At 36.0% G+C, this 72,089-nt stretch overlaps 4 protein-coding genes across 5 annotated transcripts; all 4 read right to left on the reverse strand.

Annotated features, from left to right (window-relative positions):
- Window positions 1–2,176: 2,176 nt before the first annotated feature.
- LOC144551297 (putative linoleate 9S-lipoxygenase 5) lies at window positions 2,177–9,271 on the reverse strand. 2 transcript variants are annotated; one of them, XM_078299213.1, is made up of 9 exons: window positions 8,931–9,271; window positions 6,696–6,988; window positions 5,783–6,026; window positions 5,183–5,521; window positions 4,824–4,909; window positions 4,591–4,713; window positions 4,092–4,408; window positions 3,631–3,894; window positions 2,177–3,163 (listed from the first exon to the last, which is right to left on the reverse strand). In XM_078299213.1, exons 1-9 carry the CDS (start codon window positions 9,154–9,156, stop codon window positions 2,395–2,397), a joined length of 2,661 nt encoding a protein of 886 aa, XP_078155339.1. In that variant the 5' UTR covers window positions 9,157–9,271; the 3' UTR covers window positions 2,177–2,394. The 2 variants fall into 2 exon arrangements, with proteins under 2 accessions (XP_078155339.1, XP_078155340.1); XM_078299214.1 differs by having other exon boundaries at window positions 3,012–3,189.
- A 20,283-nt stretch (window positions 9,272–29,554) lies between these two features.
- On the reverse strand, window positions 29,555–31,282 carry LOC144551298 (peptidoglycan-binding LysM domain-containing protein). Its single transcript, XM_078299215.1, has 2 exons — window positions 30,844–31,282; window positions 29,555–30,379 (listed from the first exon to the last, which is right to left on the reverse strand). The coding sequence occupies exons 1-2, from the start codon at window positions 31,246–31,248 to the stop codon at window positions 29,999–30,001; spliced, it is 786 nt and encodes a 261-aa protein (XP_078155341.1). The 5' UTR covers window positions 31,249–31,282; the 3' UTR covers window positions 29,555–29,998.
- Window positions 31,283–44,975: 13,693 nt separating this feature from the next.
- On the reverse strand, window positions 44,976–47,223 carry LOC144551299 (uncharacterized). Its single transcript, XM_078299216.1, has 3 exons — window positions 46,626–47,223; window positions 45,968–46,106; window positions 44,976–45,430 (listed from the first exon to the last, which is right to left on the reverse strand). The coding sequence occupies exons 1-3, from the start codon at window positions 47,168–47,170 to the stop codon at window positions 45,032–45,034; spliced, it is 1,083 nt and encodes a 360-aa protein (XP_078155342.1). The 5' UTR covers window positions 47,171–47,223; the 3' UTR covers window positions 44,976–45,031.
- A 5,961-nt stretch (window positions 47,224–53,184) lies between these two features.
- Window positions 53,185–54,989, reverse strand: LOC144551999 (uncharacterized). The gene is made up of 3 exons (XM_078300108.1): window positions 54,840–54,989; window positions 54,267–54,409; window positions 53,185–54,116 (listed from the first exon to the last, which is right to left on the reverse strand). Exons 2-3 carry the CDS (start codon window positions 54,348–54,350, stop codon window positions 53,355–53,357), a joined length of 846 nt encoding a protein of 281 aa, XP_078156234.1. The 5' UTR covers window positions 54,351–54,409; window positions 54,840–54,989; the 3' UTR covers window positions 53,185–53,354.
- Window positions 54,990–72,089: the final 17,100 nt, after the last annotated feature.

Consider the following 72,089-nt stretch of genomic DNA (forward strand, 5'->3'; position numbering starts at 1 on the left):
TAAATTGTCCGTAAAATTTTTAATACAAATCGAACAATTTAGATCCGACTTAAAATAAATAAATAAAAATAGTGGAGAAGAAAAAGAAAAGCTGAGAATTAGACTTTACACACACACACATATATATATATATATAGAGAGAGAGAGAGAGAGAGAGAGAGAAAGAGATAGACTACCATGCTTTGCAAATTAAAGTGAGTGTTTTAATTTGCGCTCATGTCTCTAGTTCCAAAGTTCAAATAGTTAATCCGAACTTCTCAACATGTTTTTCATATTGAAATGTGCTTGGAGACCAAATTTTATATTTTTTTACCATTTTTTTAGAATTTTTCAAAATCAGTGTTTTTCATATTTGAACTTTAAAAATAGAGACATGAGCTCAAATTAAAAAAAAAACACTTTAATTTGCAAAGAATGGTAGCTCCTCTCTCTCTATATATAAAAGTTTAATAGTCGCTATCAGAATTGAATTAATAAATGTGCTTACAAGAGAAACTTTGCATATATTCAAAAAAAAGAAACTTTGCATATATTCACATGATTATGTTAAGCATGTCCAATATTGGGGTCTCCAATGTATAGGGGCGGTTAAGCGTCTCCAACAAACTCCGTAAAGTCCGTTCAATTTCTTGTATTATTGTGTACTGTTGCATAAAAGTATATCTGACGATTAACGAAGCGTCTTATTTGCTAATTTTGATTATTAAATATATTCGAAAAGTCCAGCCCAGAAATCATTGAGTTTATTAGTTCTAATATTAGGCCTGAAGCAGGCTTTCTTAGGCTGAAATAAAAGCGTAGTAGAACAAGGACATGCTGAATTGCTGATTAATCTATCTGGACCGCCATTTCTTGTTTCGGGCTTCGCTTCCCATAATTCGTAAAAGCAAGAAGTTTCCCCAGCACCGGTTTTCCATTATCTACGGCTCTCTATATTTTTAATCCGTTCTGATTTATTCCATTTGTCATCTACTCAGTACTCATTTTGTGTCTTATAATATCCTCCAGCAGTATGGCATCCGCATTGATGTTGCTATTGGGACAATTAACAGATGTGTTATTGTGCACATGAGCTATATATATGTTCGACAAATTCAAAATCTTTGCATTATATCTTGATAGTTTTTAGTATAGAAAACTTTTAGATTGATTTGGGAAGTCCAGTACTAATCGTATAGTCCAAATGCCGACCGGTAATTTGCTGTCATATTTTGTTTTTCCCTAGCAGCGTATGTGGCATCAATCGTCATATATACATCATTTTGTAGGTCATCAATGAATATTATTTCATCAATATTAGTTTCAACAATGATTATGGTACAAAGATATTTTCAAACTATCTCATTACAATACTTTTGTTTTTAAACATTCTTTATTAGACGTGCATTAATAGTGCGAGAGATATGAGAGAGAGAGTCAACAATTGAAAAGTAAATTGGACATTAAAAGTGAAGTTTTTCCTATGCTCTCGATAATTTAATTATTGCTCTCAAAATAACCCCCAATATGTTATTGTAAACGTGTGTCATGAGCTATATATATGTTCGATCAAATTCAAAATCTTTACGTTAAATCTTGATAGTTTTTAGTATAAAAAAATTTTAGATTGATTTGGGAAGTCAGTATTAATTAATCGAATAGTTCAAATGGCCAGTGGTAATTACCTGTCATATTGAATATACCCATAATTGAGAGGGACTTTGTATAATTAGCTGTCACAGGACAATTCCTAAGTTAGATCTTGACAGCTAAATCACTAACTTAGTAACTTAGGAATTGTCCGCAATACCTCAATAGAAAAGACTTGGTAATTTTCAAGAGAAACCACTAATAGATCACCTAAATCAATCAAAAATTAGCTGCCAGAGGTATTGGGGATCCCCAATACCCAAGACCTAACTTGGTGGTTTCTATTGAAAATTACCAAGTTAGATCTTATGAAATAATCAAGTGTTGTTTTGTGTCCTTTGAACCCTTCTTTTCTATTGCTTGCAATTTACTTGTATTGTAATATGTATGTGATTGTTATTTATTTTCGACAGTTGTTAATTTAAGTGAAAAAAGTCTCTGATAGTTTTGACTTTTGGTGAGTTGCAAGATCATGTGTATTGTATGGCAAGTTTCAGAATTCCTTTGGATAATTGGTTGCAACTTTACATGGAAACAACAACAAGGATTTCATTGAGATAGAAAAATTGCTTAAAATTCACTTTTGAACATCAACCAAAAACAAATACAATCAATTCACAATTAACCAATCAAGATTATTATCCCACACATTTTAAACATGCCGATCCAAACTATGTAATACATTACACAAAGTATGAACACCTCTTTGGTACAAAAAATAAAGGAGCTACAGAAATGCAGTCGGCTTGTAAAGTACCTTGTTTTTCATATAGACACACTGTTTGGAATGCCCTTTACAGTGAGACCACCCTCATGACTCTCATCTGATGTGTTCGGATATAAAAGCTTGTACGGCATTTTGACGGGCCCGGTCCTATTCTTCAACTTCTTGTCCTCGTTCATTTCTAAAATATTCTTCCCGATAACCTCCAACCTGCCCTTAAACTGCTCGAATGCACTCAATGTCATCCGATCAGTGGTCCACTCCTTGGTATCCCGTTGACCTAAATACACCTCATCTGACGAATGCCGAGACAGTATCTCAATCAAAGATATACCCAATATTGTTTGTAACTGGCTAGTAATGGTCTTTAGAAACACCTTATCAGGATCCACTGTCAGCTCGTCGTACCCCTCGGTACCAGGTTCAGGCATCCGTTGGCGGCTAATGGTTGGACGGTTCGGGAGGTAACCTGCATAGGAGTACTGCCCGAAATTGACAGCTGCATGTAGGGCCGATGCAATCCAAATTATAGTTGTGCAAGTTTTTGTTAGTTCTTGAACTGTGTGCATGTCTGGCCACCATTTTTCATTTTTTAGGTCACCATGACCGACCTCACGAATCTCTTTCCACCATGCCTGGAGCTCAGTGTCACTCTGTATCAAGGAGTCATTTGAATAGTAGATGGAGCAGTAGTCATTGACCCATGACTCAATGGCGGACCAGATGGCTAGACCATCTACTGCATATGGATAGTCCTCAATAAGTAGCCGGAGATTATGCTTGCATGATTCATCCTTCACTGCAATACCTCTGCACCATCATTTCAGTGATTTAAACTGATTTTGCAAAAAATACTTCATGACAATTTTTAAGTCAGTGGAATAGCACTAACCTAGAGCTGGGACAACAGCCGCAAATTGGAAAATAAACACATACCCCTACATGGGACATAGCAAAGAAACCTCTGCCTTCACCAATTAGGCTTGCTTTCTCAGTTGTTAGAATGACAGGAGTGTTATTGGTTTTCTTTGAAATGGGAAGGAGCGGTTGGATTTCTACATTATTTTTATTGTAATAAATTTTGCATGCATTTTGGCTTCTATCCATACTGAAAGTTGGTCACAAGCATCGCTGCATTCTCAAGAGAAAAGATGGGAAGAAGAGGCATACTAGAAATGCATATATGTCTCATTATTTATTTAAAATACAAAGCAGAGATTTCGGATATTAGAGGTTTTCTGATGTAGATATGATTTTAATCAATACTTTATTATTACCTCTTAAGAAGATCATCAGGGAGGCCTTGCTCTGTTAGTTTCCAGTTCCTATATATGCCAGATGACATCTCTAGAGCATACCTTCCAGGAAACACAGTAAACTCAAAGATGCCACCAGCATTTATGAGGGTCTGACGTGCCAGTGCATTTATGTTCATTGTGTCGCGGTAATGTGGGCTCAGGAGTTTGTGTATTGGATGGGTCACGCTCAATTGTCGGTTTGTTGCAATCACAAATGGTTCAATCACTGCATGTGTATTCAACCTGTGAAAGAACATGGCAGTGTCTGTTATTACAGTATATCCTTGGTTTTGTACATGACTCGCCAAAATTTTGATTTGGTGTAAAGAGGTTCAAGCTTCAACCCATAGAAATGCAAAATGCCAACATGATAAAATTTCAGCCGAGTAAATGCAAATAGTTTTTTTTAATTTTTCATACTAATTACTCTTCTTACTCACCAATGGCTGATAAGTTGGTGATATCCAGAGTCATTGACGGCCACATAGGCCTTGGCCAATTGCCAGATAGAACCCTCTACAGTACCCTCTGATGCTGGTAAATGAACCTGGCTCATTGCACCATGTTCTAATCCGTCATCGTGAGGCCAGCTCAGTTCAATAGCAAGTGGCTGGAGAGTGCTATCATCATTTAGAAAAAGGATTGTTCTAGTAGCATAAATGAACATGTTCTTTGGATCTAAGGAATTTAATTTTGGTAGCCAAGGCATGAATGTATCGTGATGGTCCAATATGAATAACCTGTTCCGCTCCAGTGCCTAAGAAAACAATTCACCAAAAGAAAAGCAATAAAACATCTTATGGTGAGTATAGGTAATTTAAAATTAATCAGTCGTAGCCTCATAGGTGTACTGACAACATGGGTACACGATATCTATGTTTCCCTTTCTTTTGGAAAAATACACAAGTAGATTCAAAATGTCGAGCTTATTATGTGTACCTCATTGACAGATAATTTCTCCCCAGATAATGTCTCCATGTGTTTCTCAACCTGTTCAGATTTTATAGTGCTATTTTGATTCCCGTATACACTCGGATCCAGTTTGCTTGTTGGAGGAAACTCCTAGAAACAAGAAGATATACATTTATTCCAACCATTTTAGTTTATTTTAGATTTTGATATTGAAATAGTCCGAGAAATTTCAAATTTATGAAAGAATTTAATTAAAACACCTCCAGCCGTCTGATGACCACAGGGTTCAAACCAGCAAGCATTTCTCGTGCAAATTCTTCATCTGTTCTCCAAGCAGACTTGTGAGCTGTTCATTTGCAGAAAAGTATTTCCATCAAGAGCAAAACTATGAATGAAGTTATAAATTAAATTGCATAAAGGAGTTCAGTCAAATAATAACAAAACTACTACTTATTCCTTTGGTTACATGCGAAGAATCGTGAATCACCCAATTCAATGTACTACAGAAAATCATCTTTTTGCAATATAGTGGACCAGGACAGATTAGAAATGTTAATGAGAAAATGAACTAGCCTGAAAATTTAAAATTAAATCAATATTCAACTGTGATACACTATACCTTGAAGCACTTCAGGAAGTGGGAGTCTCAGAAGTTCCGCATCATCCGTTCGTAGAAATTCTTTGATAAACTCAAAGTGTATTTTCTTTCTCAACTTTTTTAGATGCTTAAATTTGGGCAAATTTATGCCACCTTCGTACAACTCATATGTGTCTTTGAACGACTCAAATGAGGCATTTTTATTAAATTTGGTTTTGAGTGTTGGTACCATTGCCTGTCCGAATGCTTTCAAAGCATATGCATAAAAGTCCGACATCTTCAGGTGGCCAAAACGCTCGTCCCGTGGCACATATATATTCGTGCTGAGTAGCAGTGGTATTCTGCTTTCTGATTTTGGATCTGGGGAAATATTATTATGTGGAATTAGTTTTGCAAGTTTCTTGGATCTATCAAATATATGTGCTTATTAGTCAGGTTGTTAGATTGACAAAAACAAAAATATTGATTTGATCAGGTCCCAAAATGAAACCCTAGGAGGAGTGAAATTATTTCATTGAGAAGAAGCTATATTTAAGTTTTTTTTTTTTTTTCGGGTCTTCTGGTGATTAACAACTTTTAGTGAATATCTTTTAATAAATACATAGCAGGATACCTATGTACCTTTCTTAGTTGGCTTGCGGCTGGTACGGCCACGACGGGGATAGGGGTATTCCCGGGAACCACCAAGAACAGGACGTTCATGCTCCTTGCCTTTGTCAGGGTCGCCAAGGTCGTTGTAGAAGTCATATCCATAGATACGGTCATGCTTTTTGAGCTTTCCAAGGACATCATCGCCCCTGAGAGAATTTAGCTCCTCTTCTCTGTATGGCTTGAGTGCCGCAGGCATTTGACTTGGCAAGTACGTCTATGCCGACAAATAAATAATAAGGCAATAGAAATATTTCAGAAGAGTATTGTAATTAGAAATATTTCGTCATAGCACTAAAGTACTGTAATTAGAATAAAAAGTTCAGTCCATGTCCCCATTGGCTCCATAAAGTGGAACGGTTGATACCGTTAAATCCATAAATCAGAGTAAGGATCAGGAACAAAAAGTTCAACCTTACAAAATTTATGGGGCCAATCTGGGCCAATTTGATTCCAATTGGATTGTTCTAACCAGATAAAAAAAAAAAAAAAAAAAACCACCCCTATAAATTAAGGTTCTGACCTGAGATTTTCATGTTTTTCTTTCTATTAAACACTCCGGATTAATAATGGCAGGATACTATCATTGCAATAATGTATGCAGATAAAGAATCAGTTCACAATATGTGTTGTGAAATTTTTTAATTCCAACTATTTATGCATTGTAATCAGCACACATAAGTTAACAGGAATTGACAGGTACTTCATGCATAGAATGTCAGTTGGATATGATACAAGTATACAACTCAGTTAACATACAAGGCATTCAAAAAGATTATTCTATTTTTCTGAAGTTCATGCCTGTACATCTTATTAAAGCATGTGATGAACAAAGTAGTGTAAAGAAGCAACAGAAATATATGTGCCACGGAAATGTAATACTCACATCATTAGAAAAGAAGACTCGGTCATACTTGTACTTTTTAGCAGGGTAGATCCAAGAATTGCAAACAAAATGGATCGGTCCCCTGCCAGGTATGTCGTCAAGGGATATAGACTTGAGGTAAAACTCGAAACGGTGCTTGTTCTTCACAATTACTGCTCCTGGTACGCCGTGCTCTTCATCCCACTCAAATTCAACCTTGAAAGTAGAATCTCCGGTCGCCATCTTTGGCAGTGCACTCCTCACCCATTTTTTCAGGTAGGCTGGATCTCCAACCATACCTCTTTTTGGATTGTCTGCAAATCACAGAACATGAGAAGAGAAATCAAGGTGAAAGACTTGAGGGGAAATTCTGATATGAAATACCAAACCTTTTTTTATTATAAAGGAATAGGATATTTTGACAATGAAATCATATATATTGATAACTGCAACAACCTTTATTCAAGTTCACCGATATAAAATAATTAACATCTTAGATCTCTACTATGTTTCTTAGACGACATACATAATTTGGTACAAATTGTAAAATTATTGCCCCTGATCAGAAACAGATAAAACTGATATTTAAATTGTCAAAATCAGTCATATATCTGTACATTTTGCTGCTAATTAATGTTTAAAGCAATGTATATTTTTCATGTTTCTGCTATGTATTGAATTCTGATTATCCAGGAAAAGCAACGCAAAACTGTGAACAATACAATCAGCTATGAGCGGTGCAATGCAGATGTAATAGTTTGGATCCAAGTGAAAGAAGGAACATAAAAAGCAGCTATGAGTTGGACCGTCAAAATTGTCCAAACCTGAACCGGTTGATTTTATTTTAGGCCAAGCCAAAAGTCCTCGCGCGTCAAAATTTACAAAATTTACTAATAAAATATATTTCAAAGCAATGACAGAAAATCGCTTCTTCAAGATGGTCTAGATCAAGTGATTCTCTATCTATTAAAAAATAGTAAAAGATTTTTAAAAAATATAAAATTTGATGTCCAAGTACAATTTTATATAAAGATCATGTATAACGGTTCGAATTGACTATTTGAAATTTTAAAATAAATATATGTATATTACCATAGCCTCACTCTAGTTATTATTATTGTTTTTAGAATTTAATTTTGACTTAAACAATTTATTATTTGTATTAATAATAATAATTAAAATAAATTTATTGTTGTTTTAAAATATATTTTGTTTTCATTATCCATCAGTAATGGACGTCTCCATCAAGCACGGCCACTAGAGACGTCCCTTTTTTGAATTATTTATTTATGTTGTTTTTGCTATTTAAGATTCGTTTCTCGCTAAACGCCAAATTTTCTTATAAATGATACTGAGGCAATTCGCATTTGCCCAACAAAAAGTAATACTTTAATCAGTATTACTTTAACTTTAATCAGTATTACTTTAATCAATATTATTTTTTTAAGATTTGGAGACGGATATGTTATGGCGTTCCACTATAATATGTAAATATATATATTTTTTTTTCAGAGCTGAAGTTTAGCATGGCATCCCGCAGATCCTGCCTTTCTGTTTTTGAAATTTCTTCGCAACTGTTCTTATTTTTAATATTTTTATTTTTGTTTTTTCTATAAATAAAAATTGCGGATGTTTCTGGTCTCTTAACTAAGGCAATTCGCATTTGCCCAACAAAAAGTAATACTGATTAAAGTTAAAGAAAAAAGATGCTTCCAGAGTTCCAGTGTACATCTAATTTATCTCAGCCCTACTGGAGGGCCCTAATTATCTAATTTCCAAAGTAATAAAATATTAAAAAATACATATCATCAATTGTGATAAAGCATTTTTTATAAAAAAATATACTCAAATTGATAATATCAAAATAGTGTTAGAAATAACATTTTTACTCTTTAAAAAATGACAGTTATTATACAAGATGTACATTAAATTCTGATTGGATGCTAGAAACATCCAAACAGTTTTTAAATTTGTTTCTATCTCTATTAAAAAAAAATGTTTCTACCTCCCTCTATTTGTGAAAGGTGGCAAAACAAAAGGATTTTTCAATACCACCCAAATTGGCGCTACAAGATTTTCTGAGGGAGAAAAAAAAATGGATAGAACTAAAATCATGAAGTCGGAGGAATTGAACCGGGAGACTGTCCCATTAGTAATGAAACGCACCTCATAGCACCATCGCAATTTTAATTCAAGTTGTGCAATTTTAAAACTTGCAATAAATATTACGAATAAACTCAATCAAGAAAAACTAACTTGGCTGGGTGTAGGTGGAGGAGACGAGGCTGAACGACACCAACTTATGGTTGCTAAGGAATTCATGGACCCCATCGAGCATCGACGGGACAAAGTCATTGAAATCCAAGACAGTCTTCTTCATGAGCACCACCGTACCGGTTACCTTGATCTTTTGCTTCGTCGTCGTCTTCTCTTCATCAGTGTTTTTCTCTTTTGAGCATGTGCAAAGGCCTGGGAACCTCATGTTGAGTTTGGAGTTGTGAGTGTTGAGGAAGGGGTGGAGTGAGTGTTAATTTAATATGGTTGTTTGTGTTTTGTGTTTGGGAAGAAAGGAATGAAAGAGAGCATCAATTTAATATTGTCCATGAAAGAATGGGTGAGAATTTAATATTGTAAAGTGTACCTGATGTTATTAAATATTAATTGATTGATTGATTGATTACTCACTATATATATTGATTTTTAATTATTTCTTAAATAGAATAAATGTTTTGTTAAATAATTAATTAGGAATGAGAAATTTTTTTTTTTAAAAGGAAGCATACTGAGAAAATTCCATTCTGAGTTATTGCCTTATTGGACAACAGAGAATATTTGATTGAGGCAAGAAACATGTTGATTTTGACTGATTTTTCGTATTGTTGCCTATCATGTGGCCCCCGCTTAAAAGATGACTCTGCAGGGAGCTGATATTAACACTACAAAATATGTTATTGACACAACACAATTTAAAATTTCTATTTGATAGACAAAATTGCCCTCCACAATCAATTACTTATGTTGCTCCCTTAATTTGGAAATTTTTTAATGCTAATATATTTTTTAATGTACTTTCTTAATCTGTCTATCTTCTTCATAGAGGAAAAAAAAAAAACAATAGATTGGAGCTTTCAATGATTCTATTGTTATTTATCAAGCTATTAGAAGGTTCTTTTTTGGTTTTCTACTATTTTCTTTTAAAACAAACTGATTTTTATGGATCGTCTTCTATTATCTAAATTGAAATATTGTTTATCTAAAAAGCACAAAAAACATATATACTCCCTTACTACCATCCCATGAAATTCCCCCACCCTCTCCCCATCCAAAAATAATAATAAAATTAAAACTTGTGTATATATCTATTTTGTCAACACCAAAATAATTTTTCGACAATTAATAAGTTTAATTATAACACAAATCTTCAAAATATTACAACATAGAGCATGGAATCTTCATTTAAAAGATATATTAATAAACGTTTTTCATTTTGAAAAACCCTTTTTCTAACATGTTTTTTCTTGATTTCTTCATTTAAATGAGTTTTATTATCTATAACAAATATAGTAATGAATATATTCAATGAAAAATAATTGAAAAAATCCTGTCTAAAAAAAAATATTGTTGGTGAAATTTTACATATTAGTATCGATAGATTTATATCCAACAAAAAATATTTTGCCATTTTTTTTTGTAAGTAGATATTTGTGAATTTGGGTAAAATAAACGTATATAATGATAGATTTTCAATAATATAATAAAATATTTCATTTTTGTAATATATTTAAAAATCTTAAAAGTATGATGAAATATATAAATAACAAATATGATCAAATATTTATTTAATTTATTAATTTAACTTTTATAGAAAGAAAAATATATCATAATATACGAGAGTGAAGGAATATTATTATTTACTAAGTAACTTTTCAGGAAAGAAAATACTATAATGGTAAATGAGAGAGATACAATTTCTAAAGGAAATAGTTAATGAAGGGTAAATCTGTCTATATATTAAAATATTTAGATAGTGTTGTGTTAATAAAAAGATTTGTAGTGTTGATATCATGACTCAAAAGGTGAGTGTGGTGTCCGGATTTGGTTGGTTGGTACTTTTGAGCTTATTCTTTCTTCTTTTTTTTCGAAACAACTTTTGAGCTCATTTTATCTGGAAACAATTGTTGTTGGTGGCTTGTCTTTCGCCTGAATTCGTATCCTCTGCATTAACTCAAAAGAAATATTTTGAGTTAAATGAATCTTAACTATTCGATCTGTTTTAGGATTTGTGTAGATTAGATCTGCACTAATATTAAAGGAGCCCCTATATCATAAACAGGAATCGAATTCGCTCCGTTTAAAATCAGACGGTTGAGATTTATTAACTCAAAATATTTATTTTTTAAGTTAATGCAGAGGATACACATTCCATTTTGGACTTGGTGGAGAAAAAGGAGTGCGTATCCTCTTTGAGATATCTCAACTTTTGCGTGACCAACGTGTCCGGTGCCTATTCGGTGATAGCTCAGGGCCTGTATTATTTGTGCTTTGAGATTCGTGCACAACGTATTTAACGGTTGGGATATTCTGAAAAGTCACGCAAAGTTTGAGATATCTCAGAGGATACGAATTCGAAAAAAAAGTAGAGACATAAGGCGTTACTCTGTGGCAATTTATTTGCCACATTTATGTAGTGAGCGAATGTATTGCAAAATGCTAATTATCACCCTTTTCTCTTTTTGAAAACTTGGTAGTAGCTACCAAGGTTTGTGAGGGAGAATCGAACTCTCGACCTTTGGGTATAACAACTCTAGAACATTTTTCTAGCCAATTGTGCTACCTCCCCTTTCTCAATTATCACTCTTTCCTCAAATGCAAGAATTGGTTTAGGTTTGTCGGTATAATAGCTACAAATATTTTCCTCAAATAGTTCATAATCTTATCAAAAAAAAATTATTTACTATTGTATAATATTTGCATAGATAGATTAATGATAGTAATATATTATATATCTCATATAGATGACAAGTTGACACTAGAGTTTTATGGCATCGGCATGTTTAACACGGGAAAAATGCCCCCCCCAAAAAAATAGTATTTAAAGTAGAAGTGCTAACAAAACTCATAAATTAAATAATTTATGTTTTATATTAAATAATGGGATCAACATTTTAATTTTTAATATAGTTATGATATAACATAATTTAAGATGGAGTACCAATTACACTATTTTATGGTGACACATCTTGACATTATATATTTATAAGTCATTTTTGCAATTTCAAAGTCTATATAGTCGATCTGGACTGTTCAACATGATCTCCATATTAAAATGTTCTTGGAGACCAAATTTTATATTTTTTTTGAAATTTTTTTATTATTTATGATGTGCACAAAATTGATGTTTTCAGACAATTATGAACCATTGAAAAACAACGATTTTAAAAAATTCTAACTAAATAGTAAATAATTTCTAAAAAATGTAAAATTTGGTCCCCAAGCACATTTTAATATGGAGATTATGTTGAACGGTTCGGATCGACTGTTTGAATTTTGAAATCGCAAAAAATAACTTATAATATAGTGTCAAAATTATGTCACCATAAATTGGTGTAATTGAATCCCTCCTCATATTTAATTATTTATTTATGAGTGAGGCTACATCCATATCGCATATTAGTCCATAGTATGAATACATATTTTCATTTTCAATGATATTTTCAAGATTCATAATTTTTATAGTTTGAAAACACTATAATGCACTATTTATAACCCTAATACTCAACTAACATACCAAAATCATTGACATTTTAATTTAAATTAAAGCATAAAGAGAATGATTTTCACTTTCTCATGAACTAACTAATTTAGAGCTCCTAAAACAAAACAAAAAAACAACAACAAATGATAAAAGCATTCCACCCGCATAACAATCTTTCACAAATGTATGTTGCCCATTTGTTCCATGCATGGACCACTCCACCGCTATACCTAATCCTACAAAATTAGCACGTGGTGTTGTTACTTCTCAGATGGTTCTGGTCTTCTGGATATTATTCTATTTAGTCAGGCTAGCCTGGTAAAGGATAACTAGTCTGGATCAAATTATAAAGCCGATCTCTACTCGATCTAGGCCTTCAAATCAGATCTGACGGCTAAAAAACAACCTGATAAAGGTTTGCCTCGAGAGGAAGTTTCATATGATTTATGTTGTTGGGATCATGTGATATTATTCTGTCTGATCTGTTTAAGATTGTCTAGATAGAGTGCAAACTCTTCAATTAGATGCTTACAGCTTACCATTACAAAGCAACCAAATTGGCATAAAAGGTATTAAAAAAAACATAACAACAAAGGGCATTTAATTGTAACATCAAAGGTATTAATTAAAAAACCCAAATCAGGGATCCAGTTTGAACAGTCTGACTGTTCTAAGGTGACCTGATTTGAGCGAACATAACTGAACTGCTGTTGCTAAAAATGACAACTTTTCTATACGCGTTTACTCAAGATTCAATTTAAGAAGCAAGATACATTTAACCATAAATTAATATATGAAGCAAGAAACATGTTGAACATATAAAGAGGGCTTTTCCAAACGCTTTACCCCCAAACTCGCCTGTTTGTGTGCAGTGGCAAAAAAAAAAAATTTAAAATTTTGATTATCCGTATTCAAATAGTAAATATATATCATATAGTTTAATATATGTTATAAAAATATTTATGTATATATGTACGTACATATCCGTCTAATATTTTATCCGTTTTCGTATCAAAAAATAAAAAGCGGATACAGATATAGTTTTATCACTATCCGATCCGTATCCGATCTATTTGCACCCCTATGTACAAGTGGTTCAACAGTCAGAATTAAATCGTCATTTAAAACTCGAAGAAAATGTTCTGGCCTAAAGCAGCGAAAGTTTTTATTTTTATCATCTTTGAAAGAAATTAACCATTTTTTTTTTATTTAGTTTTAACACGTCTGCAATCAAAAGTTGTGAAACTAGAAAATTGATTTCACGGATTTAGAATGCGATGCGAAATCAAATGTGTATTAAATATGGAGTAAGGCTTGGGTGCTATGGATAGCATAGAGGGCCACCGTGTTACGGCTCAATATTCGAGTTTTCAAAATCCAAACGGTCGATTCGAACCGTTCATCTCGTTCTCCATATTAATATGTGTTTGGAGACCAAATTTTACATTTTTTGAAAATTGTTTACTATTTTTTTAGATAGGTAGAAAATCAAATATCTTAATGGTGCATAATTTTTTAGATCAAGTGATTTTCTACTTAGCTAAAAAAATAGTAAAAAAATTTCAAAAAATGTAAAATTTGGTCTCCAAACACATATTAATATGGAGAACAAGATGAACGGTTCGGATCGACCATTTGGATTTTGAAAACTCGAATATTGAGCCGTAGCACGGTGGCCCTCTATGCTATCCATAGCACCCAAGCCTTACTCTTAAATATGACACTAAAGTGTATTAATGTGATGAGCAAAGTTAGGGTGTGATGTGCTCACACGGGACACACGAGAGGAGAGAAAAAACAATGAATGGCTGAGATTAGCTCAAATCTCAATTGACCCATTGAGTCAACTATAGAAAACAAAATAAATAGTACAAATCAAGATTTTTATCAGAAAAGACTCCGAGTCAAATCAATGAACCAACCCTGAAAAGGATTTGTTATTATTTTTTTTTCAAACTTTGTTGTTTGATAATTGAAGTTAAAACGAAGTATATACTGAATTATTTTGAAATTTTAATATGTGGTAGTAACAAAATAGATGTAGTATTTGTTTGTCTTTACAAACGAATTAGAGAGAGTCATGATTGTCTCGATCAAAATTTTAATATTTTTGACTTAAATAACAACCTAAAGCAGAACTTTAAAAAAAAAAAAAAAACCACATGTATACAAATCTTGATGCAAAATAAGTTCACAGAAAAAATAAACAAAATAAAAAGAGCAAAAATAAAATCACACTCAAAACTTGTTAATGGAATTCGGATTAGCAATGTCATATGACAAATTTAGCTGTCTCGGATCTATTTACAAAAAAAAAAAGTGTTACAAATTAAGAATGATTGTCAAGTTACAATTGATCTCTCAATAGACCGAAATTTTTATTAATATCTAAAATTAATAAATAATTTACAAATTTACACTTTGGTGTGTTGGATTTCGAAATTTGTTCAAATCAGAAATTAAATTCTCGATTTCATACAAATTTTCTATAAAAAAAAAATTGCTCTAAACAATATGAAACCGGAGATTAAATTCCTGGTTCAAAGAACCAAAGATTAAATCTCAGGTTCAAATTTTTTTTTTTGGATATTAAAAGAAATAAAAAGAAGCTCTTAAAGCGACGCGTGTCCCTTATATATATTGACAATTTGACATGGTCCTGGAAAAAATTTGGCAAACAATCCATATTGTATATCGCTTGGTGCAGATTAAATGACTAGAGTAAAAATAGTGCTCTTTTTGCGTATTGACAATAGAGTAAAAAAGTCGTGGAAAGGAAGGAATGGGCAGCTTTGTTTATGTGTATGTTATAGAACCTGTGGAAGCAGATAAATAACAAGGTATTCTCTGATAAGTGCAGGCCTGCTATCATTCTGGTACATCAGATCATAGAGGAACAAGAATTAGAGAAGGAATAGGTTAGGGAACAAGTTGAGGTCAAAGAAGTTTGTAATTCTAAGTTGGGTTTATGAGCTGTTTCATATATGCTGTAATCATTTGGTAGCCTCTACCAAAATTTTCAAAAAAATAGACAATAGAGTAAAAATACAAAAATACACACATATATAACTATGGAGTCAAAAAAAAAAAAAAGGAAAAATAATATTGTCAATATCTTATTCTGTTGGTGGATCATTGTGTTTCTATATCCTCCTCTTTGATCTTCTATGGTCAATTTATGACTACATTACAAAAATTGTTCAAAATTTGATCAGCATCCCTCTGCATTTTACTCGATACATATTTATATCCATGGATTTCGCCGCATAAGATCATGTAAAGAAACTTAAATCGGACAAATCCAGAGAAATTAGATAAGTTTTTAGGGTAATTTATTCACAGGAGTTGACTGAAGGATCATTTAGTTATTCAGTCAACTAAATAATTTACATGACAAGTTGGCTTTAAGAGAAGATAATGGTAGACTTTCTGCAGGAAAAAAAAAACATTCAATTCTACAATTATATTTTTATTGTCCTTGTATGAATTGTATATTCATATCATCATAAATGAAATTCCAAAAGTTGTACAGGAATTAATGAACTAGCGAACTGATTCTAGTACTTTCTTTTTTAATCATTTGTTAGCTGAATTTAATCTGAGATGAAAATTATCGAACTATTAAATTTGAATAGATTGAACTCAAATTGACTTGAAATTTACGTAAATTTAAATTACTAATTTTTTATTTACTTACATATTAACTTTAGCAAATAAGATAACATTATTGTCTTGAAGTCACCTTTATATTTATTTTTGTAAGTAAAATTCTTTTATTATCTATTATACTTTAAAAAGATATCTATCAACATTTAATTTCACAGTCACATATCCAAGTCTTTTTTTTTTATTTAATCAAGAGAAATTAGCTGGCGAGTGGCGACTACTTTAATTAGTGGGCCCCAATTATCTGGCGGCTTACTACCGACACACAGAACACAAGAGGAGAGAAAAAACAATGTATGGCTGAGATCACCCCCACCAATTGACCATTGAGTCAACTATAGAAAACAAAATAAATAGTACAAATCAATATTTTTATCAGAAAAGACTCCGAGTCAAGTCAATGGTTCTAACAAGGGAACAAGATCAGCTGCTCCTTGGTACTGAAAATTTCTATCTATAGAGCCACTGTCGAATAGGACTGAAATCACATTTAACTTTAAATATTTGATTTGGGGTTCATCTCGGACCCATTGGCAGTGACTCTAAGAATATAAATTTTCTGTTCAGAAAGATGCAGGAGATTCAGTCTAACAAGTACCAACCTGAAAAAGATTTGTTATTTTTTTTTTCAAAATTTGTTGTTTGATAATTGAAGTTAAAACGAATTATATATTGAATTATTTTGAATTTTAATATGTGATAATAACAAAATAAATGTAGTATTTGTTGTCTTTACAAACGAATTAGAGAGAGTTTACGATTGTCTCGATCAAAATTTCAATATTTTTGACTTAAATAACAACCTAAAAGCAGAACTAAAAAAAAACACCACATGTATACAAATCTTGATGCAAAATAATTTCACAGAAAAAACAAACAAAATAAAAAGAGCAATAATAAAATAGCACTCAAACTTGTTAATGGAATTCAGATTAGCAATGTCGTATGACAAATTTAGCTGTCTCCGATCTATTTAGCAAAAAAAGTGTTACAAATTAAGAATGATTGTCAAGTTACAATTAATCTCTCAATTGACCAAAATTTTTATTAATATCTAAAATTAATAAATAATTTACAAATTTACACTTTGGTGTACTAGATTTCGAAATATGTCCAAACCAAAGATTAAATTTCCGATTTCATACAAATTATCTGTAATAAAAAAAAAAATCAGTTCTAAACAAATATGAAACCGGAAATTAAATTCCAGATTCCAAGAACCAGAGATAAATCTCTAGTTCTAATTTTTTTTTTTTTGGATATTAAAAGAAATAAAAAGAAGCTCTTAAAGCGACGCATGTCCCTTGTATATATTGACATGGGTCTTGGAAAAGATTTGCCAAATCCATATTATATATCGGTTGCTGCAGATTAAATGACTAGAGTAAAAATAGTGCTCTTTTTGCATATTGACAATAGAGTAAAAATAAAATAAAAAATACACATATCAGTACTACTATAATACCACGTTGAATTTTTTGGCATCCAAGCACCTATCTATCCAGAGAGAATCTGAACCCTCCATTGAGTATATCTCAGCTACTCATCAAAACTATATTTCAATCTCAACCTTTAATCAAAAGTTTCGATTTTATGCATCTGTTTCCTGTTGTCAAACGTGTAGAAGTCTAAATTTAGTTACCCATGTACTCGCCACATGAAAAGACATAAAATTGTTTCATTTAATCTATTTTTCCTCCTCCTTTTTCATTTACCGATGCAGAAAATGCATTTTTTTTCTCCTATCCCGAAGCCCTTTTTTTCTTTTTTCTTTGTCGGTCTGCGCTCGCACGTACGGTCGCGCTCCTTTTCTCCTCCGTCTCCGCTTACTCATGCCCCGACTCCTCTTTTCCTTCCTTAAGAAGGAACCATCGACTCCTTATCCTTTCTCATCGACCTCAATTTTTTTTGTTTATTTTGTCCTTTTTGAACCGATTTAGGGTTAATCTTTTTTAGCACCATCTCGGAAGGAATCGATCGCGTGTGCTATTTCTGTCTGGGTGAATAGGTGCTTTCTTTTCTATGTCGTTGATCGTTGATTGTGTGTGTTTCCTCTTCTAGGGTTAGAGGCTAGCTTTGTAACGACAAGAATTATTTTCTTCAGGGTTCTTAGTAGATTGTGAGTTCATCACCCCCCCCCCCCCCCTAAATAATTTCTTGATTTGTTGTGATTATTTTTTGTCAAACTGATTTCTGTAATTGTTTTTTTTTCAGTAGATACTGGCAGTATGCTCAGTGCTTATATACAAAGAGATAGAAGAAAAAATGAGAAGAAGAACTATGGCATTATCTGAATATTTCCTGTGGTGTACTTCATATCTCACTGTCGGATTCATGCAAATCTGAATGCTATCTCTCATGTTGAAATTTCCTCTCATTTTTGGATTAAATTGATCTTTTCCTTTGAAATTTCTCACAGTCGGATTCATGCAAATCTGAATGCTATCTCTCATGTTGAAATTTTCTCTCATTTTTGGATTAAATTGATCTTTGCCTTTGAAATTTCCTGTCAATGGATTTGATTTCAACTAAAGAAAAACATTACTGATTTTTTTCCGATAGAAAATTTTCTTAACATTAGCCTTTTTTATAATAGTAATATACCTTTTTCATTGAAAATTTATTGATTTGGTTCTATGCTATTGTGTCAACTTTCAAGAGAATCTATCTCCCAACCGTAACAAAATACAAACAACATCAAGCAATCCCAAGACCACCAAACATACCTTAAAAAAATTAAAATTATATCCAGCCCCTGACTAAATAAAAATTCACAACAACTTGATCTCTAAATCAAAATTCGCAGACCAATTTACATGTTGATACTATCGTACCAGCTGAATACCACCGGTGTGCCAATAGCATACCAGGTGGCGCAGATGATCTTCTGTGATAATTTGTTGTTCCAGTACCGTCGGTACCATCTGGTGACCCTGACCTTTAAATTCTTAAATATTGTTTGCACTCATTCATTTCATTCCCGTTGCAGAGCACGGGCTCTTGACTAGTATATAACAATGGAGTCAAATAATATTGCTTTTTTTTTTTTAAAAAAATATTCTGTTGGTGGGTCATTATGTTTCTCTCTCCTCCTCTTTGATCTTCTATGGTCAATTTATGACTAAATTACAAAAATGGTTCAGAATTTAACCATCATCCCTCTGCATTTTACTAGACACATATATATATCCATGGATTCCGCAGCATAAGATCATGTAAAGAAACTTTTTTTTGAATAGAAGTGGTAAAGACCACCAGTTTCATTAGAAACCATAGCATATTACAAAATAGGCTCTAAGGCAATGTTTTTTATTACTGACATTACTGAACAAAAGAATCACCATAGTTGTGAAGCAACTATGTGATAACTAAGCATAGAGATTAGTGAAAGTATAATGGTTCATATTACAAAACTACAAACAGCATTAGTAGTAATAAAGTGTTAGCTTGTAATAATCTAGAAGTCAATAATACGATAATTTTGATTATATAAAGCTTTGTTCATGAATTGGATGATTAATATCATTTTGTTGCCTTGAGTATTATTGTATTTATGGATCATTTCGAGTTCATGACTGAAATTGTGAAACTCCATAATATAGATGATATATACTCTTAAAAAGTCACTGACCAAGGTAATTAGCAGGAACACTAATTACCGTTGTAAGGTTAGTATATGGATTAAATGATGGTCAAGTTTTACAGACCATAGACAAGGAGTTGTCATTTTAATCACATAGATATATGTTTCAGGAACATGATATCTGACAGACCCCGAATGAAACATTATACGGAATTGTGTTCGTGTCATTAATGCTTTCATTCAGTGTTAAGTTCTAAAGCATGAGGTATTCATCTTTCCTACTAAGAAATGTATATGTGTGATTGTTATCAAACGCTGTCGGTAAAATGCAGTTATAACGGTAGTTCTTCGGTATACATGGCTTAGCTGAGGTAGTGATGGTTTACCAAAAGTACTATTGTCCCTCGTATCTCTATACGAGCTATAGCATCACTGGGCCCCTTGATAGAGTAAGATCATCAGCGCGCGGTATGATTACAAGAGTAATCATATTTGATAATCTGCTCAAGATCAAGAAAAAATTAAGTTTACAAGGATGACACACACCTATCTTGAAACTAATCTGATAGCTATGAAAAGAACTGACACAAGTAAATTGTTTACTGGATCGTGATATTGTACTGTACAGCATCATCTGTGTAATTGGATGGTCATGATGCATTTTGCCAGATGCCTCTCATGATTATAGAAGTTAAAACAGTTTTAATTCTATTTACCAACATAACACAGATCCTATCGGGTCACACCATATAGGAGTTAATCGGAGAATCTTATTGTGATTGATTATAAATTGGTTATGATCAATAGTAAGATGGTTATAATTAATTATACGTGTTATAATTAAATTATAAATGTTATGTAAAAATAACAAGCAAAAACATTGGTTAATTTATAAACGTGTGTGACACGTTGTATAAAAGTTAACCGGTTAATTTATAAATGTGCAGGACACGTTGTATAAATTACCGAAACAACAACCGCAAAAAAAAATATAATTATTCAGAATAATTATACGAATATTATTTGTATTCGGGCCGAGGGCATTCGGATCTTTTCAGATTCGTCCTTATCCGCATGACATGTCATCGATCCTATCCAGATGACACGTCATCGATCTTATCCACATGACATGTCATCATCCTTATCCATTCAATGGCATATCTTGTAGATAGGCTGAACTTGGAGGGCATTTTGGTCTTTTGGCAACTAACCCTAAACCCTATAAATAGGGGTGGAGGGGTAGAGAGAAAAACCACTAATTCACACGTATCGTTTCGTGCAGAATCGAATCGGTATTTTCTCTCTTTCTCGGTTTTTCTCCCAAATAGTGTTTCAGTTGAGAAAAGAAAGTTATACGTAGTTGACGTATAATCTTGCGGGTTGTTGTGAAGTATATTTACGGGATCGATGAATAGTGTTTTCCCGAATTTTGCGGTATGTCAGTTTTGCTTATTTGTGAAACTGAGTAACCGAAAATTCGAGTTTACGGGTTTTCATCTTTTTCTCCGTGAATAGTATTTTTGCAGAATTCCGCGGTTTATAGTATTTCTGGCAAAAGAAATAAACCGCTTTCTGGTTAGTCCTGGTGGATAACCTATAGAGGCATTAGACGTCTGATGCTCCGAGTAGAATTATTCCCGTGATGTAGCTGTACTCGCTTGGTCTGCATTCCAACTGTGATTTGGAAACAAGGTATAAATATGTTATATTAATCTATTTAATTGGTAAGTAGATTAAAGTTTTAGAAATCAATCATGGAGTAGATCTGTAAAAAGATTGAATTGAGTTTTGATGCCAAAGGAATACTGAAGGTGGACCGCCTTGGAAAGTTTCCTGACATGCCCCGTTTAATCCTTGGCTTAAGTTAGAAGTAAATTTTTTTGTTTTACGTTCTGTCCGCAGCTTAAGTCTAAACGGGTTTTGGTTACCCCGAAACCCAACATAAAGTCCATATAGAGATCAATTAAGCATCTAAGGGGCATCAGAGGAATCAACAATGGAAGAGCTGGAATGAAGGTGATCAGAAGAAACCGAGATGTGTGTGTCTAGTTCATCAAGTTCAGCTCTGTCCCTAAGAAACTCAGGGAGGTCTGAACCCTCTAATCCATTGTAAGGATCTTCCTCTGAATCCCAAGTACTGGTGTCCTCTAAAGATGTATCTGTCCCCGAGGGGATTATAATTGGACATGCCTGAGTTAAAAGAGAAACATCCAATGGCATGATTAGTGATAATTTGAAATAAGAATCATCTAACCTAGATTGGCACCAGTATGAAGTAAGTGAAATTATTTGACTACCAATATTTTGGGGGTGAGGGTATTGCAGTGTTGTTAAAACATATTTTATTTCTAGTGAGCCAGATTATCCAAGTGGTGGCAGCCCTTATTAACTCTATTAAGAGTGAGTCCCTAGTGAAAGAAAATTGTCTATGGACCATAAATTAGTAACAGTATTGTAGTTAAATGTGAATCCATTGTGATTGGCTATCTAGGACCATATGGTGTAGGCCATGGGACATGTAACAAAGAGATGGTCTGTAGTTTCATATTGGCCACAGAAAGGGCAGTTGAGGTCATTTGTCCAACCTTTAGAAACTAAATTAGCTTTTGTTAAGATTCTATCCTGTCTAAGAAGCCAAGTGAAGATTTTAATTTTGAGGCGTATTTTTTATTTCCAGGTATTGTCAAATTCTTTATTTGAGTAACTCCCATAAGATAACCAAGTGTAGAGGGAGTGAATTGTGAATACATCAGTAGATGACCAACAGCATTGGATAGTATTAGGATCATAGGATTGTAGGGAGGTGGAGCTAATGTTATTGTTGGTACCAAGTAATTGGTTAAGTTCTTGACATTCAGTTCTTAAGGTACCAGTAAATTGTCTGTTGAATTGGATGGATAAGGTGGTATTATTATAAGCTTGAGAGACAGATATTGCAGGGTTGGAGGTTATACCATAAAGATTGGGAAATTTGCAATATAATGGGCATGGGTCACACCAAGTGTCTAGCCAGAAGCTAGTGTTTCTTCCATTGCCTACTTTCCTAACTATACCTAAATTATAGATTTGAGTGTATGAAATTATCCCTGACCAGATAGATGAAGGTCTAGTAGAGTTTAAGCTTGTAACACTATATTTATCTATGAGAATAGTTTTTCATTTGCCCTCAACAGTAGGATCTTTAAACCTGAACCACCATTTTCCTAAAAGTGATATGTTCATAGTCTCTAAGTTTATTACACCAAGACATCATTGGTCTTTTGGTTGACATACAATGGTCTAAGAAGATTGAATTGAGGGAACGGGGAGCTGAATTTCAGGGTTTGGCTGAGCCGAGAGGAAGTGCATTGTGCCAAAAGATTGAAACTAGGGGGGTTGAGGTAACTGTCTAGAATCTGGAGATGGGGAACGAGCTCGTTTGCCATTATAATTGAAGAAGTGTAGTCTGGAATGACCCCAGCGTGGTAGATCACTGAAGTCTTCCACCAGCGTCTGAATTGTGTAATTTTCTTGTATACCAGTTGTATCAGTAAATACCAGATGGCGACATGCTGGTATAAAATCCTTATCAGGAACTCCGATCTTGAGGCGCAGGGTGATTAGACTCGAGATGATGTCAGAATCAAGGTAAACTCCACCTAGATCTCTCGCTAATTGTCGTAGTTCGATGTCACGCCAGAGATCATGTGGGTAGTTGTAGACTTGTACCCAGTAGGCTTTCAGGGAGCCGCTGTGATTGTATTTGTTAAACACATATCTTGTCACTGGGAAAAAGACATCAGCTAGCTTGATTGAACCAGCTTGAACCATTTCGTCACGCCATGTCAGATCTGGAGAGAGGACGAGGTAATGGTTGTCAGGTAGTTCACATGTTGTCCAGGTCCACTGAGGATAGGGATATGAGAGTTGGATGTTGTCTTGTATGTGTTGACGGCCTAGATAATGGATATCTTCTAGTACAAAACCTTGAGTTAGGGTTTGTCAGAGCTTGATCGTTCCCGGCGTGGCATAGTAGCGCATTACCGTGAGGGTGTTGGCTTCTGTGAGAAGCGATGGGTTTAGAGGAGGAAGCATGGTGAAACGTGGGAGATCAGTTGAAGGTGGATTGGAGGTGGATGATGGTTCTATTTGAAAGGGTTGGGAAGGAAGAAAGGGCTTGGGTTTTTATAGTGGAATCTGGGCATTCGAAAGATCGGTGTCCCGTTTTCTGGCATGCGAAGCAGATGGTTGAGTTGCGGCAAGTGGCTATGATATGACCGGTGTCACCACATTTGAAACATACAGCTTTTTCTTTCTTGGACAACGCGCGAAGATGGTCCAATTTGGCATTAACCCGGGTTGAAGGAGTAGCTAGAATCTTGGGGTTCTTGAGACTAGGAACTGAACGACAGATAGGACACTATGTAATAGGTTGGGATAGAATTGATTCTCTGATGACATATGTGAAGGTTCGGGGAGGTTTGGCTGTAGCTGATCGAGGTATTGGGTTGAGCGGAGGTAATTGAGTGACTAGTTTAAAGGAGGTAGAATGATTGTGCGATGGAAGGGAAGGGGGCGGATGTGACTGGGGAGCAGGTAACAGAGATGCATTGAGCCGATCGAGGGTGGCGTGTAGTTCTTGAAAGATTGAGGCTAAATGTCTGGTTGGCCCATTGCAAGAATTAAAATCTTGATTTTCCGGCGAGACTATCAGCCCAAGAGAGAAAATCAACAAAAATCTAGGCCTTGACTCTTCAACTTGCTTTGGAAATTAAAGATAAATCATGTAAAGAAACTTAAATCGGACAAATTAAGAGAAATCAGAAAAGTTTTTAGAGTAATTTATTCACAGGAGTTGATTGAAGGATCGTTTAGTCAATCAGTCAACTAAATAATTTACATGACAAGTTGGCTGTAAGAGAAGATAATGGTAGACTTTCTGCATGAAAAAAAAAATTCAATTCTACAGGAAAAAAAAAATTCAATTCTACAATTATATTTTTATTGTCCTTGTATGAATTGTATATTCATATCATCATCAATGAAATTCCAAAAGTTGTACAGGAATTAATGAACTAGCGAACTGATTCTACTGCTTTCTTTTTTTAATTATCTGTCAGCTGAATTTAATCTGAGATGAAAAATTATTGAACTATTAAATTTGAATAGATTGAACTCAAATTGACTTGAAAATTTTCGTAAATTTAAATTATTAATTTTTTAATTTACTAAAATATTAACTTTAGCAAATAAGATAACATTATTGTCTTGAAGTCACCTTTATATTTATTTTTGTAAGTAAAATTCTTTTATTATCTATTATACTTTAAAAAGATATCTATCAACATTTAATTTCACAGTTACACATCGAAGTCATTTTTTAGAATTTTTTTCATAAAGCATAATTAATAAATCGAAAATTAGGAAACCAATATGATTATTTTTTTTTTTTGAAAAACCATAAGGACCGTATGGTCCCTACGGTCTCCAAAATTGCATTTCTCCAGACCGTAGGGACCATACGGTCTTACTATTTTTTTTTATGAAACAGAAATTTTTTAAATTTTTAAATTTTTTGTATTAAAATATTAGAAATATTGAATATATTTCTTTGAAAATAGATGAAATATAATATAATTTGATTTATTATAAAGACTGCAACAAATGACCCGAATCAATATTTTTCAGGTCGAATTTTTCGCGGCTGTAAGAAAAATTAATATATTTCTTTATGTGTTATTGGGGAAAAAAAATAAAAATGCTTAGATTCTGAGTTATTGATCCCGATTCAAAAGTCACTTCTAGGTAATTCAGAAAATATTGTGATCCATCTAGTACATTTAATTTATGAAAAGTTGTATCTACTTTTGAAAAAAAAAACAAAAACTTCAAGTTATTTAATGATTGTTATTCAAAAAGAATTATTAAAATAGATACAACTTTTTATAAATTAAATGTCCTAGAAGGATCACAATATTTTCTGGATTACCTAGAAGTGACTTTTGAACCGGGATCAATAACTCAGAATCTAAGCATTTTTATTTTTTTTCCATAACACATAAAGAAATATATTAATTTTTCTTACAGCCGCGAAAAATCCGACCTGAAAAATATTAATCTGAGTTATTTGTTGCAGTCTTTCTAATAAATCAAATTATATTATATTTCATCTATTTTCAAAGAAATATATTTAATATTTTTAATATTTTAATACAAAAAATAAAAAAATTTAAAAAATTTCTGTTTTATAAAAAAATAATAAATAAATGGTAAGACCGTATGGTCCCTATGGTCTGGAGAAATGCAATTTTGGAGACCGTAGGGACCATACGGTCCTTATGGTTTTTCAAAAAAATAAATAATCATATTGATTTTCTAATTTTTGATTTATTAATTATGGTTTATGAAAAAATTCCATTTTTTATTTATTTAATCAAGAAAAATTAGCTGGCGACTGCCTTGATTAGTGGGCCTCGATTATCTTGCGGCTTACTACCGACACACAGGACACATGAGAGGAGAGAAAAAACAATGTATGGCTGATATTATCTCAAATCTCAATTGACCCATTGAGTCAACTAAAGAAAACAAAATAAATAGTACAAATCAAGATTTTTATCAGAAAAGACTCCGAGTCAAGTCAATGATTGGAGCAAGTACCAACCCCAAAAAGGATTTGTTATTTTTTTTTTCAAAAATTTGTTGTTTGATAATTGAAGATAAAACGAAGTATATACTGAATTATTTTGAATTTGTAATATGTGGTAATAACAAAATAAATGTTTTTTTTTTTACTGAAAATCCAGTTTTATTGATAGAATTTTTTTTACAAAATAGTTGTTACAAAAGATTAGACAAATAGTGTTTGTGAAAAACATACAACTAAACAAAACAAAAAATGCATAGGGGCATGTGCATTCTGTAGACGCAAATTGATCATTCTTGTTTGATTAGCGTGATAGGAGCCTAGCGATAATTTTCTCTGTACGCATATCACAGCCAAGAATGCATTGCATCCAAACAAGATCGAAAACTGAATCAACCGGACCAGGGCAGTCACCCATCAGCTGAGAAGGCACTAAATCAACCAGTCCATGACAGTTACCTCGAAACAGAAAGAGAAGAAGAAGAGGCAGAAAGCAACACATAACATTAGCATCACAAAAACTGAACATTTATTGTCTAACTGGATATTTATTCCACTATATAGTAAGTAACTATATGTACCACTCGTTTCATCCACTCTTCCATTGCCAAATAGGAGAAGAAGGGCTCAAGAAAAGGTAAGAAAAAACGAACCGCTGGTATCAAAGAACAAAATCTCCAAAAGGACAATGTGAAGAGCGATAACCAAATCCACAGAGCAGAAGAACCAAAAAATAGTTGCCAAATCTGCTAGATGGAAGCACCTATTCAAACGACAACGAAGAAATGAGCAGTGGCTAGATCCACTAGACAGAAGTACCAAAAATAATAACTAAATCCACCGAACAGAAACATTGACTTAGAAAACATAGATGAGGTGGAGGAGAGCGGGACTGGGGTGGGAGGAGTGATCGCCAGGGCGATAAAATTGCCTCTGGCTTGAGCGGCACCACTTCCATAATAACAAAATAAATGTAGTACAAACGAATTAGACAGTTTATGATTGTCTCGATCAAAATTTCAATATTTTTGACTTAAATAACAACCTAAAGCAGAGCTAAAAAAGCACTACATTTATACAAATCTTGATGGAAAATAAGTTCACACAAAAAACAAATAAAATAACGCTCCAACTTGTTAATGGAATTCGGATTAACAATGTCCTATGGCAAATTTAGTTATGTCACCGATCTATTTTTTTTAACAAATTAAGAATGATTGTCCCTTACAAGTTACAATTGATCTCTCAATAGACCTATAAAAAGTCTAACACTCTAAAGGACACACTATATGAGAATTCATTGGCTGGTAAGGTGAATTTAAGGCTAGAATGAAAGATTTGGCTAAGTTCAAGAACTAAGAGAAGGCATATGGAATAGCCATTGTTTTAATATTCGGTCTATTCGGCAGAAATATTTGGCCGAATATTCGTATTCGGTTGGAAACCGAATAGGAAATGAGTATTCGGTCTAATATTCGGCCGAATATATTTTTCCGCATATTATCTTTTCGACTGAATATTTCCGAATAGAAAATAAGAATATGAATAAGAACCGGATATTTCCGAATATGAAGCGAATATTTCCGAATAAAAGGACAAGCACAGCTTAAATTATGTAAAGAAAAAAAATAACATTTTATATAGCACAATATATACACTTATTAAGTCTTACCTATCTTATTGTGTTTGCAACTCCAGTTGTCAGAAATTTTGCTTTCTTGGGTCGTAATCGAATTTTAACTTTTAGTGAGAAATTGACCGTATGACAGTAAGAACAAATGAGGGGTTTATCAAAGTATTTTTTATGGCGTCTTGGGCCTTCTCAAGGCCCAGTAGATAGTATACGCTGGCTGGTTAGAGTTTTATTTTATTTTTAATTTTTGTAGAAGCTGCAAAGTTACGAGCATCGAACTCTTGATCTTTAAATAGCCATAGTACTAGAATATTTTTTTTAACCAATTGTACTACCACCTCATATTTAGTAAGAGATTTTATCATTTATTACTTTGGGGAGCTAATAAAGAGGTGACGCAGCAGCTAGGAATTTTTTTATAAAACGTAAATAAAATAAAAAAAACAGATTCATTACTTCTCAAATTACAAAAAACTATTAAAACTGGAAAAAATACGGTTACCTAATGGTTAACCAAAAAGAAATTTCTATTACCTTCTTACCACTCCATTACATCCTGGATCACAAAAATTCCACATTTTAGTGGTTTTTTTTTTACTCCATGGGTAAACAAAAATTAAATTTGATTACCACCTTAATTTTTTTTAAATTCATGTAACCAAAAATTTATTTCGGTTGTTCGTTTTTTTTTTTTTTTTTTTTTTTTTTTTTTTTTTCTTGTTGTGGGTTGTGTGGCTGTTTGTAAAGGGAGTAATTGGAATATTTTTTTCAGTTACCTCATAGGGTAACCAATTTTTTTTTTCGATTTAATGGTTTTTTGTAATTTGAAGAATAATTAATCTGTTTATTGATTTTATTATTTACGTTTTATAAAAAAAATATCAGCAGCTAAATTAAACCGGTATAAACTATAAAATGAGAGTTTGTTGTAATAAAAAGATTAAATTTTGCATAGAATGAAAATCTATCTTTTCGTCTCGTTTTTTCCCAGAACAATTGATTTGGGATAAAGCACAGTAATAATTTCTCTTAACTATAATTAATAGCTAAATCATATTCCTTAATAATTTTACTCCTAATATACAAAAATAGAACAATCAATCTCAGCATTATGCTATCATAAGAGATCAGACTATATATCTCCATAGTTTTAAACTTATAATATAGATCAGTTCCTCGTACACTGCTGCAGTACATGGTAGGTGTGACCACAACTTAGCAATTACAAAGGCTATTCATACATATCAACTTAAATTAACAACACTAATCATTTTTTGAAGGACAGGCCTGGAGCAGTGGTAGAATAACTCCACTTGTGTCTTGGAGGTCCTGGATTCGAGTCAGTATCCTTGCAAAATGCAAGGGAAGGCTGCCTAAAAATTCCCTTCCATGACACTGGGTTCGTTTTTTTTTTTAATCATTTTTTGAGAAAACATAACAGCAGCCCTGACGGATACAAAATGGGAACTAACTACAGCACAATAGCTTGAAGGTTTTCAAGAGTAACCATAAGAATAATTAAAAGAGTAAGACACACAAGGAAACAAAGTAATCTGAAATTTCTTCAAAAACTGAACAAATAAATTTCTAATACTATCAGAACAATCACAAACACAAATGAAGCATCAAAGCTAACACATTTAACATTGAACTTCCATAATCCATATAGACAAAATGTACATAATAGCTTAATACAATCTAAATATACATACACACACGACCTCTGATAGAGTTATAAATGAGGTTATGACAGTAACTATGTACATTCATGTAAATAATAGCTCGTTCTGCTTCACTTGCACAACCAATTTTAATTCCATCCCTCATCCCTTTTAGACAGTGGTATAAGTAGTTCGACGTGCTATATTAACCAAGACTATTAATCAGGTGGCTTCAGCTTCTAGTGTGCTTTTGGACATCATTTTGAATTTAAAATATAGTTCCTCACATGTTAAAAAAAGCTCAAAATAAATAACCAACTCAAATACTTACCAATACCCTCAAATATAGATTGATAATCCAGGCATGGTAACTCTTGATACAACCAACGAAACCAACATGTTTACATGTAAGGGCTTTGTTGCTCCCACCTAAGATCCTCAGAGTACTGCATCATAGCCGCCCTTGGATCCCCATTGGCAACAGATAAATAATACTCAGCCGTCCCATCATCGACATGTAAACTCCGTCTTACAGAATCGACTATCTTTTTCTTTCTCCTATCCATTTCTGACATGCTATTGCCAGCTTGACAAATGGATGGATCACTGGGACCCCCATCTAAGTACAACACAGCTACTTCTCGTCTTGCGTGCTCATCCAGCTCAATGTAACATGTTGCACCTAAAAGGAGTTCTGATTTGGCAATGGGAATTAAGAGACGCTGGCGAGAATAGATGCCGTGGTCACTCATCATGTTGTTTAGTCGTTTTATGTCAATTACCTGAAAAAAAAAGTTATTAATTAGTAAGTATCACTGAGCATCTTATTGGTAGTTTAAAGAAACATGTATTCCTTGAACATTTTATTGTTCAGTAATGTCAGTAACTTTCATTGATTAACACATCCACAAATTCAAGTAATGATGTAAACAAAACTCTTCAAATGAAATCTAGAACTCTAATTTAAGATCCATAACATTAATTCCACTCCAACTCCAGCAGCTTACTACAATCGATTGTCCATGTTGATTTATAGCATATTACACAAATGAACAAACAAAAAATTGAGGTACTGACTACTCAAATGAATAAATAAAATGAATAGCTAATATTTTCAGAGTGACAACATTGATGAGAAAGCAATAAAATCCCCCTTCTCCCAAATAAGAAGAATTTTTTTTGTTTTTTTTTTGTAAAGGCTGACTACTTGAACAAAAATTTTAAATATTTTACCAAAACTGAGTACCTGTACTGAATACTTGAGAGCGAGTCCAGCGACAGTATCGCCTTTGACAAGGCGATGCGAGATAGCGAATCGAGTGAGCGAAGAGTATCGCCAGAAGGCAGTAGAGGAAGGCATCCCGACGACCCGTTTGACTCCCCACGGGCCGGCGAAGGCCCGCTCGTGCATAGCCCTGTCGGAGGCGACGGTGCGCCAGAGCCGACAGACGCAAGTGGATCTCGCCAGATCGCGTGGCGGGAGGCGCTCGAGGATTGACTGGAGAAGGTCGGCGGAGGAGAGCGCCTTGAAGTTGGAATTCATGGGAGAGAGAATAAGAGAAGGTGGAGATGGCGGGGAAGCATCGGGGCAGGAGAGCGGCGCAAAGAGATCGGTGTTCTCTTGTTCTTCCTCTTTGCAACAGCACGCCATGTATGTGGATCACTCGATCACGATCGGGTCAAAAATATTTGTTTGGACTGTCCGTTGGTTTGTGGGGATTGGGAAGCAATTCATAGCATCTAAGGTAACAGAATATTTATGTTTAGATCCGGATCGTCCGATCAGAATCCGCACGAGTATTATGGTGCCACGTGTATCCCAAATCCAACCCAAATACCCAATCTCTCCGTGAATCCGTATCCTCTCAGGTATTGCACAGATATTGCAGAGGATCACTTACTTTACGGTTTGAGATTAAATCTCAACCGGCTTGGGATTCGGGTCACTGTAGGGGCTGTATTTTTGGGCTTTGAGATTCGTGCCAAGTTAAAAAGTACGGTTCAGATCTAGTAATTGTAAAAGATTCCCTTATCAGGTATTGGAGAGGATGTGAATTCTCGGTCCGGTGACGGTCTGCATCTAGGCAGAAATATTCTGTTACCTCAGAGGATATGCACTGACTTTTGATTTGCGAGTTGTTACTTGTGAATCTCCTCAGGACTCCGCCTAACTACTAGTCAGTCCATTAACCAACAACCTCCGGAGAAATATTAATAGTAGATGATCTTGAACCTCTGAAAAAATGCTTTCTTTTCGATAAAGTGGAATAATTAATCAGTTTCTCTATCCAAGAACCAAGATGTTGCTTAATTATACCTTGGAGATGCACTAGTTTTATCTTCATACAATGAAGAATACTCAGCGTCTGTAACACCGTGAATTTTTAAAATTCAGATTTAATTAAAATAATAAGTGGTTAAATCAAATAAAATATATATACGTATATACGAAATTAGTGACGTGGATGGTGAAAAATAATTATACGATTAATTGTGTTAAGAGAGAGGAGCAATTGGGGTTATATAAATCATTTAAACAATATCGAACAAGTGGAGGGTTTATTTTGCAAAAATACCACTTACAAGTGGGGGCCCCTTGTCATTCCCTCCTCTTCCCCTCCTTCCTTTCCTTTCCTGCCCCCATCTCTTTTCTTCTTTTCCCTTGTTTCCGCCAAGAGAGAAAGAACGAGAGAGAGAGAGAGTGAGAGAGAGACACCCCGGTGACCGTATTTCACGAAAACAGAGATTTAGGAAGAGGAGCTCAAATCTCGTACATCCATCCGTTCCATCGGTAATTCCCCTTTCTATTTCTCTCTCATTTCGTGATTCCTTGTTTTTAGGGTTTCGGTGAAAACCCGTAGAATCGTACCAAACTTATTATTCCGTGCCTTTGTTGTTTCTATAGTGTAAATTGACTGATTCCGTGTTCCAAAGTGCCACCAAATTTCCAATTTACGGATTTTCCCAAATTTCTCGATTCCGTGTTTTTAGGGTTTCGGTGAAAACCCGTAGAATCGTACCAAATTGATTATTCCGTGCCTTTGTTGTTTCTAAAGTGTAAATTGATTGATTCCGTGTTCCAAAGTGCAACCAAATTTCCAAATTACGGATTTTCTCAAAAATTGATTAGGGTTTAAATTGTAAAAGTGCCGGAATTTAATAAATTGACCTATGGATAGATCCTAACGAGCACGGCTAGCGGGATTGACGAGCTTACCGAGTCGCGAGATCGCAGACCCTCTACGTGCCCTATATAACCAGGTGCGGGGGTTCACGGGATCTGTTTTGGGGTTTATTCGTAGAACTAAATAACGGTGCATATTATTATATTTATGTTGATTGCTTGATTTAAATAAACTGTGCATAGCATGTTGAATCTCTGATTGAAAGCACTTGTTGCCGCATTGCATTAATTGTGATATTAGGGTAATTGAATTGTATAACTGTTATGATTCTCATGTTGGTACGGTTTATCGATTGTTGATCTGTCGTTTTGAATAAGTGAGTGGAACCACAGTATGACTTGGATTGATTGTGTGAAGTGAACAGTGTATCATAGTGGAAAGTCTAGCTAGCTACTAGACTTTCATCCAGGACCCTTATGCGCATCTGGAGAATGGCCCTAGTGAACCCAGTACCGGTTGGGTAAGGGAAGTGCAGTGTAATTTTAGGTAGAACTGTGGTTCAGTGACTCAGTGAAAGTGTCAGTGATTTCTTTTTGAGAAAAGTGATATTCTGTTGCATATTCGCGGAATATGCCCGTGTATAGTTTAAGTGATGAATTGATGAGATTGTATGACTTGAAACCAGAAAATAGAACTGTTAAGCCGGAGGTGATCGATAGTTGATATCTGTACCTCATAACCAGACTTATATATATTATATCTGTGAAACCAAATCTTTCTGGACATTCGTTGATTGATGTTGATTTTTGTGAATTGAAATCTGTTTGAATCTATTCCCGGTACATGTGCATTTATTATTATTGGTGAATAAGTAAATAGATGCCTTATCGCTAGTGTATTTAGTTCTGGTGATGGATTTCTCACAAATCCAGTAGCCCTTTAAATTCCGCACTGAGAAAACGGATGACAGGTTTTCTCACCCCCTCCCCTCGGGGAATTTTTCCCTTTGAACTGATATGTGCAGGTAAACGCGAGTGAAGTGGGACTCGGGCTCGACTCGTGAGTATAGGCCGAGCTAATAGGTTATGCCAAACCCTTTTTATGCCATTTTGAATGTGTAGTTGAACCCGTAGTCGGTTATTTTGATGTATAGGTTATTACCGAACCGTCTTATGTTATAAAACCCTAACGGTATGTTTTAAATGGTTGTTATGATTTAAATGTTGAAATTGCATGTTAAACGTCATTAAAATTTCTAGTGAATGGGGAATAATTGTTTAGTTATACGGGGATTTGATCGGGTTTGAAAACGGGGTGAAATTCCACGAAAATGGGCAAAGGGATGAAAAACAGTACCCTTATTGCGGGCCGCAATAACCCTATTGCGGGCCGCAATGAGAGTAGACAGAGAAAAATTCGCAGCCTAAAAAGCCAACCAGGTCATTGCGGGCCGCAATCAATTCATTGCGGGCCGCAATGAATGGAGGCAGAAGCGCTTTGCAGAGGCTGGGAATTTTAGAATTTGTTGCGGGCCGCAATAAATTCATTGCGGGCCGCAATGAATGGAGACAGAGGAAAATTTCAACGGCTGGAAATTTTGGGAAGTGTTGTGGGCCGCAACAGCCCTATTGCGGGCCGCAATGGGGATTCTGAAAAATGCTGTTTTGAGTATAACTTAGCCAAATTAAATCGGATTTGAACCAAACTTGTTTTAAATCAAATCATATGATAATTTGACTAATCTGGACCGTCGGTTAAAGGATTTTCATGCAATTTGACTTCTTCAAAATAAAATTTTCCGTGCTCTATTGAGCGGTGCTTCGTAACCTCAGACAACGCTCGCAGGGGGTTGCCGCCCCCCTGCCACCCCCCGCATACTAATAGAATCGGGCCCACACACATAAACATAACAATTTATATATATATATATATATATAAATCTACATGAACAAAACCGCATTTTAAAACAAAACTGCGCGACCCCCTGTTCCGGGGTGTGACAGCGTCTCAGCCTAACATTAGAAATTATCCATCTTTTTTTCTTTCTCGTGCTTCGGAATGTTAACTTTGTGATATTATTTGTATATTAATTGTATATTTAGCAAATGACATTGTTCAATAAACCTGAAAATTTTCGGTTGCGGGATTATTTTGGAATGGCAAGTTTCAATACTGTTTCAAAGAAACCAAATAATCAACTGCCAATACAGCATGCAACCAGAAAATTATCTAGTATATTCGGAACATGGACTAGCAAATAGGGAAGCGAATCGTGTTGCGTTTAAATTCACTATTCAGATAATTATCAAGTGGGAAAATTTTACATAATGGCATATTTGAAAAAAAAAGGTCTGTCAAAATATCTTCTTTTCAAATTTTTTGTCAAAATAATTCTGTGAAATCCAGTAATATAAACATTTTTACACTCATTCTTTTTTTGTCTCTTCGCTTCCCCACAAAATGACCAAGTCCAATATAAAATATACAACTATGTACGAGTCCCGTAAAAAAACACTGTTTTTTTTTCAATTATTTTTTTCTTGAATAAGGTGACAGCTGAAGTCATTATTTTTAGTAAATACATTGATGTCCTAAGTCGTCATTTTTAAATTAATTTTCAGTCTATGATTTTTTATTGTTATCAAAAGTTATTTTCTTTTTACTTCTTTATAGATTGAAGCATATGAATTTTATTTTATAACATATATGTGCCATAAAAGCAATGTGATTATATTTTTTAAAGCGTCATTATAGTACACACAAAGCATTCAGGTTGCTGCTACAGACTCGAACATATATAAAAATTACAACAAACTAACTACAAAATCCATCAACCTTCAATCATCCAGCCAATACCAGCATATCAGCATCAGTGCAGAGGCATACCAGCAGCAGTACACAAGCGTACTCGCGACAGTGAAGCACACTATTTTTGTCAGTAAATTAAAACAAATCAAATATGAAACAAAGTGAAAACAAATAAAATTTAAAAGGCTGCATTAAAAAAATCATAATTGTACTGAATTAATATTTTACCTGTTTGCACTCGTATCAGCAAAGTGAAGCACACTATTTTTTCTTTTTTTTAATAGTACTTTGTGCCTTATTCCCTTTAATCCCCCTTGAGAAAATTGCAACTATAACAAGCAGTTAGGTATAGCAATGTCAGGGATTTGTAGTTAATGATTTACAATTATAATTCCCCTCTAAACTTGAAATTGTTGAGTGTGTTACATGATATAACTAATAAATGGGGTCCATTAACTCCATTCTATACATTGCAAAAAAATTCCATTAGATGAACCATATGAAAGTACATTTATATAATAATTTTACAAATTATTTCTCCGCTGTATATTTTGTTATTTTTTTTAGAAAAAAAAATCATTATCAGCATATATTTTCTTTTACCAAAAAAATAATTTAATTACAATTCAGCAATTACTTATTTGGAATCACATAAACTGGTAATTACAAAGATACTCAATCAGAATTCAATAATTCAATTATAATTCAAATAAACCTTGATAAGCTCAATTATGCCATCTAAACAACTGATCTCATGGTATCTACAAATATATTAAAATAGAAAGAATCATAAGAAAATATGTGAACCATGTAATCAGTTTAAAATAGATTATAATAAATTTTACTGAACATGGTTTTATTTAACATACTTAAACAGCCGCGCGCATATAGGGCATAACAATTTTGTTTTGATTCTAGAATCTCCAAGATAAAAGGAAAAAAAAAAAAATTGTATCGAAGGCCTAAGTTTTATTTTTTGATTCAAATGCTCTTAGGCGTGAAGGCCTAAGTACACCTTGATATTTTTTAAATATCATTCTTAAAAATTGAATATGCATTTTTTTTTTAGAGAAATAAGACTCACACCACCATGCCAAGTCTCCGATTCTCAAGATAAAAAAAGAAAAAGAAAAGCAAATAAGTATAATTGATGTACAATATCTAGTAAAATATTTTATATTTTACAATCTCTATATTTAAAAACTGGCTACATACATATAATACTTTTTTTGCACACCCTAAATTGTGTTATACTTTTATTTAAATAAAAAAGATGCAACAATAACCTCAAAAATATATTAGATTGAGATTTGTTGTGACTCGTGACATTGATGGACGCCCGAATTCTTTTTTAAGTACCATAATAAAAAAATAAATCAAATTATTCTCGTTTTGGGGGAGGGGGGAATTCGAAAAATAATTAGGCCGTAGATTCAATCCGCAACCCCAAATTGGAGTCCGCATGTTGAATCTGCAAGTCCAATTATTTGTTTTATTTTACTTGGAATTCGTGTCGAGATTGAATATTAAGTTAATTTGCAGACTTTAAAATCATCTGACATATCTCCTCAATATTTGAGCTTTGTTATTATTTAATAAATATTTTTAAACAAAATAAAGAAAAAAGCTTTGGTCCGGAATGATCCTTGACTGATAAGCTTCACTTTTGGTTTAGAACGATCATGTGACATATTTTCTCAATTTTTGAGCCTTTTCATTATTTAATAAATGTTTTCTTAAGAAAAATAAAAAATAAAAAATCTGTGGGACTGCAGATTCAATTTGCAGACTCCAGTCTGAGATCACAGATCCGTTGTGCGGTCCCCGTTAATTGGGTCTGCAGATTGAGTCTGTGACCCGGACATTTTTTGAATCCCCTGAAACATTTGATTTATTCTTTGTTTATTATAGTATTTAAAAAAATTTCGGAATGGACACGGTTACTGCTCTTCTTCTATTTTTTTTTGGGTAATTATAATATCCCCCACCTATCCATCTCCCAACTAACTTTCTATTTTAACTATAACTACTATTTCTAACAACATTTATTTATTTCTTCTTTCTCCCTTTCTCTTCAATCTCTATTTTCCTCTTTCACCTCCATCTTCTTCTCCCACCTCCGCCTCCGCCTCCCTCTCCCACCTCCCTCTCTCACCTTCACCTCACCTCACCTCCGCCTCTACCTCCCTCTCCCACCTCCGCATCCCACCTCCTCCTCCACCTCTGTTTTTCCATTGATAAGCTCTCCTCTCTCTCCCACCTCGAAATGATAAATACAATAAGCTCCCTCCCTCTTACACTTTCGCCTCGGTTTTTTCCCTCTATGCATGTTGCTCCTGCTCTAGCGAACGTTCTGCCGGAGATCATCCGTCACTCCATCCCAATCAAGCACGCCTCTGCCAGGAATGAATACTTCAATGTGTAGAATGAATACTTCAATGTGTTTGAATGAATACTAGAGCACATCTCTACCGGGTCAGATCCGTCACTGTCGATCGTATCAAAATAATTTTGTATATGTATATGCAATTAATCTTTTTCATGTTTATGTTCCCCTTCCTCATGAAGTAGCGAGTTTTGCAAAGAACAAAACTTTATTAATGGTGAATTAGGCCACTGCGTATTAAATAAATGACATAAAAACAAATTTTGAAAAAAATAGAGATATATGAATGAATACTTGATGTCTTAGATATGAATACTTGCGTGACAAGATATTAATACTTGTGCAACAGACAACTCGAAAGTATGTCATCATGGATCTCATTTGAAAGATAAAATTGTGTAGAAAATGTTCGTTGTTTTAGATTTGCAAAATTCTTCCCAGATCGTCAGAAATATTGGTTAGATTGAACGGAGAAAAAGAAACTCACCTCTAAAAACATGTAAAAAATGGATGAGTGATGTGTCCAGTTTTTATATTTACACTTACACGATGAGGATTAATACTTTCTCGATAAAAGATGAATACTTGTGCAACGGACAACTCAAAAGTATGTCATCATGGATCTCATTTGAAAGATAAAATTGTGTAGAAAACATTCGTGATTTTAGATTTGCAAAATTCCTCATAGATCGTCAGAAATATTGGTTATATTGAACGGAGAAAAAAAACCCACCTCTAAAAACGTGTAAAAGATGGATGAGTGATGTATCCAGTTTCTATATTTGCACTTGCACGACGAGGATGAATACTTTCTCGATAAGGATGAATACTTGTACAACGGACAACTCAAAAGTATATGACCATAGATCTCATTTTAAAGATAAAATTATGTCAAAAACATTCGTGGTTTTAGATTTGCAAAATTCCTCACCGATTGTCAGAAATATTAATTAGATTGAACGAAGAAGAAAAAATCTCACCTCTAAAAACGTGTCCATTTTTTTTTTAAATACTTGATATATTAGGCATGAATACTTGATGTGTTATAGATGAATACTTGATGCATTATAGATGAATACTTGCGCGCGCCAGTTGTAAAATCTTTCAAATATTATGTGGTCCCCAAATAGTAAGTGGTCCCCCTAGGTAGTTAGTAGTTATTGAAGTAGTTAATGACTGGGGGATGAAATGGGAGATTGTTACGGGGGGATAGCTAGATGCTCCCTTTTTTTTATGTAATTGTGGGTCAATGTTACAATCATTCAACTTTACTTATTTGAATTTTTTTTTCTTTGTTCTTTTTATCTTTTAAGTCTCTCCCTTCTTTTACTGCGCTTTCGGCAAACGATCAAGCACGCAAGTTCTTTGATGGAGGTGAATGGTCCGATTTAATTTAATATATAAGTAAATTTAAATATATTTTAGTAGCAGAGAAAAAAATATTTTATAATAGAAAATTTACTTGTATTATTAATATTCTTTTATTATCTTACATTCAAAATACTCTTTATATATTATATAAATTTATAGAAACTTTCTACACACTCTATTATTACTAAATAACATTTAATCCTCTTATAAACACTTATATTTTTTATACACATTTTTAATCTTTCAAGATAACTTAGAAGACCACAACACGACTTCTAGAGAATTCCAATAATTAAATAATACATTTGACTAATAATTAAGTTTAATAATTTCTGACATTCATCCTTAAACTTAATTATCTTCTTTCTAGCATTCCGAGCAATTTTTTGAATTTTTAGAAAAGTTCACCCAGTAATAGTTTTGTGAAAATAACCGTCACTTGATCACAACTCGTTACATGAGTCATCTCCACATCACCATTCTTCACATGTTCTTGTATGAACTGAAAACACACATCAATGTGCTTAAATCTTTCATGATTCACCAGATTCTTTGCCAATTCAATTGCTGATTTGTTATTCACTCGAGTTTTGGTTGACATCTCTTGATTAAAATTCATATCATTTAATAATTTACGTAGCCATAACATGACATACACATGATGATGCAACAACATATTCCGCTTAATATGTTGATAAAGTAACAATCAATTGTTTCTTCGAGAGCCATGTAAATGTCGTGCTTCCATTGAAAAAATACAAAACCCAAAGTGCTCTTTCTTTCATTCACATCTCTACATCAATCATTATCAAAATATCCAACAAGATTAAGCTCATTAATATAACGATAAAATAAGCCATGAGATAATGTACCTTTAATGTAACAAAGAATTTGTTTTATGACTTTCCAATGCGTCATTTTCGGATCCTCCATATATTGGCTCAGCAAACCGACTCCATATGTTATATCTGATTTTGTGCATGTGAGGTAATGCAAACTTTCAACCAAACTTCTATATAAAATTGTGTCAACCGCCTTGCCTTCATCATATCAGGATAATTTAATTCGTGCCACTCTCAACCAGAGTGCTAACGGGATTTACAATCCTCCATTTAAAACCTCTTTAAAATCTCCTTAGCATATGCCTCTTAAGACACAAGAATTGCATATTCATTTTGCTTCACTTCAAACCTAAGAAAATATAACATATAATCCAAATCGGTAATCTCAAACTCATTCGTCATTTCTAACTTAAACTTCTCAATCATATTCAAATTATTTCTCAAAAATATAAATCATCAACATGCAAAGACGCAAATAAAATATCATTTTTCGTACCTTCACATATAACACATGCTCGTATGGACATTGCACAAATCTATGCTCTTTGAAATATATATCATTTCGGGTATTCCAAGTTCTTGGTGCTTGCTTTAATCCGTACAACGCCTTCTTCAATTTTAACACCTTATTTTTTTTACCATCGTTTACATATCCAAGAGGTTGTTCGATGCAGATCTCTTCTTCAAGTACTTCATTTACATATAACGATTTGACATCCATTTGAAAATTATTTCATTTGTTTTGAGCTGCTAACAAAATTAGTAGTCGAATCGTCTCCATTCTTGCAACCAGCGCAAACACCTCTCATAATCAATCCCAACATTTTGCTTAATTGTATTCCTTCACTACTAATCTTGCATCGTATCTTTCTATCTCACCTTATGCATTCATCTTCTTCTTGTAAACCCACTTCACACCAATGGACTTATGACACTCGGGTAATGTCGCAAGTTCCTAAATATCATTTTTCATAATAGCATTAATCTTTTCTTGCATTGCAGCTTACCATTTCTCATTTTTAACGGCTTGTTTGAATGTGATGTCCTCCGTATCAACCAAAAGATACACCAAGTGCAATTCATTTGTCGCCTCGTAAATATCTCTCAAGCTTCTAATTTTTGGTGCTCTCAGTTCATCTTCATTGTTGTATAATGACAAAGAAGTTTCAATTTGTGTTGATGTTGTTATTGCGTTTGTCGATGTCGCCTTTTTGATCTCTTCATGTGACATCTCCTTCTTGGAACTTTAATTTCACATGCCTTCTTCATTAACCTGGACATCACAACTCACATGTACCTATTTAGTAATAGGATTATAGATATTATATGCCTTGGACTTCTCATCATGGCTAATAAAAATCAGTTTTTTGCTTTTATCATTGAGTTTTATGCACTTTTGATCCAGAATGTGAGCATAAGCCATACTTCCAAACACCTTCAAATGTGCCACTGATGGCTTGACACCACACCATGCTTTTTGTGGGGTTATATTCTTCAAACTTGTTGTAGGGCATCTATTTTGTAAGTAAACGGCGCATCTCACCACTTCAGTCCAAAATTTATTCGTCATGTTTTTGCTCTTTGGCATTCTTCGAACCATGTTGAGTATGGTCTGATTCTATCTCTGCTACTCCATTTTGTTGTGGTGAATAAGGTGCAGTTAAGAACCTTCTAAAATATTTCTCCTCACAAAAATTCATAAACTCTTTTGATGTAAATTCATCGCCCCTATCGAATCTCAAAGCTTTTATGCGCACACCGCTCAAATTTTCAACAATCATTTTAAACTTCTTAAAAATTGAAAAAAAAATATGAATTCTCATTTTAAAAATAAATTCAAGTTCTTCGAAAATAGTCATCAATAAAAAATAATAAAATATCAGTGATTACTAAGAGAGTTTGGAGTGATTGGACCACATACATCATTATGAACCAATTAAAGCACATTTTTTGCACGACAGCTTGCTTCTTTTGGAAAAGAATTTCTTGGGTGCTTCCCTAACACACAACCCTCACAAAATTTGTCATAGTGGTTTATTTGTGGTATTGCCCTTCACCATTTCTTTATTTGCTAATTCTTTTAATCCACCAAAATTTAGATAATCAAACCGCGAGTGCCATAACCAAATTCAACTTAAACATGCAATTTTTTGTCATGCAATTTTTAAACACTTTACTTCAGCATTCACCAAATTCAACTTAAACATGCAATTTTTTGTCATTTATACTTGGGCTAGTAACTAATTATTTTGATCATTCAAATAAAGTGTCCAGTCTTTCATAAAAATCGTATAACCACGTTCCAACAATTGACCCAAACTCAATATATTACTTCTCATTTATGAGACATTATAAACATTAAAGAAAAATCCCTCATTTCCATCTTTACATTAAAAAAATATTTTACCTTGACCTTCAACTTTCACTTTTGATGCATCTCAAAATAATACATAACCATCCATAATATCTTCAATTTCGATGAACATATACATGTAGCCACACATATAATTGCTTGCACCAGTGTACAAATACCACATCGAATCATTGTTCGCATCGGCTTCCTTACTTTCTACCAATACTACTCCATCACCTCCTTTCTCTTATTTTTCTCATTGTAATAATATTTTACCGTATAGTGCCTATATCTTTTACAATTATAATCTTGAATATTGTACTTGATCTTCTTCTTTCTTGACCTCGGCCTCCGCCGTACGAGTTTTATTGGTTCTTCTCTTGCTTGTTCTCATGCCAGTCTTGTCCTCTACCAACCTCTGCCGTAACCTCTACTTTGACCTCTATAGCCACCACGGCCTCTGCTGCGATTACCTTCATCATTGCCCGATTTTTCTTCTTTTAGTGTTGCCTTAGTTTGAAGTACTTGCGCTCTTATTGAGTTTTTTTCATTCTTTCTTCATGGGCCAACAATGACCCATTCAATGTATCGACCATCATGGACTCGGTGTCCTTCAACTCTTAAAGAACCACCACCACATGGTTGAATTTTGTGTTAAGAGAGTGCAATATCTTCTTTACAACTCTCACATCTTGCACTTTTTTCACCAATTCTTTTCATTTGATTTACTAGTGCTAATACTTGAAAAAAATAGTCTACAACAGACTCACTCTCTTTCATCACAATCGACTCAAACTCAGCCCTTAGAGTTTGGAGTCGACACCATCTTCACTTTCTCTACTCCAACTGTCGAATTTCTAAGAATTTCTCATGCATCTTAGAACTCATATTATTGGCAATTTTCTCGAATATGTCGTCATCCAAACCTTGATGGATGATACTTATTGCATTTTGATCTCCATTTCTTTTCTTTTGCAAAGCATTAACTCAGTTACCGTGCGTCATTTCGACAATGCTCCACAAGCCATGAGCGCCAATAATGGCCTTCATTCGCAACGACAATTGATCATAGTTGGTTTTAGTTAGAATTGGATAATGAAATGAGACATTTGGATTTCTAGCGGTCATTTTCAACAAGGCTCTGATACCAATTTGATAGGACCGATTTAGTATAAGGACAAACTTAATATATTTTAATAGTGGAAGAAAGAACACTATATGGCAGAGAATTTACTTGTATTATAAATATTTTCTTATCCTCTTACATTCAAAGATTTCTTATGCATTATATAGACCTATAGAAACTTTCTACACACTCTACTATTACTAAATAACATTTAATTCTCTCATAAACTCTTTCTATTTTATATACACATTTTTTTATCTTTCAAGACAATCTAGAAGACCACAGTATGACTTCTAGAAAATTTCAACATTAACTAATACATTTATAAACATGTCTTCTAATACGATTCTAGAAAATTTCAACCGTTGACTATTTACATTTGACTAATAATTAAGTTTATTAATTGCTAACAGGGGAAGGGGAAGGATGGAGAAAGGTAGAGAGAAAATTGCTTAGACTAGAAATATCACTATTTCAGTGCCTCCAGTAGTCTTAAGTAGCACATTCTAAACTGATGCTTAAGCTGCTCAGTTGATCCTTCCCATGAATTGAAACAGTAAACTGTAATTAAATTGGATTGCACATTTTTAGTGTTGGATCAATGTATGCTAAATGCTGTGGTTTTTTCTATAAAGTTGGACCAGAGGTGGTAAAATTGAGCCACAGGTTCTTTCAATTAAATTAGTTTAACAAATGATAAAAATCCAACCAGCAGCAGTAAGTTGAAGATATCTAAATTTTTTTAATATTTTATATATATTATAATCAGAAAATATTATACATAATTAGATTTCCTCTATATTTCATAACAACTGAATTGTTTCCTAACATATTAGTAAACAACAAAATAATAAAAACATCTAATGACTATGATTTTCTATCAAACACCTATCAAAACCATGACTGCCTAGAACCTTGTTTTTATGATTTTTCTCTAACATGACTTTTTATTTTTGAAACTTACCTTGCAACACCTACAATTTTTTTAAGACCACCAAATACTATTGTTATAGAAGAACCCCTAACAGGCAAGCGAGGGAAAGAGAACAAAGCATATAGAACTTCAAAGGAGAAAATATCATAGCATATATAACTAGAAAAGAGAACATATCATACATAACTAGGCAAAAAAAATGGATGGGAAACAAGGAGACGTAAATGGCTGCAAACAAGATAATTTCCTAACATTAGCATATAGAAGAACCAGTAATCCAAGTAAACAGCCAACTAATTATATTATCCGAATGCTTCATAACAATGCAATCAGAAGTTCAAATCACATATAATGCAACAGTTATATATTTTTTTAAATAATGCAATGAGAAAAAGTACAGTTTCTTCAAATATCACTGTAATAATCTGAAATGTTGAGACCAATCTGTTAGCAATTAACTCCAATATTCCACCAACCAATCTCAAAATATTACGCAGCTTCCACTAACCTCAGCCTCTCCTCTCTCCCTTCTTTCCTTGCGCTCTGCTCAGCCAACAGTGCCTGGAGATCACTGCCATTAGCCAAACTATTAAACTCCACTGATCTTGACGGATCGGTGGGGTATTTCCTCTGGCAGAAGGTCATCAGCCTCTTGACTGATTGTAAATATTTGCGTGTTATTTCATCATTCATGATGTGGGCCACACTATTGGTGCATATCTTTTCACGCGCTGATCGCTCATGGATGCCAACCATGGTAACACCAATTGGCCATGGCGAGTTGCCTATTGCAAGTCTTATGTAGTGGTCCATGGCTGACAGGTAGTCACGTCTCACGCAGCAGTTTACCACGTTTAAAAGAGCTCTTCTCACATCATCAGGCAGAGCCTGGATATTGCAAGAGTTCACTATTTTATTGATGGAAATATATAGAGATAGAGAGGTATATAGGAAAAATATAAACAAAGAGACTGTACATAGGAATGGAAATGCATGACTTAATGGGTATCAAGCACTCTATAAAAGGCTGTAAAGACATTTTTTTCAAACCATGTAAATATTGATTGGTAGACTTTGAAGTGTATGCTCCGATGTGTAGTTAGTTAATTAGGAATTTACCATAATTGCTTTTTACAGACATCATCACATAATCTGATCATGAAATTGGTTGTTGGAAGCTCATCATGTCGCCCACCTATTAGTCATGGGCAAAACAAATTCATCAAAGAAACATATCTCATTTTTATTCACTGCTTATTGTAGTTATTGGGTTACAATTAAGATGCAAAAAGGAGGCAGCTAGGAAAGCTGCAAATTGATGAACTTCCTAAAGAATAATAAAAGATATATCAGTTGCCTGTATTTTCTATTTCATTTTACATGTAATAATCATCTTTTTCATTAAACCAATAAATAAACACATACCTTTTTCTTGCACATCTTGAAAAGCGGATCCAAATACCGTACACACTGTTTGTATGTAGCAACAACTGACTTGCCCTTAGCAGTCCTCCTCTCGGTCTCTGGCATCTCTTCTACCTCTTTTCCCCATTCATCCAACAACCTGATCCAGTAACATACATACAAGTTATAAGAAATTAGAAAATTGTTATCTCCTAGTTAGAACCATAGTTACAAGGCACCAACTAGTCCTTTGATAATTAACTCTTTATGTATTTCAATCAAATTAAAGGAATACTATCTGTAGTCCTTTTTTTTTTTTTTTTTTTTTTAAAAAAAAGGCATAAAGCCCATTTTATATATGAAACTGGTTAAGTTACTAGTCCTTTTTATGTCATGCTTAATTGCTATGACATGTACTAAATGCCCACACCATAATCTTACTCTATATAATTGGATCAGGGTAACATTACTCTATACAGTGATCACCTTAAATTAGTGACAGAAACCATCTGTGCACTCTGTAGTATGTACTTCACGTTTCAAAACCAAGCATCTAACTAACACTCAACAGTCAACTTTTTAGTGCACAGTCATCTAACTATCTAAGACCAACCCTTATACTATCTAGAACCAAATTATACACTGACTAGGAACAAGCCTGGAGTAATTGTCAACAAACCTTTTAAAGAACACCTTAATCTTGTCTTCATCGCACAAATCTTCAAAAGGGACTTCTTTATTTATCTCCTCTTTTTCCCCAAGGCCACCACCATTAGCACCTTCACCCGAATTCCTGATAGCAGCTTTCTGCCTTTTTCGCAACTCATATATATCTCTAAGAAAATCATTGGTCTGGCCATCACCGATTTCTTCAGCATCAATTTCCAATGCACCTGACTCAATAACCGACTGTAATCGCTTAAACCTTGCTATGTCATCCTCTCCAAAGAGAGTAACAGGTTGTTTTAGAATCCTCAATCGACGAATAACCTCGTCTCGTGGCAGTGTGGGATCCTCTTTTGAAGATTGGGTATGAGAGATGGAATTGGGTTGGGACGGGGAAGGGGAGGTTGATTTCTTGGATTGGGCTTGCTGGAACATCTTTTCTCGAAGTTTCTGGATTTCGAGATGGTGGATCTCTGATTGGCGGAGGGCCTTGCGGCCAGAGAACTCCGATTCGAGAAATCGGCGTTTGCGCTGGAGCTCTTGCTTGAGAAGATCCATGAGTGCTTCAGTCGGTAATTGGGATTGAGTGATTGTTGGGTTTTGAACGAGACGATGGAACTCGAAGGAGAGTTCTAGAGCATACCAGAATAACGGAATTCTCTTCCTCTGAGTTAGCACAAATTTTGCGGTTAAATCTGTACCGTCTGATGTATTAAAGGGCCCCGTGCATTACAGGCGTGGGTCCCAATTCTAATCGAACGGTCTGGAATTAAACTCAAACGATGCGTTAAAGCAGAGGATGTGGAATCAGAGCAACGGGAAGTAAAAGTTTATCAGAATATCTCAATTTTGCCATTTGGTGGATATCTCCAGTTCTCAATTATCTCGGTTGCAAATAGGCTTCTGATATTAGTAGTTTTGGTGCCTCTAAAAAAAAAAAAAAAAAAAAGATAGTAGTTTTGGTAGTGCATGGGTCTGGATTTACTAAATTCAAACCTTTTTTAAAAAAAAATCTTAATACAGCCATGATTTGTGTAGGGATGTAAAAAACTTGTTTTTAATGACTGCTATGCATGTATCTGTTCACTGATATGTAATTTTCTGACATGTACAGATATATTATGTATCATGTACCGGTAGAACAGGAAGAATTTTGCACTTTAGTTAATAAATGGTGGAATGAAACTCCTCTCCACCTTCCTGATATTGGTAAAAGCTGGTCCCAAAAATTGAAAAACATGAGAAGAAAAATAAAAGGTTGGGCTAAAAATTTTTATGGCCAACGAAAATGAGAAAAAACCCAAATACAAAAACTCTTACATGAGTTACAGAAAATTAAGGAGGAGAGGGAGTTTACACCTTTAGAAGCAGATTCCTGGATCCATAATACAAATAGGTTAGAAGAACTTTTGAGAGAGGAAGAAACTCAGTGGCAACTTAAATCTAGACAATTATGGCTGGAAAATGGAGATTCTAATACTAAATATTTCCATACAGTAGCAACTCATAGATCCAAAAAAAATCACATTAGTAGTTTAGAAATAGATGGTTCCTCTACGAATAATATTGTAGATATTAAGAAACATATAGTAGCATATTATAAAGATTTGTTAGGAACTTCTGGTCTTAAATATGGGTCTTTAGAACCCAACTTCTGGGATACACATGATAAACTTACTCACTTAGAACAATGGGAATTAGAGCAGCCTTTTACAGAAACATAACTTAAAGTAGCAGTTTTCTCTTCCGAGCCAAATGGGGCCCCTGGCCCTGATGGTTTCACCTTTAAGTTCTACCAGTTCTTTTGGGATTTAGTTAAATCTGATTTGATGCTATTGACTCATTTCTTTTATGAAAACACACTAAACTTGCATTGTCTCAATAAATCATGCATTTGTCTTATTCCCAAAGAGAAAGATGCTAAACTAATTAAGAAGTTTAGACCAATTAGTTTAGTTAATTGTAGTTTTAAAATACTATCTAAATTACTTACTATTAGATTAGAACTAGTGATGGATAGAATAATAGATACTAGTTAAGCTGCTTTTATTAAAAATAGATACATCTTAGATAATATGATACTTAGTCAAGAGATAATACACTCATGTTATCATTCTAAGCAACCAGGGGTAGTTATTAAGATAGATTTTGAAAAAACATACGATAAGATCCATTGGGATTACTTGTTAGAAATTCTCCATAGTAGAAATTTTGGACCTAAGTGGATCCAATGGATTACCCATTGGCTCCAGAGTTCCCAATCTTGCCTTAATATTAATGGGGAACTGACAGAATATTTTTACTGTAAACGGGGGGTTAGACAGGGGGATCCCCTCTCCCCTTTCCTTTATATTCTGGCTGCTGACACACTTAGTAAAATATTTTCAAAAGGGCGTATAGCTAATGTTATTACAGGATTAGGACCCCCATGTATTGATAGTCGGGCCATCACTAATTGCCACTATGCAGATGACACAATTCTGTTCCTGGCAGCTCATGCACATAATGTTGAAGCTGCATGGTGGGCCATGATGGCCTTTGAATCATTGTCTGGCATTAAAGTTAATTATGATAAAACTGAAATGTATGATATACATGTAGATAGAACATTAGCTCTTGATCAAATCTTTAGATGCTCCTGGGGAACTTTTCCAATTAAGTACTTAGGGTTACCTCTACATTATAAAAAACTACTTATCTCTGATTGGGCCTTTTTAGTTGATAAAATAGAGAGTAAACTACAAATGTGGAAAAACAATATGTTATCTATAGGAGGTAGATTAACTCTAGTTAACTCAGTCCTTTCTGCGGTGCCTTTGTATGCATTATCTGTTTATAGAATCCCCTTAACAATCATCAAGTTGATTGACAAAGTTAGAAGAAGGTTCCTATGGCAAGGCAACTCAAAAAAGAAAAAATACATTCTAATAGATTGGTATACATCTAGGTTAGCAAAAGCCTTTGGAGGTTTAGGAATTCTAGATCTTAGACAAATGAATATCTCTCTATTGCTCAAATGGTGGTGGAAACTTAAAAATAATGAGTATATTAGCCCTTGGAAAACTCTACTCACTCATAAGTACATTTTAAATCATTCTCCTCACATATCTTCTTTCTGGTCTACTTTGCTCAAATTTAGTCATATAGGAGATTTTAGTACCTCATATACTCCAGGTGTCCAAACCCAACTTAGATTCTGGTTAGATCAGTGGTTCCAAAATTGTACTCTTGCTGTTCAATACTACTCCCTATACTCTAAATGTACCAATAAGGATATCCTCTTAGCTGATGTGATAAATTCTCAAGGCCAATGTGTTAAATTCCACATAGATTTAGTAGGGATAGATTTTCAGGAGTGGATGGATGTTCTGTTCCTCATCAGCTCAACCTCTTTCACTTTGGAATATGATAAGATAGAATGGAAATGGGAAAATTCAGGGAAGTTTTCAACTCACTCTATGTATTCAATTCTTAACTTTGGTGGAGTTCAACCTATAAATTCCATGCTATGGTGGAAATTACCAATTCCTCCTAAAATTAGGATTTTTATGTGGTTGGTTTCTCATAATACTATACTAACCAAAGACAACTTGATCAAGAAAGGATGGAATGGTGACACACAATGCCTTTTTTGCTGCCACCAAGAATCAGTAGACCATTTATTTTTACTCTGTCCTTTAGCTCAACAAGTTTGGTTCTGGTTAGGGCAAAGCCAAGAGGTCATGCATCAGTGGCATACTTGGGAGGATATTCTAATTTTTTCTAAGACACTTGATCATACTGATGAGGTTGGTTTCCTAATAGTTCTTAGTGCAGTCAGCTGGTCCCTGTGGAAACATAGAAATGCTCTCTGTTTTACCAATGCTCCAATTAACTCTGCTCGAAACATTATACTAACAATTAAATCTTTGTGTCTATACTGGACAGGAAACATGAAACAGAAGTTCAAGGATGCAATGGGCAATTGGCTTCCAGTAATTGAGGATGCAATACCACTTCGGCAGTACATGCCACTTTCCATGGTGATAGATCAGCCCACTGGAGATGCACCAGCGACTCCATAGCTTGATGATGCAGTTCCAAATCTTGTTTTGCTCTAGTAGTGATAATAGCCTCAGCCCTTTCATAAGTGGCTTAGATATAGCAACTTTTACTTACTTTTGGTGTTTGTCATATGCTATGCTTATGTTGATGTATGCACTGATTTATCTTGCTTCTTTTGCGCTTGGTAGTTGGTCCAGGTTACTGGCAACGTAAGAACCAAACATTATGTTTTGTATTTAACTCAATTTCAGTAATGAAATGGGCTTTTTGCCTCTTTTTAAAAAAAAAAAAAAATGTACCGGTAGCAGATGTTTAATATTTAAAAATATTTGGTGATCTCAATAAAATGGTAAGATTGTTCTTTCATTTTAATAAAAAAAAAGAAAAAGAAAAAGATAATTAGTAGTTTTAACAAATCTTTGTTAGATCGAAATGAAATCATCTTTATTCAAACGCGAAAAAAGAATTTGAGTCTGTAATAATATAGTGATCGTAATAATTGGAGAGCACGAGAAACAATTTGACTCGATTTGGAAGAGAAGTCGCGCGGTGAATTTTTCTGAAATTGAGAGGCATTTGACGAGAATCGATCCGCGCAAGTATATTTATGGGTAAATTTGGGTGTAGGTTCACTGAACTTTGTTATTTGTCACGAATTGGTCACTCAAATTCAATTTGTCATTTTTTATTCACTTAACTTTGTTATTTGTCTCAATCAATTCTCTTTATACTTTTCCATCCAAAATTTTAACGGAATATTCCTATTCCGTCCAAAAAATTAACGGAATATACTCATTTCATCTAAAATATCAACGGAATAAGTATATTCCATCCAAAATACTAACGGAATTAGCATATTCCGTTAAAATTTTGAATGGAAAAATATAGAGAAACTTGATTGGGACAAATAACAAAGTTGAGTGACTCAAAATGGACAAATCAAATTTGAGTGACCAATTCGTGACAAATAACAAAGTTTAGTGACCTGCGAAATTTATCCTATATTTATTTACCCACTTTAACCCTTTGTTTAGTTACCCACCTTAACCCTTTTGGTGTTGTTCGGCTGAATAGGATTAAGGTTCTTAAAGCTTCTTTCGCTCTTAATTCATATTAATCCTGCTGAACGGTATCTCCTTTAACAAAATTAAGACACCTTATCTCAAAATCTTAATCCTGGGTGTTCTCTCCTCATCGTTCAGTTTCCTTTAGAGCTCCTTAAACACCAAAAAGCATTTATCTTTTTACAATTGTATCCCTCGGAGATGACCTCCTTAAAGGTCATTTTCATTTTTTTTTGAATTTTTTATTAACCTCCTTAAGGTCATCTATGTTTCTTTTTCATATTTTATTAGTCTCCTTAATCCTTATGGCCCCGTTCAGCAACATGGATTAAGAGGTGAAGGATTAAGAGCTTAAGGAGCGCTAAGGAACTCATGTTTGGCAAGTAAAAGATTAAGATGAAAGATGGATTAAACATAAAAAAAAGTCTACTTTATTATGTGACAAGAGACAAAGACCAATATACCCCCATTCTAAATTGTTATATAACATTATTGACACGGTAATTAATTCATTGTTTTTCACATTATATTGCATTTAAATTAATTTCTGGAAATTAATTTAGGAATGAGTACCGGAGACATATTTCAGGAAGTGAATTTTAAATTTACCATACTGGTACATATCGTGTGGCATCTGGTACAGATGCAATCTTAAAACACAAACAAGCATTTTTTTTTTCAATTTAAGTTCATATTTTATTTGACTTTTTTCGAAAAGTGCAAATTGCTAAAAATTGAGTTATAACTCTTATACAAATATACAAATGCTTTTTGTCAATAGTTTGGTATCTGACTTTTTTTCGATAATATCTCTTATACAAATAAAAAAAGATGGACAAAATGGGAAAATTGAGGAGTTCATACAACATAATTGAACCAATTTATCCATTCTCGTTCTATATTATATTTTCTTATCAATGCTAGCAGTTCTAGTCAAAACAAAACAATAAGTAAAGCGTACCAATACTGAATCCTCATCTAAAAAAATATCTTCTATTGGACCAATACCGAATACCAAACTATTGACAATTTTGGCCCTACCAAAAATGCATACAATCACCAAAAATGCATGAAATTGAGAAGGCAATGAATTTTCTACATGACTTGATTTTTAAAGAGCATCAACAGGTGAAATTTAGAAGGCAATGGATTTTCTACATGACATGATTTCTAAAGGGCATCCTGATGTCATGACCATTTCTAATAAAAATCCCTTTCGCTTCTAACCAGTTACAATATCCTTAAACTAATGTTAACAAAAAAAATCAAAACTGGATACATCTAGATACACATTCAACTTAATTTTAGTGAGAAACAGTGACTACCAGTACTGGTACAGGGGTAAACCAGCATTAATTTCAATACAAAGAAGCCTGCAATAAACCAACTATCATAGTTTATATTCAATAGCCAGCAATACAAATTTCAATACAAATTTCATTCCATGCTTATCACAATCATAATTAGTGTTGAGTACTATTCTAGTTTTTCTTGATATGACAATATAATCACAAAAGTATGATATCACTAGACATTAAAACAAAAGTATAATATCACTAGACTAAGATTTGACCTTTAACTTCACAAAAGTTAGACACTAAACAAAAGTATGACACAGTGAGTTGTCATATAGATTAGGGGTTGATAGAAAGACGGCCGGAACGAAACATTCCAATTGCATGGTCAACAATCACCATCAAACGTTCTTTGTTGTCTTCTTTCATAAAACATTCTCTTATCCAAGAATTTCCCAAACTTATCTCCGTATCAACATGAACATCAAAAGGCAATTCTAACACTTTTAACTTCTCACGTACTTGGTCATGTGCCGTACGATTTGCATGACCTATTTGAGCAATGATCTCAGTTCGTTGCTGCTGTTGGTGAAGAAACTTTTCAGCAAATTCGTCCATACGATTAGCACATTCTCTTGGTTTGGAATTACGTGGCTCATCTCCATGTGTGTTGTTACCTCTTTTGCGGTTCTGTGTTGGCACCGCACCCGAGTTGGAGGCTCTCGGAGGAACATGGACTGAATGCACTTGTGTAACTCTTGGAGCATCAGCATGTACCGGATCAGGAATTGGCAAACCAGCAGCGGCAGTGACCGGCTCATGGGTACTATCAATCACATCTATTTCTGGAGCAATTGACTCAATACCATCTGCCATCATCTCTCGAAATACAGGTAGGCTAAAATCATCGAGCTCTTGTTGCACGCCACCATTTTCATCTTCAGAGCTTGAAACTTCAGCGAACGTGCGTGGGATTTGTTTGTTCGAATTAGAGGTTACATTAGAACGACCTGTGGCTATGTTCTTCCCATAAAGAGCTTCGACTTGTCGGTACCACGGAAAAGTTTTCTTAACATACTTCTTGTATCGAGTGGGATCCTTCTACAAAATTAGCATAAAAGTTCATAATAAAACAATAGCCAATATTTAAAGCATGCATAAAAGTTCATAATAAAATTGCTTCTGATTACACCTATCAAAAACTTAAATAAAATAATATAAGCACTTCTATCTAGTTAATAAATAAAATACCTCTTGAAGATTTGTCCAAGCATCTTCAGGTACATCGGGTATGTGTGTTTCTTCATTCCAACCACACCCACTTCGATTGGCCATGTGCCAGAAAAAACTGAAATCACCTTTCAAGTTCTTCCAACGCAATTAGACATACCAATCTATATACACAAAGCTCTCAAGAGAAATTACAAAAAAAAAAAACAAATAGAAAAATGAGATGTACTGAGAAAATCGAAAACTGGTCAAATTAAAAACAAAAAAACTTATATAAAAATAGAATGTGCATATGAAAGCACTTCACTGAAATAGAAAAAAAAAAGTTGATTTGAATCAAAGCTGAGGTGAAGAAATAATATTAGTGTGAAAAATCAAAGTTAACTACTACATCATGGAGTGAAGAATCAAAGCTGCATCTATCTTGAAATAGAAAAATGAAAAACACTCGACAATGATGCGAAATGAAATTAGGTGACAAAAGGCATGACTGATAAACCGATATGAACAAAGGATGCCTACTTCATCCACTAATAGCAAAAATTTCAGTGTAAAGAGGAAATTTTAGAGATGCCAACGATAGAAAAAAAGTACCGAACAAGATGGGTATCAATGGAGAGAGCACGTCGACGAGAATGACTGTGCGGTGTCAAATTTATAAATCATTCATCGGAGAGCCATCAATTTACGCCGGAGAAATCAGGTTTTTTCTTTCCCGCGCCTAGGGTGCGTTCCCGCTCCAGACGAAGAAGACAATGAAAAATGAATTAAAAATGCACAGGACCTTAAGGAGGTCAGTTGGTGAGGGCAATATTGTAAAATAAATATGCACTTTTTGGCCTTAAGGAAGCGATTTGAACGACAAAATCTTAAGGAAGGGGGGTTCCTGGATTAAGGTGTTGCACTAAGGAGAGTTCTTAATCCTGTCAAAGGAGCAGCTGTTCGGATGGATTAACGTGGATTAAGGGTCTAAGGAGCGTTAAGAAAGCTAAATCCTACCCAGCCGAACAGGCACTATGCCCTTCCCATTTCTTTTTCATTTTTTATCATCTTCTTCTTCTAGAGGCAGCACGCGTCCTTAGGTGTTGGAAAAAGAAAAAAAAAAAAAAAACTCTTTTCAGTGCAGATGGAGGACCCTCTACGAATAATTTCGAATTCTGATAGCACACTGACATTCTCGTCGAAATGCTCTTTCTATTGACACCCCTCCTGATCAGTATAATTTCTTTCATTAGTATCTCTTGATTAGATAGTGAAGTTTACATTATGTTGCTATTAGCGAATGAGTACAGTATAAACTGAGTGAACAAACCTGTAAAATCAGAAAGAGGAGGACAATACACAAAATAGAGAAACAACAACGACACTGATACAAAAAACAGAGAAATATTTACAATCTATAGTCACAAGATAGAAGAACTCACAGTAGGGTAAAATAAGAATAGATTTTATTTCATATGAAATTTTTCACTATTTTCTCTTTACAGAAGGGGTTTTTTTGCTTATTTTTTTGTTTTGTTTTGATTTGTCAGATTTTAAATTGCAACTTGGGTGTTATTTTAAGTTTGTAACCGTTTGTTCCTTTTAGGGAATGAGGACTGGTACCGGTATGGTACCAGTTTCTAGCAATGTTTTTATTTGTTGTTTCTTTTACCATCAATTTGAGCAATTTTTTATCATCTTCTGACAAAACAGTGAATATTTAGTTTAATAATCCATTACTTTATTTTTTATCATTACTTTGTTTATATTTTAATAGGAATATAAATTGGTTCTTACTTTCAGTAAACATATTTATTTTTCTTTATACAAAAATACATTTTTGTATTATATTCTTACTATCTTAAATTTTTTTTTCTTTGTAAAAAAATACATTTTGCATTATATTCTCCGTTTAATAAAAAAAATTTAATGAATGGGAGTAACATGAACGAAAATGGTAACTGAGAAAAAACTTGAATTTTTTTTCTTCATTTCATGGTCAAATTGTCTATTTTAGATGGATTTAATTGTCTTCATTTATTTTGTGTTTTATGCTTTATAAAAACGTTAACCATAGAAAAAATAATATACGGATGGTAAAATAAAATAATTCACTATAATCTATATTTTTCTATATGTATGTTAAAAAAATGACCAATTTAATTAATTTGATGAAATATATTTAATTACTTTTAGTTAAAATATAACACAATTTGATTAAGGGATCAACTAACTATTCCCCAATTCATTTCCCTCATTTATCCCCCAGTCAATAACTGTCTTTGTTGACCACAACTTTCAACACTAAAAAACAAAACAAAATGTGTCATTATCGATTATTAAGTTGAGGGACTGCTCATTTACTAGGTGGACCACTAATTACTTGAGGGATTGCTTAATATTTGATAGATTTTACAACTAGCGCGCGCAAATATGGATACATATGCACACAAGTGTTAATATATAATAGATCAAGTATTCATACCTAAGATATCAAGTATTTAAAAAAAAAATTGACACATCACACTCATCTTTTACACGTTTTTAGAGGTGGATTTTTTTTTTCCGTTCAATCTCGTCTATATTTCTGACGATCTGTGATGAAATTTGTGAATCTAATATCATGAACGTCTTTTACGTAATTTTCTCTTTCAAATGAGATCCATGATGATATACTTTCGAGTTGTCCGTCGCGTAAGTATTCATATCTTGTTATGTAGTTTCATACCTCGTTGGGCAAGTATTCTATCACGTCGAGCAAGTATTCATACACCTTTGTGCAAGTGTTGATACTTCGTCGAGCAAGTATTCATACTTCGTTGGGAAAATATTCATAAATCGCCTGTGACAACCTGAAAAGCCTTGTTGCCAGCGGATCGATAGGATCCGATGGATAGGAAGTCGGAGGTAATGCGGTCTGGATCGGGATCGCAACGAGTTATGAATACTTGTATGATGAGGTATGAATATTTGTATGACGAGGTATGAATACTTGCACTACGAGGTATGAATACTTGTGTGGCAGACAACTCAAAAGTATTGCATCATGAATCTCACTTGAAAGATAAAATTACGTAGAAAACCTCTGTGACTTTAGATTTGCAAAAAAATTCACAGATTGTTAAAAATATGGGCGACATTGAAGTAAGAAAAAAAAACACCTTTAAAAATGTGTAAAAAATGAGTATGTGATAAGAAAGATTGTTTAAAGAAATACTTGATATCTTACATATGAATACTTGTTATATTAGATGTTAATACTTGCGTGTATAAGTATACATATTTACGTGCATCAGTTGTAAAGTTTTTCAAATATAAGTGGTTCCTCAATTAATTAGCGGTCCCCCACATTATTAATGACCGATACGCATTTTTTTTTTGTCTTTTTGTGCTGGAAGTTGTGGTCTCCTCATATAATTAATGATTGAGGGATGGATGGGGGAAATAAACTGGAGAAAATAAATCTTTATTCTTTGATTAATCAATCATGTCATATCACAACAACAATATAAAGGGTAAAATAGTCCTTCATTTCTCATGTATATATTTTATTCAAATATATACTACAATCTTAATCTTTGTTATTTGCCGAACACGAACTCTTTAACGCCAGTGTTATCAGAACCGGACCGGATCGGACGGTTCGGCCGAAAAAAACTGAAACTGGTCACCTGTCCCGTTTGGTTCCTTTCAATTACCGCTTCTGCTGTTGTATCGGTTAAAAGTGGTTTTATCGGCCGGTTTATGTTAAAAAATCGCTAGAGAAAACCTGGTTAAACCACGGTTCAAATCAAAATTGGATATATCTTATATCTTCCTCTTGGAGAAGTGATAATTTTGCAAATCTACCAATTTCGCTAGATTCTCTATTTTCTATCTTTTCTCCACACACTGAGATGGAGAGAAATGTGAAATTTGCTCTCATTTCTCCTTCAATATGTTGGTTGTTCGCTTCTCAGAGTGTGCTTACAAAGTTCCAAATACAACTAATTGTACTTGTTTTAAACCTTGAATCCACTCACGTCTAGGATTGCAAGTGTACAATCCTATCCGTGTAGTAAAATAAGGTATCGATCCTCAGGGACGGTTAAACTCAATTCTAGACTTTCACAAATCCAAGTTAGGTACTAGAAGTTTGAAGAATTGGGTTTGATTTGTTTCAATTTCTAAATTTCAAAAGACAATTCAATTAAAGGTAAATGAAAGTGATTAAAAGGTTTGGTTTTGAATCAATTATAAAAGGTGTTCTTAGGGTTTCAGACTTCATCTCCAAACTTTTCCTTCTCTGGACCTATCATACAACTCGCATCATCTCTGATGCGACCTGTGTGATGCGACTCGCATCATCTTTGATGCGGGTCGCATGGCCCTCGAGCAGAGCTGACATGAGTTCGTATCTAAGTTGATTTCTTGTGCGAGGCTTCGACCTGTGGCTCTCGCCTACTGGTATCTAACCTAGATTGATTGTCTGGTTAACTAGAAGTATCTATAACCTCTCGATAATAGAAATTTCACCTCTCGGTTACTATTGATCTTAGATCTACTTCAAGTGCTCAATTACAATTACAAGATACATCAAGGCCTAATTACTAGAAGAGATGCTATAGACATCTAAAACAGTAGACAATCAAGAATCAATCAAGAAATCACAATCAAGCAAACAATGAATACTCAAACAACAATCACACAAGTTCAACATTAGATCAAAACATCATTCAACTCAAAGAAAAGGTTTGGAGATTACATCTTAACCCTAAGAAACAGGGATCTACTCAAGCATAACAAAAGTAAACATGAAAGAGAGAGAGAATAAGCAAATCATGATGGAGCTCGAAGATCCAAAGTAGATTGGAGAGGATCTTGAAATCTTCCCTTCTCTTCTTCTTCAATCAAGCTCCAATCTCCTTCTTCTCTCTTGATCTTCGCTCTTTTTGTGTTCTGGAATGTAGAGGGGGAAAAAGCTCCTCGAATTCTGGCATAGGACCTCCTTATATAGGCAACAGAGTTGACTTTGGGCTTGTCAGATTTAATTTGAACTGGGCGGCAACAGTTGATGCGACTCGCATCAGGTGGATGCGACTCGCATCAGATGGTCTTCAAGAGAGAGCAGTGAGGGTCGCATCGCAGGTCGCTTTGGGCTTGGATGCGACTCGCACCAGATGAATGCGACTCGCATCAGAGCTTCCTGAAGTCTGCCAATTGCCTGATTTTGCCCAATTTCGCCTGATTCCTGCAAAGTAAGAACCAAAACTTAGCAGTACCACATTCTATGGATGTTCAATGTAAAAGGCACCCTTTGTTGGTTCAAAACATAGATTTTCGTATGGAAACAAGTCGAAATGATAGGTCTAATAATGTGATAACAAATTCCCCCAAGCTTAACCTTTGCTTGTCCTCAAGCAGAAATCTAAACATTGGTACCAATCTAAATTCTAAATGCGAGTTTCCTAAATGTAAGAATTTATATGAGTTGTTTCAATTGGGAACTTTAAAAATCATGTTGGTATAACTTGGACTTTCCTATTTAACCTTGATTCTCCACACAAATTGACCAACCAAACTTCAAATTCTGAAATATTTGAATACTTGTAAAGCTGAGCACTTGAATCAATCAAGTTATCATTTATCTATTTAACTATTGTCCTCATTTGTGGAGATTTTCCCTTTTTAACCCCCCCAAGCTTGGAACAAGCTTAGGTCAGAAAGTTGCAGACTTCGCGTGTTGATATGTGCAAAATTTTCTCTTTTTTTTCTAAGTGGGAGACGAGCTCAAAGGCGCCCTAAAAGGACTTATTGCCAGTACTCTTATGTTCTCCGTCTTTTCGTTTCTTCTCTTTTTTTTTAATATTTTTTTTTGTTTTATTTAGGAGATGAGCTCAAAGGCGCCCTAAAAAGGACTTATTGCCAGTACTCTTGGTTTCTCTATCTATTATTATATTTTTATTCTTTTGCACATATCATGAATATACACATCCTTTGATATTCATTCATACCAAATGATATCCCAAACTTTCTTTATCAATAACCCCCATTTCCCTATTTGAGAAGGCACAAGTCAATTTCTAAATGAGTTTCTCAATGCATTTCAAGTTTTCATCATTACAAATGGTCAAAACATTCGTCCTCATCAGTTTGTTGGTCAATTATGGGATAGTTCGAATCTCCTAGGGTCATCCTGATCAACACCAACAATTATGTTTTAAAGTTTCCAATTTACACAATCACACAAATTCCTACCTAAAAATGCAATAAACAAGTAAACATGGCCTAAGTAAGAACGAATAAATCTTAAAAATCCTAAAGTCACCCCCCCAAGCTTAGTCTGAGCATTGCCCTCAATGCTTCAAGACTCTAGGATAAAGCAAAGGGAAGGGGAGAAGAAAAACAAACCTGCTCAGTCATCGGAGGGGTCGAACCTCCAATCGCGCAAAACATCCTCAATGTCACCCACTCTGCGCTGTAAGTCGTAGAGAATGGCACCCTGCTCAGACCTCATGTCATAGACGAGGCTGTAGATATCCTGGATAGTGGGTGAGGGAACTGGTGGTGGATAGGAAGGACCAGCATATGAAGTGGAGGGGCCAGCATGATAGGGAGATGGGCCTGCCTGGAAGGTGGAGGTGCCTGCCTGAAATGTGGAATCAGGAAAGGGCATAGGAGAAGTGTAAGGGTGGGCAGGAGAGCAAGGGACATCTGGCATGGGCACATCAACATGGGCGGGAGAGTGGTGCTGCATAGGAAGAGAAGGTGGTGCTGGCATGTCTGGCAGGGGCTCGGTGAAAAACCAGGTGCTCTCGTCATCGAAAGACAGGGGTGAAAGGCGGAGGGGCATCAGATGCGAGCCATGACCCTTCAAGGTCCAGAAATACCGAGAACGGTGGCCAGCACCACTGCGCTCAATCTTGAGAAAAGTGACCCGCTCGTAGGCCCTGGCATCCAGGGTGAGATGGCCAGTGGAGAGAGTGAGGCCTGCGGTGGAGATGCCCAGCCGATCAGCGATCAGGGTGACATAGGCGCCAATGCGGACAGCGCCACCCACCTTCGTGTTGCGCTGGAGATCCACCCAGTGACGGACCATGAACAACATCAGGTCCGGTCGCACCAACTCAGCCTCAGGACGGAGCATGTGGTCCATAAGGCAAAGGTCCTCCTCATTGACTCGGGCTGCAGTCTCCCCGCGTGCGAAGATAGAGCAGCCGATGGTGCGCTGGATGCACCGCAGTACCGGGTGAGGGATGGCAATGCTGCGATACTGGGCACTGGTGGCACTCATCATCCCAGTGATCAGACGCCAGAAATGAGCCTTGTCGAACCCCACGCGATGGTCAAGGGAATCGGTATCGGGGTCGCTGTCAAATCCGAACCACTCACGGAGTCGGACCAGAGTGAGCCGGTGCGTCTGGTTGAGCATCTGGAACTTGATGTAGTAGTTGCCATGCACATCCTGACGCAGCTTGAGAGAGGAGAGGAACTCGAGGGTAAGCTCGGTGTAGCAGTTACGCTCGATTGCCCAGAAGGCGGGAGTGAACCCGATCCTTCCAGTGAGACGAAGGAATTCCTCGCGAACCCCAAAGGCATCCAAAGTGTCGAAATCGACTCGGCGCGTGTTCTCATAAGTGCGCTGCCTGAGGTAGAGAAAGCGTTCCAGCATACCATGGCTGGAGAGAGTGAAGTGAGGGGCTGGGTAGTCTGCTGCTCGGGGGGTTTCCCTACCCGAGATGGGGTCAGAGTCATCAGAGTTGTACTCTATAGTGCCCAACCCAGCCCCTGCCTGTGCGGGAGAAGGGTGATAGGAAGACTGAGAAGAATGAGAAGAAGAAGAGTGAGAGGAGTTACCACTGGTGCGAGCTGAACTGGCGCCTAGCTGAGACCAGTCTTGGTCCTCAGACTCTGAAGGGGAGGGAGTAGGGTCCGGTATCCCCTGTTGGATACGGAGATCCTCTGTCGGCGAAGCTCGCGTTGTCGGCGCTCTTGGTTGTGCTTGGATCGGAGCTCGCGGTTCATGGGTGATTCTGGATCACTCATGATGGCTGTGATGCGAGTCGCCTGACTGTTGATGCGAGTCGCCTTGTAAGCGATGCGAGTCGCCTTGTAAGCGATGCGAGTCGCCTTGTAAGCGATGCGAGTCGCCTTGTAAGCGATGCGAGTCGCCTTGTAAGCGATGCGAGTCGCACTGGGTAGCGATGCGAGTCGCACTGTCTGGTATCTGGCGGCAGAGGCGATCTAGCAGAGGCGGAAGAAGAGAGAATGAGAGGGTTGTGATCGTGGCAATGGAGAAAAGGGAAGTGAGAAGGAGGTTTCGGCAGGGAGAGATGGAGATGGGTGTGATCGATGGAGAGGAGGTGAAAGCCGGCGGATGGAGAAGGGAGAGGCTAGGGTTTTGGGTTGAGGGGTCGGTTGAGGCTCGCACGGAGTTGATTCGAGTCGCAACGAAGAAGAACGAGGAATAGGAGAGGTGGGGTTCGCTGGGCAGAGGAAGAAGAAAGGAACAAGAGATGTGCGGGTGAGGGTTATATGGTGAGACTCGCGTCGTTTGGGCGCACCCTTTTGATGCTGCGTCGGTTCGCATTGATGCGAGTCGCATTATGTGGGATGCGAGTCGCATCGAGTGATGCAAGTCGCATCGGAGATGATGCGAGTCGCATCAAGTGGAAGTTGGTAATTCTTTTCGGTAAAAAGGAAAAATAGCTAACTAATCTAACTAAAAGTAAACTGAAAAGGCTTGGGTTGCCTCCCAAGAAGCGCTTGTTTCAGGTCTCAAGCTTGACCTTCTCTGTGCTAATCCTCCGGTGAGACGGGGTCAGAGAGGTCTTGAACAACCCGCTCCTGATAATCATGATCTGCCACATAGTGCTTGAGACGCTGACCGTTCACTTTGAAATCCCCACATGTGTCATTCCCAATTTCAATCGCGCCGAAATGGTGCACCTTTCGTACCACAAACGGACCTGACCATCTGGTTTTCAGTTTCCCAGGAAAGAGTCGCAACCTGGAATTGAACAAGAGGACCAGATCGCCTTCCTTGAAGTCGCGAGACATGATGCGTTTGTCATGAATTCGTTTGGTTTTGTCTTTGTAGATCCTCGCATTCTCGTATGAGTGCTGACGCATCTCTTCCAATTCGTGCAAATCGAGGATACGCTTCTCTCCAGCTGCTAACAAGTCTATGTTGATAGCACGAGTGGCCCAGAACGCTTTGTGCTCAATCTCAACTGGCAGATGACACGGCTTTCCATACACCAGCTTGAAAGGGCTCATCCCAATCGGTGTTTTGAATGCTGTACGGTAGGTCCAGAGTGCGTCACTCAATTTCAAAGACCAATCCTTCCTTGTTCTTGCCACGGTCTTCTCCAAGATAGATTTGATTTCCCTGTTGGAGATTTCAGCTTGGCCGTTCGACTGAGGATGGTAAGAGGTGGAGACCTTGTGCGTCACTCCATGTCGCTGCAGGAGATTGTTGAATTGACGGTTTATGAAATGCTTCCCTCCATCGCTGATGACAGCTCTTGGCACTCCAAAGCGAGGAAAGATGACATCATTGAATAATCGCTTCACTGCGTCTGAGTCAGCTCTTCGACAGGCCACCGCCTCGACCCATTTTGAAACGTAGTCAACCGCAACTAGAATGTACTCATTTCCACATGAAGCTGGAAATGGTCCCATGAAATCTATGCCCCACACGTCGAAGACTTCGACCTCAAGAATGGAGTTGAGAGGCATCTCATTGCGATTAGTGATGTTCCCAGTGCGTTGACACTTGTCACATGACATCACCAAGGTTTTCGCATCCTTAAAGATAGATGGCCAGAAGAAACCACATTGTAAAACCTTGGCGGCCGTTTTGGAGAACGAGGCATGTCCGCCATAGGCGGATGAATGGCAGTGCTCGAGAATGGAACGTGTCTCTTCATGTGGTACACAGCGTCGGAGGAGGCTGTCGATCCCTAACTTGAAAAGAAAGGGATCGTCCCAGAAATAGAATTTTGCGTCAGATTTTAGCTTTTTCCTCTGCTGGTAAGTCATGGCGTTTGGTAGGATCCCAGAGGCAAGGTAATTGGCCATGTCTGCATACCAAGGGTCTGGATACCTGCTCAAGCGGGTCGCATTGACTCCCATGCGAGTCTCATCATGAAGGATGCGAGTCGCAAGACACTCCATGCGAGTCGCATCAAGGTGAGCCAGAGTTGAAGCGGAGAAGAGCTGCTCGTCGGGAAAGGAATCATCGATTGGCAAGTCGGCAGAACTCTCGTCATCCAAACGGAGTCTGGAGAGATGGTCGGCTACGGTGTTTTCGACCCCTTTCTTGTCTCTGATTTCAAGATCGAATTCTTGCAGGAGAAGAATCCATCTTATCAGTCGAGGCTTTGCGTCCTATTTTTTCAACAAGTACCTGAGCGCGGCATGGTCGGTGTAGATGATGATCTTTGAACCAACCAGATACGACCTGAACTTGTCAAGAGCAAACACAACAGCAAGAAGTTCTTTCTCGGTAGTCGTGTAATTCATCTGGGCAGGGTCTAGCACCTTGCTAGCGTAGTAGATGGCACATGGCATCGTTCCCTTCCTCTGCCCAAGAACAGCTCCTACTGCGTAGTCGCTCGCATCGCACATGATCTCAAAGGGAAGAGACCAGTCAGGTGGTTGCAGGATAGGTGCTGAGATGAGAGCCTCCTTCAAGCTGTGAAAAGATTTGACGCATTCTTCAGTGAAGACAAAGTCAGACTCCTTGATGAGCAGATTGGTCAATGGCTTAGCAATCTTGGAAAAATCCTTGATGAACCGACGGTAGAATCCAGCATGTCCAAGAAAGCTTCGAACTCCTTTGACGCTCGTCGGAATCTCTAGTTTCTCGATCACTTCGATCTTGGCCTTGTCGACTTCTATGCCTTTTGAGGTCACGACATGTCCAAGGACGACTCCTGACTGGACCATGAAGTGGCATTTCTCCCAGTTCAGAATGAGATGGACTTCCTCACATCTCTGCAAGATCTTGCACAGGTTGGTCAGACAAGTGTCGAAGCATGTTCCATACACCGAGAAGTCATCCATGAAAATTTCAACCTCTTTCTCAATGAAATCTGAAAAGATGGCCATCATGGCTCTTTGAAAGGTTGCTGGTGCATTACACAGACCAAATGGCATCCTACGGTACACGTACGTACCGTAGGGACAGGTAAAAGTGGTCATTTCTTGGTCTTGTGGGTGAATCGGTATCTGGAAGAAACTAGAGTAACCATCCAGATAGCAGAAGTAGGAGTGATCTGCAAGTCGTTCGAGGAGTTGGTCAACGAATGGCAGAGGGAAATGGTCCTTGCGTGTGGCTGCGTTCAGCTACCTGTAGTCGATGCACATGCGATGTCCCATCACCACACGGGTTTGGACCAGTTCATTCTTCGCATTTCTCACCACCGTTGCCCCTCCTTTCTTTGGCACCACGTGGACTGGGCTCACCCACCTACTGTCAGAGATAGGGTATATAATACCGGCGTCTAGAAGCTTGAGAATTTCTTTCTTGACTACCTCTTTCAGGTTCGAATTGAGCCGTCTTTGGTGCTCAACAGATGGCTTGTGATCATCCTCCAAGAAGATTCGGTGTGAGCAGATGGACGGGCTGATCCCCTTCAAGTCGTTGATCGAATACCCAATCGCCCCTCAATGAAGTGTCAATTTCTCCAAAAGCTTGGCGGTTTGTTCGGGATTCAATTCGGCGTTTACTATAACGGGGAGAGATTGATCTGGTCCAAGGTACTCATACCTGAGGTTGGCTGGTAGAGGCTTGAGCTCAAGAGTGGGTTTCTCTGCCTGGGCTTTGATGCAAGTCGCATCATGCTCCTTGCGAGTCGCATCACACTCCTTGCGAGTCGCATCAGGTGTACTTGAGTCGCCTCCATTAGCTCCAAATTCTCCAGACCTTGGGATGCGACTCGCATGGGGTTGATGCGGGTCGCATCCAGTCTCACCAAAGTCAGCTGCTTTCACATCTGCTCCACATACTTCCGAATTCGTTATTTCAACTTGCATTTCAGACAGAAATTCGCAGTGCTCGTTCATACTCTCATTGGTCCGCTCAAGAAGGTAGTCTTCTACCAAATCCGTTAAACATTCTTCGATCACATCTACTCGGAAACAAGATTCGGTTGAAGGATACTTCATGGCGCGGTCGATTTGAAAACACACTTTCTCTCCTCCAAAGTTCATGGTCAGCGTTCCCTGAGAGACGTCGATGATTGCACCTGCCGTTCTGAGGAAAGGTCGTCCCAAGATGATGGGGACTTCCTTATCCTCTTCCATCTCCATGACAACAAAATCGACAGGTACGAAATACTTACCGACTTGAACTGGTACGTCTTCCACAATGCCAAGTGGTAGTCGTACCGAGGAGTCTGCTAGTTGTAATGACATTCGCGTTGGTCTGAGCTCACCTACCCCCATTCGCTCGTAGATCGTGCGTGGCATGAGACTCACGCTTGCTCCTAGATCGCAGAGAGCTTTCCTGATTGTCGCCTTTCCTATGATGCAAGGAATGGAGAACTTACCTGGATCGTCCAATTTGGGAGGTAGGTCGTTCTTCAGAATGGCACTGCATTATTCTGTCAACTTCACCGTTTCATTTCCCCCCAAGCTTCGCTTATTGGATAGAATATCCTTCAGGAACTTGGCATAGAAGGGCATTTGAGTCAAGGCATCGGTGAACGGGATCGTGATTTGCAGGCCTTTGATCACCTCAGTGAATTTCGCGAATTGTGCGTTCAACTTGTTCTCAGCTAATCGTCGGGGAAAGGGCACAGGTGGTCTGTAAGGTTTTTCAACTCCTTTCCCTTTCTCTCTGTCAGACTTGTCAGATTCCTTTGATGCGGGTCGCACTGTACCAATGCGAGTCGCATCCAGAGGTTCTTCTGGAGTCGATGCGAGTCGCACTGTGGTGGTGCAGGTCGCATCAGGGTTGATGCCAGTCGCATCAGGGGTGGTGCCAGTTGCATCAATGGTGGTGCCAGTCGCATCAGTTAGAATCTGATCAGTTGGGAAAGCTGGTTCATCGTACTGGGTCCCACTCCTCAGTGTGATCGCCTTAGCTTCTCCTCTGGGGTTTGGTTCTGGCTGCGCTGGCAGTTTGCCAGGTTGAGGTTGGCTAGAAGTGACGATATGACTCAGTTGCTCCAACAATTTGCTTTGGGTGGCCATTTGAGTTGCCATTGATTGCATTTGCTCCCACATCATCTGGTTCATCTTCCCTTGCTCGTGTGTGAAGTTCGTCGCATAGGGAGGCATATACGGTCTGGAAGGACCAGCTTGAGGTGCTCGGTTGTTCTGATTGGGGAAGGAGGCGTTTTGGTAGAAGTTTCTGCTGTTGCCTCCTCCAGAAGAATTGTTCCAGTTGTTGCCGGATGATGGATTGATGAAGGAGTTATTGTTGTTGGTGGGGTTGGTGAAAGGGGGCCTGGGAGCATTGTTGAAAGGCGCAGGGTTGTTTTGATTCCTATTCCAATTCTGTTGTTCCATTGGATCCTTGGAGTAGGATCGGTTGAAGGGAGGTTTTGGAAAAAAGGAAGGTTCATTGTTGATGGAATTGACCTGCTCGCTCTCCTCGTCAGCTTGCACCAACGGACATTGCTCGTAAGCATGTCTCTCATCACCACACATGACGCATGCTTGAGGTTGCTGTTCAACTGCTTTGACGCTGAGCTTGTCCATCGCTCTCTGCATGGCGTCCATCTTAGCGGTGAGAGCTGTGATGTGATCCACCTCGTACTTGCCACCTCCTTGGCTACCTCCTTGGCCTCCTCTTCGTCTTGAATTGTCACGGCCGGACCATTGCTGGTTCTGCGCCATGCTGTCTATCAAGTTCATAGCCTCTAAAGGCTCCCTCGACATCAGCGCGCCTCCAGCAACAGCGTCGACGTAAGCACGAGTGCTTTCGTTCAAGCCGTCATAAAATGTTTGGATCAAGAGCCAGTCTGGTATACCGTGGTGTGGGCAAGAGTATTGCAATTCTCTAAACCTTTCCCATGCCTCATTCAGGGGTTCATCAAAAATTTGATTAAAGCTGGTCAGGTCATGTCTTACCTTGGCAGTTCGTTTATGAGGGAAAAATCTGGTCAGAAACAATTTGGACAATTCCCTCCAAGTCAAAACTGAGTCCCTAGGTAAAGATCCTAACCATTTCTTTGCTTTGTCCCTAAGAGTGAAAGGAAATAGAGCAAGTTTGGTGTAATCAGCATTCTCACCGTTGGTTTTGATGGTCGTGATGCACTCGAGGAATGTTTGGAGATGAGAGTGCGGGTCCTCGTGGTCGAGTCCATGAAAGGTGTTCTGCTGCACCATGTTGACAACTCCCGGATTGAAGTTGGGTTGTTGTCCTGGAATGCGCGGCAGCCGGATTGCACCTCTCACATCTCCAGCCCTTGGTACATTGAACTCTCGCAAGGTCCTTGGCATGAAGACATCCATGTCGTCGTCAGACTGGTCAGTCAAGTCTTCTCGCTCTCTATTTCTTTCTGCATCCCTGTCCTCCCTGCTCGGATGTTCTGACATTGTCTCTGTGATGCGAGTCGCCTCAGTAGTGATGCGAGTCGCTTCGGTTGTGATGCGAGTCGCGTCAACCTCTGTGCGGGTCGCTTCAGTTGATGTCTGAGCAGGAACTGTGTCTTCTGGAGGTGTTTCGTCGAAGAGTGGTCCTCTGCTCCTCAGTTGGTAAGTCAGCTTGTATTTACCTGCAGGAGGGGGAATGAAAGCCAGTTTTTAGTAATAAAGAAGTAAAGCAAAAGAAAAGATACAAACTAAAATCTAGATTAACTAAGAAAAGTGTAAATCTAGAGAGGAATTGATAGCCGTCCCCGGCAACGGCGCCAAAACTTGTTCGCTTCTCAGAGTGTGCTTACAAAGTTCCAAATACAACTAATTGTACTTGTTTTAAACCTTGAATCCACTCACGTCTAGGATTGCAAGTGTACAATCCTATCCGTATAGTAAAATAAGGTATCGATCCTCAGGGACGGTTAAACTCAATTCTAGACTTTCACAAATCCAAGTTAGGTACTAGAAGTTTGAAGAATTGGGTTTGATTTGTTTCAATTTCTAAATTTCAAAAGACAATTCAATTAAAGGTAAATGAAAGTGATTAAAAGGTTTGGTTTTGAATCAATTATAAAAGGTGTTCTTAGGGTTTCAGACTTCATCTCCAAACTTTTCCTTCTCTGGACCTATCATACAACTCGCATCATCTCTGATGCGACCTGTGTGATGCGACTCGCATCATCTCTGATGCGGGTCGCATGGCCCTCGAGCAGAGCTGACATGAGTTCGTATCTAAGTTGATTTCTTGTGCGAGGCTTCGACCTGTGGCTCTCGCCTACTGGTATCTAACCTAGATTGATTGTCTGGTTAACTAGAAGTATCTATAACCTCTCGATAATAGAAATTTCACCTCTCGGTTACTATTGATCTTAGATCTACTTCAAGTGCTCAATTACAATTACAAGATACATCAAGGCCTAATTACTAGAAGAGATGCTATAGACATCTAAAACAGTAGACAATCAAGAATCAATCAAGAAATCACAATCAAGCAAACAATGAATACTCAAACAACAATCACACAAGTTCAACATTAGATCAAAACATCATTCAACTCAAAGAAAAGGTTTGGAGATTACATCTTAACCCTAAGAAACAGGGATCTACTCAAGCATAACAAAAGTAAACATGAAAGAGAGAGAGAATAAGCAAATCATGATGGAGCTCGAAGATCCAAAGTAGATTGGAGAGGATCTTGAAATCTTCCCTTCTCTTCTTCTTCAATCAAGCTCCAATCTCCTTCTTCTCTCTTGATCTTCGCTCTTTTTGTGTTCTGGAATGTAGAGGGGGAAAAAGCTCCTCGAATTCTGGCATAGGACCTCCTTATATAGGCAACAGAGTTGACTTTGGGCTTGTCAGATTTAATTTGAACTGGGCGGCAACAGTTGATGCGACTCGCATCAGGTGGATGCGACTCGCATCAGATGGTCTTCAAGAGAGAGCAGTGAGGGTCGCATCGCAGGTCGCTTTGGGCTTGGATGCGACTCGCACCAGATGAATGCGACTCGCATCAGAGCTTCCTGAAGTCTGCCAATTGCCTGATTTTGCCCAATTTCGCCTGATTCCTGCAAAGTAAGAACCAAAACTTAGCAGTACCACATTCTATGGATGTTCAATGTAAAAGGCACCCTTTGTTGGTTCAAAACATAGATTTTCGTATGGAAACAAGTCGAAATGATAGGTCTAATAATGTGATAACATTGGTATTTATTGTGGTATATTGCATATAGGCTCAACCGCTCGAGGACGTTCTGATTTCTGAAGGCATAAGCTTCAAACGAAATCATCCAAGAACTTGGATTAGATACTGTAAGTATTCTCATTTGATCATTTAATTTAGATTTGTATTCCATGCAGTTGAAAAGCTTGAATTTTTAAGATGATTGTATTAAATAAATGATTGCCTTTAAGGTGTTCGATGAAATGCTCCAACCAAAAAATTTGTGAGAAGTTTTGTTATTTTAGTGTCTTTTAAGAATTTGGATACTAGGTTTGAATCAGAAAATAGACACTGATATACTGATTCTAAAACTTCACATGAAATTTGTAGCAATGTATCTCCAGTGCATGGTTTACATTATGTTGAAATCAGTGTCAGCTGATTTTCGTTGTACAACTGTGTAACAGTACCATATGTAATCAGTTCTGTTATTTAGAGCTGCTTTTGAGTAAAAATGAGTTGGTTCATTTGTCTACCCTAATATGTTGGTCCTATACTAATCTGTCAGATTGAAATATGTAGTTGTGCAGACTTGGAAGGTGCAATTGGATGTGTGTATGGTTTCATTATTTGAACTAACAAACACGACACTATTTTTTTTTAGTTCATCTTTTCTCGAGTAATCTCATTCATCAGATCACTTCTCAACTTTTTCTAAAAACAAGCATATATTTGACTGCTAGTTGGCTTTTTATCGTATGAACAACCAAGTTGAATTTATTGGCAGCTACATGCTCTAGCGTATGAGAAAGCAAAATAAGGCCGTAATTTACATTTCATTGTTTGTTTTTGCAGAGACTGTGTCGAACCTTGAAGCAAATGGATCTATCACACCTTCTCCGAAAGCTGCTACAAGAGGCAAAACCGATCCAACTTGAGGACATTGTGTTGAACGCATTGTTGTTGTGAAAGATAAAAATGTGAAAGCAATTATGTTGAACGCATTGTTGTTGTGCACATAGTGACTATAATGCAAGCAATTATGTCGCTGCAGGTAAATTGCTTGTATATTCTTTTATTTATTTTATAAATTCTGGTCAATGATTTTAATTCCCTTCTGTTTGATTTGTGAGAAATTTTTTGACTAGTACCAGTATACCAGAACATGATTTTATAAAATTATGTTCATTGTTAATTTAATATTTTTTTTTTGAGAGTTTGTTGAAATGCTTCTATTGATTATATAATTGAAATTCTAACTTTTATGTATTTGGCTTACATTATTACGCTTGTTTAGGTGATAAAGAACATGATTTTTTTTTCTTTCTTCTTGCCTTGTATTTGGGTAAAATGATATTGAATTCTCAAATAACCAATAACAAATCATAGAAGCATAACATGGTAATACCAGTGCTATTTCGATGCTTTGCATTATGTATGGGTGAATGCTAAACTGATAATCAGAATATTGAACTTCTATTATGTTGTTGGGTTTCTATTTTCTTTTTCTTCACATGTTTTTTTTGTTAGAGCTTATTAGAATTGTATGTTTTATTTAACCATATATGTTTTCATTATTCATTGTTAGAAGATGTACAAGCATATAATCAGTTTGGCACTCAGATAAT

The sequence above is a fragment of the Carex rostrata genome, chromosome 3, assembly GCF_964058835.1.
Source record: "Carex rostrata chromosome 3, lpCarRost1.2, whole genome shotgun sequence".
Classification (NCBI taxonomy): domain Eukaryota; kingdom Viridiplantae; phylum Streptophyta; class Magnoliopsida; order Poales; family Cyperaceae; genus Carex; species Carex rostrata.

Coding starts and splice junctions, on each gene's coding strand:
- LOC144551999 (XM_078300108.1), bottom strand. CDS start 54,350: ATGGCCAATCGAAGTGGGTGTGGTTGGAATGAAGAAACACACATACCC. Junction 54,117..54,266: donor CTTGGACAAATCTTCAAGAG/GTATTTTATTTA, acceptor CTAATTTTGTAG/AAGGATCCCACTCGATACAA.
- LOC144551298 (XM_078299215.1), bottom strand. CDS start 31,248: ATGGCGTGCTGTTGCAAAGAGGAAGAACAAGAGAACACCGATCTCTTT. Junction 30,380..30,843: donor CTCTCAAGTATTCAGTACAG/GTACTCAGTTTT, acceptor TTTTTTTTTCAG/GTAATTGACATAAAACGACT.
- LOC144551297 (XM_078299213.1), bottom strand. CDS start 9,156: ATGAGGTTCCCAGGCCTTTGCACATGCTCAAAAGAGAAAAACACTGAT. Junction 6,989..8,930: donor CTCCACCTACACCCAGCCAA/GTTAGTTTTTCT, acceptor TGTGATTTGCAG/ACAATCCAAAAAGAGGTATG. Junction 5,522..5,782: donor CCGCAAGCCAACTAAGAAAG/GTACATAGGTAT, acceptor ATATTTCCCCAG/ATCCAAAATCAGAAAGCAGA.
- LOC144551299 (XM_078299216.1), bottom strand. CDS start 47,170: ATGGATCTTCTCAAGCAAGAGCTCCAGCGCAAACGCCGATTTCTCGAA. Junction 46,107..46,625: donor ATTAAGGTGTTCTTTAAAAG/GTTTGTTGACAA, acceptor TTACTGGATCAG/GTTGTTGGATGAATGGGGAA. Junction 45,431..45,967: donor TCAAGATGTGCAAGAAAAAG/GTATGTGTTTAT, acceptor TGCAATATCCAG/GCTCTGCCTGATGATGTGAG.